The following is a 60,948-nucleotide window of genomic DNA, read 5'->3' as shown; positions in this document are numbered from 1 at the left end:
GTCTTTTTGTCTTGGGTTGTATATAAATGCAGGGATGTAGGAGCCGGGGAACGGGACTATGCCATTATTACTTACTTGAAATATTGAGGGGAAAAACTATATGAGCCCCACCCCCCCCCCCCCCCCCCCACACACACACACACACACAATTGTTTGCAACGTATATGTTATGACAGAAAGTATAGATTAAAGGTCTTTTTAAACTACTTCTACTTTACTTCTATGTATTAAATAAATAAGCATTTAACCAAATGCACACAGCTAATAGAACTGACTGAGAAGAGCAACATCCATATTTTTTTTCAAACATCACAATACATAAGCCAGTATGCACATTTTTTGGTTTCAATTAATTATGCAATCGTATTTTAAATGTAAAATTACTTTCTAATTGAAAAAACTTCGTACAAGTTAGATACAAAACAAAAGTAACAATCAAAAAGCCCGTGACAAGATGGTAATAACCAGCCATATAGTTTTTCTGCACTTGAAGTCAAGTCAAGGTCCTCGGCTTTCGCCTCGGACTTGATCTGACTACTCGTGCAAAAAAACCTATGACAACGGTTTTACCAGCCTGTTTTAGTTACCTTATACTTAAATTAATTCTGTTTTGAGAAGTACATTAAAATTTCCAACGGAAAATTATTCCTTTTAGTTCAAACGAAAATTGTTAAATTCTAGACGTCTTTTCCGGATAGGCCAGACACATTTTTTGTACATGTAACATATTAGTTTAATAAATTACCTAAGTCTACCTATCATTTCAACTTTCTTAGATTTTTAATATTTATAAATTACGAATCTACAAATTAGATGGAAATGTTTTTTAAATGCTCGACTTAGTCGGAAAGTTGTATCATCGGGTAAACACTAGTCCGGACCTGCTTCTGTCCGTCCGTCAACACTCTATTGTCTTAAATAATAATACGAAGATGTGGTATAATTGCAAATGAGACAACTATCCACCAGTGACAGAATGACGTAGAATTTATCGTAGGGCCTTCAGCAAGTAGCAAAGCGAATACTTATAAAACTAATAGTTTAGAAGGTAGTCAGTGTCAGTGTCATATTTCATTTCATTTCATTTTTTTTTCTATTTTTAATAATTCTGGCAAAGAGAGAGAGAGGGGAAAACAAACTTTCTTTTTTCAAAGTGGAGTAGAAAGAGATTTCGAACAATATTACTTTTCTCGGGCGGTGTTTCTGAAATCTTATTTCAAAGCTGTGATTCTCGTTTAGTGGGGCAATAGAATGAGATCTGACAAATACTGATGCTTAAATGTGACCTCTTGTATTATAGATAATAAAGAAGGTGTATATTGTTGCTATTATTGTAAATTCTAATGTGTGTTTCAAACGTCCAATTTTCAATATTTGCCAAAATTACGGGAAACTTGTACTATGACGTCAGATTCAGTGTTCTATGGAAAGACAACTCTTTTCTCAAAAATAAATGAAAAAAAACATGAAAATTACTCATAACTTTTTTGAAAGGTCGGTGACATATAGTTTTTTGGGCTTTATTTGAAAGATAACACAAAGCTCTTTCTTTCTTGAAATTTTTAAGAAGAAATCATTGGAAACGTTTTTCATTCTTATCTGTTAATATTGTCAGGAACGAAATAAATCATACTTTTAAAATCAACACACCAAGAATCTTTAACTCTACAATCTTAAATCAATAGATATAAATATACTCTTTAATGTTAACAAAGAATTATGCTCCTAGGTTCGGTATTGTTGATTTATTTGAAATTTTAGATAACAACCGAATAATGTCCATATTTCGGAAAAACACAAAACTGGGGTTGCTAAAGTGACGAATTGAAGTCGGTGACCCCCAATTTTTTTCATCATATTTTATTCCTAAAGTCATAAAATACCTTCACTCAAAATTTTAAGAAAAAAATCACTGGCAAAAATTAATAGGCTGTTTGGTCTTTAAGCAAATACAACAAAATTTTCCTGACAAGATGCAAACACATACATGTATACATCGACAGTGTTATTCAAATAATTACACTTGGTAATATATGTCTTGCAATATATCAAAGAAAAATAAATTACTTTTATAACTTTAATTGAAAACAACACGACCAATCATTTTAATAAGCAAGAAAAAATATGGATATTATTCGCACTTATTTCTCTCATTTCAATATTGTCAGGTTTAAATAGAATAAAGGTGCTCCTTTCATATTTTGAATTATAGCATACTTGCATAAAAACCATTTTCTGTTTACCTGTGTGTCTTTTTCATCTGGTTTACAACCATGCTCAAGTAAAATTTGAACAATGTCTGAATTATCAAACGAAGTATTAGCTGCTTCGTGTAATGCTGTTCTGCCCTGAATGGATATAAAAAAATATATTATTATTTAAATTACTTCTCTGCTCTCAATTAATATACTACAGAAGATATTAAAAGAAAAAATAACATGAAAAATATTGTATAAAAAGTTAAATCACAAAAATACTGAACTCCGAGGAAAATTCAAAACAGAAAGTCCCTAGTCAAATGGCAAAAGTAAAAGCACAAACACATCAAATGAATGGACAACAACTGTCATATTCCTGACTTGGTACGGGCATATAAAGTTTGATATCAACATATTCTAAAATTGTAAAAAAAAAAGGTTGTCCATCGGGGACACAAACAAGTAGAAGAACATTCAATGTAATGATATATCAAACAAACAATCAATATCAAATAGAAACTAAACACATAACCGCATAAACAGCAAAACAGATATGATAGAGGCATACATAAGTTAGGAAAATTGCACTTATCTATGACTTTTTTGTAAAATTTATCAATATGTTCGGTACAAATGTTTGCAATGATCAGCAACATAGCACCCAATTACTCAAATTCTGTTTATATACTTATAGCTGAAAAGCAAATACACAAAAGATGCAGAATCTTTAAAATATGACCCACGTATAATAATTGGCTTCGTTTGATTCTATTATTAAACATATATTTTGGTGTCATGTACATCTGTAAGGGAAAAAGTAAACTGACAATCACGATATGAAAAAAGTAAAATCACAAAAAACCGAACTCCGAGGAAAACTGAAAACGGAAAGTTCTTAATTAAATGGCAAAACTCAAAGCTCAAACAAAGCCATGAAACGATCGAATACAGCTTTTAAGGTTCAATTCACATTAATTTTACAAAAAGCAAACAAGCTTTACATTGTAAGGTAAAAACGATCGAAAATACATATTGGACGATCAAAATACATATGTGATGATCAAACCAACAAATCCGTAACAACAAACGCTTTTTTCTGTTGAAGAATATTCAGTAGATAAACGCAAAGTAGATAGTATCCGATCGGCAAATGTTCATAGAATACCGGTTAGGCAGCATACGGAGGACACAACGTCCAAGCCCTTTTAAATTATGCGTTATATATTATGCTGATAAAATTGTTTTGTTATTACATGGGACAAATTAAGCAGAACAAAAATTACATTTGTACATTTCAGAATTATTCTATGAGTGTAATTATAAAATTATTATTATAAAAAAATAGACTATGATTTTGTTAGTTAAATCATTAATAAAAGTGAAATAATGAAATAGTAATTCGCTTATAACAGCCGATATTGTTCAATTTTTGTCAAAATAAGCAAAAAAACATCGCTGATGAATTATTCACTTGTAATTCGTATTCATGTGACCTCGAATTTAACGCATAAGACAGAGATTGGTTATGCATTAATAAGTCGTGTTCAGCCATTATAGTGACTTGAGTTGCACCAGTATCACTCAGATTACAATTCTACCCTGACATCTACGTGTGTATTTAGCCTAGAAAATACCTATTTAGCCTTGAGAATTGAAAGGTCATGTTATTCCATTGAACAATAGAAGTGAGTTGATAAATTTGGCTTCATGCCATTTACCTTGTCCAAAATTAAGGTCACTCTATTGTTATTGTGATATTGGTAAAGTACAAAAGACCCTATATTCTGACCTATATTTACACTTTGTGCATCTTGAACAAATTTTAACAAACTTTTTACTACTTCTCTTAAAAGAAATTCAATATCTGCATTGAAGGTTAAAATAATCATAATGTGAACAAGAATGAAGAAAACATCCAGGTCACAAAAAAATCATCTTCAACAAGGATATGAAATTATTGATATTATCTTTTTATACCAATATTTATAGATTATCGTTGATCATCTCAACGAGATTGATTTTCTCGCTTGAGCCAGTACGGCGAAAGTGAGAAAAACAATCGAGTTGAGATGACCAAAGATAATCTGTTTATCGTTATTTTACTTTACTATATTACTAATTTCATGTTAATTTCATTAACAACGGCACGTGCTCCGTTAGTTTCTAGCGATAATTTTCATATCACTCGACTCCGCTGAGAAAGAAAATTATCAGACAGTAAGATCAAAGGGAAATTTCGTAAAATAGCGATAATAGTTCATATAACATAAACTTAAAGATTATATTGATTCATATTAAATTGAAATTACATGGCACGGTTTAGCATGCTCAGGTCATGCCCCATTAGAAAATCAATGAATATTACAGTACAATGTACTCTAAACACTAACACATAAGATCACTGTGAAATAGACATTTAGGGTAGGAATAAACTGTCAGTTATACCAAACCAGTTTGACTAGATGTACAAGTTACCAAAAAGTATGAGTGATATATCATTGACCTGCATAATATTTGGTTATTTTGAAATGCAAGTGTGGTAAAAAAAAACACTTTAAAAAAATTATTGTTTATGTGAATAGAATTTAATTTTCATACAGATGATAGTTCCTAATGAAAATTGAAAAAAGTATATATAGCAAATCCATTTCAGGTAAATGTAAAATATAAGAATAATAAACCATTCACTTTTATTAGTCAACAAGGTTCAATTGTAACTTCAGAGGTGTCAATAAAGTTTGCACTTTTACTCAGTCAGTTTGGTCTTGGAATAACAATGGTGTGTCCTATATTTTGACAATATAAATGACATGAGGACCTTGAATGGTTTTTTTAATATCTGTAATCTTTAAATTTTTAGGGCACTTTTCTTTAGCTTTAACATGTTTAAAAATAACTCTAATTCTGTAAATTCTCATGAAAATGAATTTTACTATTCAATCTTTCTGTTATAATATTTTTTAATTCTGTACATTGATCATTTATTTCATCAGTATTGAATTACCCAATTCTTTTATTTTTGCACAGTTATTCTTTATACTTTTGCACCCCATTATTCTCATTTATTTATTTTGTTATTCATTTTCTCTATTCAATATTTGTTTTGTTGCTATTATTCTTTATTCTGTAAACCCAATTCAGACGTTCATAGGTAAACTTCTATTGTATAAATGATAAACTGACCTTTTAATTCTCAAGGCTAAATAGGTATTTTCTAGGCCAAATACAAACTTAGATGTCAAGGAAGAATTGTAACCTGGGGGACACTGGTGAAACTCAAGTCACTATGAAAGGAAAAACGATTTAGAAGCATGCTTTAAATGTTCCAAAGTTTAGCATTCTTGTAAATAACTATTTATATTAAAATCAATTGGGTCGAGGACCAATCCAGTATATATCATCATAGTCCTGTGTAATTAATTCCATGTTATATGTGCATATATTTAGAGTAATTTACAGCTGGTATATTCACTGTATGATAAATATTTGTGTTATGAAATTTATTTTTCAGCATTTTTTTTCATATTTTTTAAGAAATTCACACTTTCATGCTTGTAGTATAATTATTGTGTGCTAATTTTTTAATACAAATCAAGTTCTAGTCTGTGTTTCAAATACTAAAAGAGGTGTCTCGATTGCGGTCATATAGACCTAGGCCTATCCTCATCAGGTATCTCTAGCCTGTATGTTTCCCTTCTGTTACCTGTTTGTCTTTTATATTTGGTTCACAGCCATTCTCGAGTAAAATTTTAACAATTTCTGAATTGAACTTCCTATCAGAAGCTTCGTGTAATGCTGTTCTCCCCTGAAAAGTCATAAATGAGAAAATATTCTATCCATTATATAAAAAATGTGTTATTCATATCACGTCTTTATCTTCGTTTGATCTTTTACTGTACAACGCAACTATTAAAGTTGAATAGTTTAAAGAAAATTATCATTCTCTTTAATACCAAATCGAATAGAAAGGACTTTCGACCAGCGTTGTACAGTTAATAATATTTTTGAGAGAAAAAGAAACGTCCTTACTCGCCTAAATATCGAAGCAATTGAATAAACATTTCATTGACTCAATGGAATATGTTTCATGAAGTCCAATTAATTTTACAAATAACATACATAATAACAAAGATGTTATTAGAAATTTGAACATTTCATTCATATCAGTTTAATATCTAACAGATGGTAATCGTTAACAAACGAAAAAGAACCCTTGATATAATGGTTGAATAAAAGATATATAACGATTATCGAAATCTCCTATGTCACATACTCCTATCCTGCTTCTCATTTTACAATAATTTGGCATGTTGATATCATGTGCAAGTGGCGTTTACATTAGAATATTGGAAAATAATTTGTATGCATACTTTTAAAGAACAATCCTCAATGTCCTCTGTACAAATGATTCGGAAAGATCAGCATTATAAAATAGATTACCAAAAATTCAACGTTTTTAAGTTTTCTTACAAATCAAATACAGTAAAACCTGTATAAACCGGCCGGCTACGGGACTATGAAAAAGGGCCGGTTTGGACAGTGAGCCGGTTTATTCAGGTTTCCGTGTTGACCGGAAGTTAATGACTTGTGACGTCCGACATTTTGCATGTAAAAGTTCTCTCTGATTGTAAATTATATCTGATTTAAATTAAAATACTTTCAATTCGTTTTTCATTGTTTGCATTTGCATCATAATGCTCGCGTTGTTTGGATTGTTGGACGAGAGTTTCGATTTACTCCCATGCCCAATAATTTAAAATGTTGGAATGGTCGATTAAAAAGCCAGAATATTTTCAAACGTAATTTCATAACTTTCGAAACGTTGTCGTACAGTGTACAATATCCATTGATTGTTGTCATCCGGGTGTTTTTCATTATCAAGGTCATTTGTTTAGGGGTTCACAACAGGGAACCCAGGATTTCGAAATCACGATGTGAATTTCTTAGTCCGCGATTTTAATTTGTTTATCTAAGTTAAAACGTAAGTTCAATCCGAGATAAATTCGATGTATCTTTTCGTTTAATTGACACGTTTATAATGTTTTAATAAATAATGCAGCTCACTACTGTACGATTGTAGGTTCACAGTTTGACACCTGACTAATTGATTATCACGAAAAGCCATGTTGCATAAACAAATATGTTTTGATTGCATATCGATCATTGAAATTAATTAGACAAACCGGTTTTGACAGGTAATAGTTAATGTAATTAAGAGTATTGGGACTTCATAATTAGACCGGAATTCGGAATATACAGGGTCCGGTTTACAAAGGGTATTTTAACAAAGATTTTGAATGGAAAAATATGGGACTTTCATTTTCGGCCGGAATGGACAGGAAACCGGTTTATTCAGGGTCCGGTTTAATCAGGTTTGACTGTATTTAAAAAGATAGATTTTTTTAAATGTCAAGGCTTCATATGAAAATTATAAAATCTAAAGTTATGTTAAAACTAAATGTAATTTACATATCATTTTCACGTGCGTGTAGATAGATAGATTTTACATACCATTTTCACGTGCGTGTAGGTAGGTAGATAGATAGATATATAGATAGATAGATTAGATAGATAGAAGAGAGAGAGAGAGAGAGAGAGAGAGAGAGAGAGAGAGAGAGAGAGAGAGAGAGAGAGAGAGAGAGAGAGAGAGAGAGAGAGAGAGAGAGAGATATTCGTCTTACCGATTTATCTGCAAAATTAACATTAACTCCTAAATCAATCAACCTCTTCACTTCGTTTACATCGTGGACATAAACAGCAGGAAACAGTCTCTGTAAGTATAAAAAAAAATAGAGAATAACTAAAGGAATATAGCAGATTTCAAGAGAATGTGTTTGGCAATGTTTCTATTGACAACCCTCATGACATACTGATAAAGAAAGGAAAGTAATTAAGTAAAGTTCAGTACAGATTTGAACTTCTTTGGTGAGCCAATCAGATTAGTTTTTGCTTTCCGTTCTATGAAATAAGAAAATTAATAGCTATAGCGACCGCAAAAATCTAGGTGCTCACTTAGATTTATTTTTGTTTCTGTTGATGTGTTTGCTTGTGAACTTTGCAATTTGTCTTTGATAAGTCCTTGTCTGCTGTTGCAAACAACGAAATAAATTGGCTTGTCGAAGAAACATGGGTGCAAATCCGAGGAGGAGGGAGTGTGTAAATAATACCCTTCCGCATATCTGCTGATGTGACATTGCTGGGTTTATATAACACCAAGAGTAAGTAATAATTAGTGTACATGTAAGCCTTGTATAGCTCTTGGTACAATGTGGTAATCCATGACAGTCGTAGAGTTGTCCCAAATTTAGACCTATATAACAAAACAAGCATTGATATGACTACGTAGTAAGCATTTGTCTTTTTTACGACTGAGATTAATTGATAGTCGAAACTCACACTAGTAAATGAATTTCAGTTACATAGAAAGTCTGAACAAGGAATTATTAAGTCATTTTAGTATTTATGTCAATGATTATACTTATCAACTACAAAACATTCAGCACGGTTCAGATAATTTGCGTGCAGTTAATTCAGTACTGTTCAGTAAGGTTTCAAAGAAAATTCATTGTGGTTTTGATATATACAAGTGAGTAACAACTATTGAATAGTCTGAACATAGACGGGACAGATTTTAAATCACGGAATTGTCTAAATTAGTGCTGAATTTTCTCCAGTCGAATTTGACATATCAGATCGTCCAGAAACAACGTGCAAATTAGAAAAAGACAAAAAACAAAATATCGCGATCTTGAAGTAATCCAGGATATCAAAAGCCAGTTCAAGGTAAACAAAATTTTACAGTGCCAAAATATACGTTTTGACAGGATATAGGACCATAACTGTTTATAATAAAAAAAAAATTAAGACAAAATCAATGCTAATACCACTTAGACAATAACTGGATGACGTGTAATGTAGATCGTTTTTTTTTCATTTATTCATATTTGTATTTACTTTGTTGTTCAAGAATCTTTTTACAGTATAACATGGTATAAGTTTGATTTGACTTAAGAATAAAGTAGATCAAATGATCAACAAGTTTTGATGGAACGTAGCTGGTATATTGGGCTAAGAAAACAACATCGCCTTTAAGACAATGAAGCAATATCCCATTTTAAGTTGGGTTTCAGAAGGTACAGCCAAACTACAAATCCAAATTATGTTAATGGTTTTTACCATGAATTGTATCTTCTTAATTAATATTTGAAATTCGGTACACTATTTTTGCTATATTTTTCTAAAACTTCTGTACAGAGTGTTTTAGGGTGTTTTTCCAGGTGTAATATTACCATGGATTTCCCCTATTAGTAATTGTCAAACTTGCACTTTTGAAATAAATGTGCAGAATTTATTTTTTGTTTCAAATAAAAAAATACTTGCCATGAGTCATGTTGGTCCTGTCTAGTACTATAGAAAAAAATTTACATAACATTTCATTGCATATAAAAAAAAAAATAACCATCACTAGAAGTAAACCAATAAAATGTTCCCCTTTTTTAAACCTGTATACAAGCTTTAGTAACCATGTAACGTTTAGTTTCAAAATATTCTATAGAAACCCCAAATAAAAAAATAATGGTGCCTTGAAATACCCAAGATATGTTTTTGACCTAGAAATGTTTTACTGCAATGAAATCTAGGATTAATTACCTACAACTTTCAAATTCAAGGGAATATTTTTTTTCGACCTATTTTCGTATGCAACCGGATGTGACTAACTATGATTAGGTGGTATAATACCTAAAGAAGACTTTTTTGTTGAATAAACTGAATGTGACTTTTTTCCTTTGCAATACTGGTTATTTTAAGCATTTCTGTCAAGTATTGTCATAATAATTCAATAGTTTGAGAAAATCTAGTATAATGTCAGACGACATCTACAGCGATTTGAGCAAAATTTCTTCGAAAAATCAAAAACAAGCCGCATCATGATAGAATATAGTGTGGACCGACCAAACAGTTGTCAAATATTTGTCTTATCTGCCTACAAACAGTTGAATATGATACAAAAGATGACTTTAGGATGATCAATACCATTAATCATTGGACCTTTTTGTCTTCTATATAAGGTCTCTTTTGGTCCATTTATATCTCTGATTTCCTCAAAAGTTCAACTTCTTAGGCCAGTAAATAAAAAATTTGGGTTAACTTTCACTCATTTGAATTTCAAAATCATTGTGATCTTAATCATAGAACTTTTCCTTATTCTGATGTATGATCGAAAAAATATGTTGTACTTTCATTCGTTGTATTCATTTAATTACGATATAATTTCTATTTCTTGAAGATAGTAGTTTAGTTATCATTTTGTAAGAAAATACTGGCAAAGGTGTTTAGGCATTTATTGAACATATATATATATAAACGAGTCTAGATTGAAAACTACGTTCAAACCTATGATTGCGTTGGATAAAAACCGAAATTTTTATACGTGTGCATGTAAAACAAATTTCGTTGTAGAAGGGTCTAAATACAGCACAAACAACATTTTCCATAAAAACAAAAAAGTGAACAAATATATTTAAACAAAGCGCATTTGACTAACAGGTCAAACAACTGAGGTTCTTAAACCCTGCTGACTGCCATTGATGATTGCCAAAAAAAATTGATCACGAGATGTAACAAAATGGATCTTAATATAAATTTAATGCTTAACAGAAAACGATAAACTTGTGACCAAGATGTCATGCCACAAACACAAGGTGTCAATATTTTTTGTGTACATCAGATCTAGATTTCGACAATATATGTCTCTTCAGTGATGTTAGGGATCGAAACGGTATTTGAAAGGCCATATAATTTACTCTCAATTTCAGATAAACTCTTGAATTTGAAGAGTCAATATAGGATAATATAAACTGGAGGGAAAATATGTTACAAGCCCAAACGAAAAAATATAAACGAGTCTAAATTGAAAACTACGTTCAAACCTATGATTGCGTTGGATAAAAACCGAAATTTTTATACGTGTGCATGTAAAACAAATTTCGTAGTAGAAGGGTCTAAATACAGCACAAACAACATTTTCCATAAAAACAAAAAAGTGAACAAATATATTTAAACAAAGCGCATTTGACTAACAGGTCAAACAACTGAGGTTCTTAAACCCTGCTGACTGCCATTGATGATTGCCAAAAAAAATTGATCACGAGATGTAACAAAATGGATCTTAATATAAATTTAATACTTAACAGAAAACGATAAACTTGTGACCAAGATGTCATGCCACAAACACAAGGTGTCAATATATTTTTGTACACCATATCTAGATTTCGACAATATATGTCTCTTCATTGATGTTAGGGATCGAAACGGTATTTGGAAGGCCATTTAATTTAGTCTCAATTTCAGATAGACTCTTGAATTTTAAGAGTCAATATAGGATGAAAGGATAATATAAACCGGAGGGAAAATATGATACAAGCCCAAACGAAAAAAACAATAAACGAGTCTAAATTGTAAACTTCGTTCAAACCTATGATTGCGCTGGATAAAAACCGAAATTTTTATACGTGTGCATGTAAAACAAATTTCGTTGTAGAAGGGTCTAAATACAGCACAAACAACATTTTCCAAAAGACCAAAAAAGTCAAAAAGTATATTTAAACAAAGCGCATTTGACTAACAGGTCCATTAGTGGCAAGGTTTCGGTGCAAAATATAGTTAGCATTCATTTTGTGTCCGGACACATGGACACAACGATAAATTAAAAATATTGAATATAGTAATTCAGTTTAAAAGGCTTGATTTAATACAAATGATCCATGGACAAATGACTCAAATGAAAATTTCCATCAGATACAATGAACTTAATTATAAAGTATCCTATAAATTCGTTTTGCATTGTGTATAGGCACCGGACACATCCATCTAGAACACCAATACTTATATTTATTATTTAAATAATTCCTGGAAAATGATGTGCATTATTCGAGAAATAGAGTGAATTAATCGTCAATATAATACATATATCATACCCTTATATGAAGTATGTAAAAGGTCCGACAAACTTGCGTTGTCAAAATTCTTGCAACTTTTACTGCAATGCACTTAAAATTCGCATTGCGCAGGCGTATATTATAATCCCAGATAATAATCAGATGAAGGCTTATTAGACGTGTCACACTTGCCTGGAAATAATATGTTCATAATTATAGCGAAAAAATGGAGGATTTTTTTTTAGCAGTATATATGGTATAATACTATATGAGGAAATTAAATATTTTAGTAGTATTATAAACATGTAGTATAATACTATAAACATGATATAATACTACTAAAAATATTTTATTTTCCCTTATTTTTTTGCTATTATTATGAAATTTCAGGCGACTGTTGCATATCTGTCAACTGACCCGTAAATTAACCTGTGGGTGTGTTCCCGAGATTTTCACAACTCTGAGGGGTCACCCAGGATACCGCCGGATCGTTAAATAACCCAGGAATTCCAAAAATGATTTCTAAGCCATCCGACTGATTCCATAAGTGATTTTCCGTTGAAATACCGGCAAATTCGTATTCGTAGCTTCCATGAACAGGAAATAAGTCCAACTAGCTATGTGAACTGTCAACTGACCATATTAAGTGCATGGCTTCACTTGACAGCTTTGGTGTCAAACACACTGGTAATTAACATCAATTACCTTAGCTTCAGGTCATTAATAATTTGTGTATTTTAAATATATAAAAAGGAAGAAGTGGCATTATTGCCAAAGAGACACTCTCCACACGAGACCAATGATTAAGAAATAAACAATGTGCATTGTAGGTCACCGTATAGCCTTCAACAATGAGTAAAGCCCATACCACATAGTCAGCTATAAAAGACTGCGAAATGACAATGTACTAAAACAATTCAAACGAGAAAACTAACGGCCTATATATATAGTTAATGTACAAAAGTTATTTCAAACAATTTGAGTTACTTCCCCTTTTTTGTCACCTTTCAAAATATACATGTGTACTCCTTAAATTTATGTTCATTTTTGTAAAAAAGACTAATCTAAAACAAATTGAATTTCGAATACATATGAGAATATTAATTTTCATTATTTTTCTACCTAAGTACAATATACACCGTGTAAAACGCCACATGCGGGGTGTCGGCTATGCTTGACGGGTTGGCGGTTTCGAAGCGGAGAAAAACGATCACGGTAAGTTCAAGTGTCAAAATTTCTTTTCAAAGAGTAATTTTTGTTGTTAGTAACAAATAATATATTGCACGTAAGAAACCGAACCATAATCTGTTTCCTGCAAGCAGTAGTAGACGTTTTCAATGGCCTGTTTTCTCCAACACCTCTCCCTGGTTTTCCGTGTTACAGATTTCGAGGCTTCGTTACAAGATTCAGTATAAAATACTACTTTTGACGATTTTTCCCTACATGATTCACATAGAAATGAAGTACAATTATGGAATTTAACCAAATGCCAGCTTGAAGAATAGTGATATCTTTTACAACCAACGTGACGTATCGACGCTAAATGAACCCATCACACGAACGAAAAGAGATCACTTCTAGCTAGAGAGCCCTATGGCAGAATTTGTTCTATCGATTGCTGCGCATGCGCCAGTTATCACAGTTATTACAAGGATTTCTATAGTAAGCTATCCTTGGTAACTATCGTTATAAAGAAATATATAGATAGAACAAAATTTTAAGTATTGAGATTTTATCTATTTGCATCAGAAGTTTAACTTTTTGCCGTGACATATTTGGAAAATTCAAAGCAGGATCTTTGAGTTGGTATTTTTGAAATCGAAATTACCCGAGGTTTAAGCCAGTCATTTTTAAGATAAAAAAAATTAGTCCCGACACGTATACACAACCCTTAGTCATATTTGTAAGAATCTTTTTTGCTGGATTTTTTTTTTTAAGTACTTACTTACAGGAATATTTTTCTGTCGTGATATGACAAGCAAGTTCCGACTTCAAATAATTGACAAATAGTTTTTTCACAAAAATAAATTTTGATTTAGTCCTGTCTTTTTTTAGTTGAAAACAACAGTTTTTCATCAATTTGACTGAAATTTGTAAACAACAAGCAAACGACATAAGAGGTTGATGCAAGCCGGTAGTTATTGGCGCACATATGAATATAAAATATCAAAGCTTCTTTTAAACTTATCTCTATTATTTTTTTCCAAGGATGTTGATTTATTTTCCAATTTTAAAAAATTTAAAAAGTCTTTTATTTAAAAGTAAACAACAAAAGTCTTCAGTGAGATGAACACAATGTAACATAGAGAGAGCTATTATACACAAATATTAAGCCGATGGTTAAGTTTCAAGTGGTGCTAGAATTCCATTTCACCAAACATTGTACCATAAAATTTCATACTAATAAAAGTCAAACAACTTTAAAAGTAGGAATTATCAAACTGTGATCACTGCTACCTACATCCTGAGCAATATTTACGAATTCCACGACATGGGTGACAATAAACACGACTGTCCTTAACTTCAAATAGGCCGCAGTCCTTTTGCGCCAATTACTGTTTTTCAGGGGTATCATTTGCGCCAAATTTTGTTTTCCAAATGTATCAATTGCGCCAATATTCGGAACTTATTTGTGCCAATTTACCTGTACACATATAGATCATAAATATCAAAATGATTAAAATTTATTCTAATTTTCGGAGATATTTCACCATGAAGATGGGCATCTGGAGAGAAATGACTTGAAATGCATTAGACAGTCCATGTACAGAGAGAGAAGAAAACTTATTGCTTTGCTGAATATTTGTTACAAGATATGCCAAAAAAAAAGATAATAGAAGCTGTTGCTAATTATGTTTTAGCCACATTTGTTGATGACACAGTGCTTTGTTCCCACCATCCGTATGGACAGAAACTCTATCTACCACAAGACGTACATTTGTACCAGTAATGGAGCAGAAGCATTCCACAGGAAATATCATGAACTGTTTTATGCATTATATCCTTCAATGTTTGTCTTTTTGGAAAAAAATTGAAGTTACAAGCTACTAGATACATTAAATTAGGAAGTACCCATACAACAGCAGTAAGAAGAAAGTATGTTTCAGAAAAGGAAACATTTGCCGTGTAAACTGCCGGTTCCAAGTCCGAATAAATGGAGGAGGGGAGTCATCTTTCTTCTAATTGGCGTAAACTTATGTTTTATTTTTGGCGCAAATGATACCATGTAATTTTAAAACAGGTGGCGCAAACGTAGCATTGGAGAAAAAAGTTGTGGCGCAAAAGGACGCATTTTTTGGCGCAAACGGATCTCTCCCAAATGTGGGACAGTCGGGAATTGTTTTGATAGTGATTATTTTGATTTTATAGTTTGTACATGTAGCAATTAATTACAGGTTACCTATCAATGTAACTTATAAATATGAAATATACATGAGCAAATAATAATATTTACATAACTTATTTTGCCAATTGTCATAGTATGTACTATTGGAGTATCATCAAACATATAATATAATATGAAGTCTTAAAATAGCCAATATCAAGCACTTTGTTTTTATATACTCAATTGTACATAAATGTGTACTAAAGAGTTACAGTTAATGTAAAGAAGATGTGGTATGATTGCCAATGAGAGTCAGACAACTGTCCACAAGAGACCAAAATGACACAGAAATTAACATCTATAAGTCACCGTACGGCCTTCAACATTGAACAAAACCCATACCGCATAGTCAGCTATAAAAAGCCCCGAAATGACAATGTAAAACAATTCAAACGAGAAAACTAATGGCCTAATTTATGTACAAAAACATGATAGAAAAACAAATATGTAACACATGATCAACAAACGACAACCACTGAATAACAGGCTCCTGACTTGGGACATGTACATACCAACAGAATGTGGCGGGGTAAAACATGTTAATGGGATCCCAACCATCCGCATACCTGGGACAGTGGTGTAACAGTACAACATAAGAACGAACTATAAAAATCAGTTGAAAAAGGCTTAACTCATCAGATGGATACAAATAGAAATATATCTAACAAATACACAGATTGGACGTTGCCGGGTACTTGTATATCCCAACAACAAAAATACAATGAGTACTGATCTGAGAGTTCTGGTTTTGGTTTTTAGCAGTCTTCAATAGTGTATAGAGAACATTGTGTTAATGTCCTCTGATTTTGTCAATAAAAATGCAGTCTGGTGGGAACATTTTAAGTGTTAATGAATTTATACTTTTTTTCAAATTGCATTTTATGCTCTTAGCCGACTTAATATTTTAAAAAAAACAAATAAAAAATTATAACATATTTGACAAAATACCAGTACAGCAAGCTCAATAAGGAAAAAGTAAGGGCACATTTTGCTATATCTGGCAATGAGACAAAGCACTATCAAATAATTAATATTGATATTTGTTTTAGGAATACATGTAATGTTATAAATATATTTCAGAAAGCAGAAATATTAAATTATTTAATAAAAAGTGCATTAATCTGATGATTTAAAAAAATCTTCTTTTATACTTTTATACAATTAAAAATAAAAAAATAAAAGTTAAAACATGCAATTGTTTATTATTCATGTTTATTTAGCAAAACAAACAATAGTTACCTTGTATATTTAAGAACATTTTACTTCATAAAATAATGAGGGACAATCTGAACTCCGCCTGTAGCTCCCCATTTCATAAAGTTTTATATAGAAATAGCTCTGTGTCCAGCTTTGTCCGACTGTAACCAGCAGATTTTATAAGTTTTATATAGAAATAACGTTGTGTCCACTTGTGTCCGCCTGTAGCCCCCTATTTCATAAAGTTTTATATAGAAATAGCACTGTGTCCAGCTGTCTCCGCCTGTAGCCAGCAGATTTTATAAGTTTTATTTAGAAATAACGTTGTGTCCACTTGTGTCCGCCTGTAGCCCCCTATTTCATAAAGTTTTATATAGAAATAGCTCTGTGTCCAGCTGTGTCCACCTGTAGCCAGCAGATTTTATAAGTTTTATATAGAAATAACGTTGTGTCCACTTGTGTCCGCCTGTATCCCCCTATTTCATAAAGTTTTATTTAGAAATAGTTATGTGTCCAGCTGTGTCCACCTGTATCCAGTAGATTTTATAAGTTTTATATAGAAAGAATGTTGTGTCCACTTGTGTCCAGCTGTGTCCACCTGTAGCCAGCAGATTTTATAATTGTATATAGAAATAACGTTGTGTCCACTTGTGTCCGCCTGTATCCCCCTATTTCATAAAGTTTTATAGAAACAGCACTGTGTCCAGCTGTGTCCACCTGTAGCCAGCAAATTTTATAAGTTTTATATAGAAATAACGTTGTGTCCATTTGTGTCCGCCTGTAGCCCCCTATTTCATAAAGTTTTATATAGAAATAGCACTGTGTCCAGCTGTGTCCACCTGTAGCCAGCAAATTTTATAAGTTTTATATAGAAATAACGTTGTGTCCATTTGTGTCCGCCTGTAGCCCCCATTTCATAAAGTTTTATATAGAAATAGCACTGTGTCCAGCTGTGTCCACTTGCAGCCAGCAAATTTTATAAGTTTTATATAGAAATAACGTTGTGTCCACTTGTGTCCGCCTGTAGCCCCCTATTTCATAAAGTTTTATATAGAAATAAGTCTGTGTCCAGCTGTGTTCGCCTGTAGCCTGCAGATTTTAAGATTTTTATATAGAAATAACGTTGTGTCCACTTGGAAGGCCATATAACTTACTCTGAATTTCAGATAGACTCTTGAATTTTAAGAGTCAATATAGGATGAAAGGATACTATAAACCGGAGGGAAAATATGGTACAAGCCCAAAAAAACATATAAACGAGTTCCAAATTGAAAACTACGTTCAAACCTATGATTGCGTTGGATAAAAACCGAAATTTTTATAGGTGTGCATGTAAAACAAATTTCGTAGTAGAAGGGTCTAAATACAGCACAAACAACATTTTCCAAAGTACCAAAAAAGTCAAAAAGTATATTTAAACAAAGCGCATTTGACTAACAGGTCGAACAACTGATCGATGGTGTTAAACCCTGCTGACTGCCATTGGCGATTGCCAGCTAAAATTGATCACGAGATGTAACAAAATGGATCTGAATATAAATTTAATACTTAACAGAAAACGATAAACTTGTGACCAAGATGTCATGCCACAAACACAAGGTGTCAATATTTTTTTTGTACACCAGATCTAGATTTCGACAATATATGTCTCTTCGGTTATGTTAGGGATCGAAACGGTATTTGGAAGGCCATATAATTTACTCTCAATTTCAGATAGACTCTTGAATTTTAAGAAACAATCACAAACAACATTTTCCAAAAGACCAAAAAAGTCAAAAAGAATATTTAAACAAAGCGCATTTGACTAACAGGTCGATCAACTGATGTTCTTAAACCCTGCTGACTGCCATTGGCGATTGCCAAATAAAATTGATCACGAGATGTAACAAAATGGATCTTAATATAAATTTAATACTAAACAGAAAACGATAAACTTGTGACCAAGATGTCATGCCACAAACACAAGGTGTCAATATTTTTTTTGTTAACCAGATCTAGATTTCGACAATATATGTCTCTTCAGTGATGTTAGGGATCGAAACGGTATTTGGAAGGCCATATAATTTACTCTCAATTTCAGATAGACTCTTGAATTTTTAGATCATATAAACCGGAGGGAAAATAGGATACAAGCCCAAACGAAAAAATATAAACGAGTCTAAATTGAAAACAACGTTCAAACCTATGATTGCTTTGGATAAAAACCGCAATTTTTATACGTGTGCATGTAAAACAAATTTCGTTGTAGAAGGGTCTAAATACAGCCACAAACAACATTTTCCAAAAGACCAAAAAAGTGAAAAAGTATATTTAAACAAAGCGCATTTGACTTAAAGGTCGAACAACTGATGTTCTTAAACCCTGCTGACTGCCATTGGAGATTGCCAAATGAAATTGATCACGAGATGAAACAAAATTGATCTTAATGGATCTTAATATAAATTTATTAGTAAACGGAAAACGATAAACTTGTGACCAAGATGTCATGCCACAAACACAAGGTGTCAATATTTTTTTTTGTACACCAGATCTAGATTTCGACAATATATGTCTCTTCAGTGATGTTAGGGATCGAAACGGTATTTGGAAGGCCATATAATTTACCCTCAATTTCAGATAGACTCTTGAATTTTAAGAGTCAATATAGGATGAAAGGATAATATAAACCGGAGGGAAAATATGATACAAGCCCAAACGAAAAAATATAAACGAGTCTAAATTGAAAACTACGTTCAAACCTATGATTGCGTTGGATAAAAACCGCAATTTTTATACGTGTGCATGTAAAACAAATTTCGTTGTAGAAGGGTCTAAATACAGCACAAACAAAATTTTCCAAAAGACAAAAAAAGTGAAAAAGTATATTTCAACAAACATGACAAAGCGCATTTGACTTACAGGTCGAACAACTGATGTTCTTAAACCCTGCGGACTGCCATTGGCGATTGCCAAATAAAATTGATCACGAGATGTAACAAAATGGATCTTAAAATACATTTAATACTAAACAGAAAACGATAAACTTGTGACCAGGATGTCATGCCACAAACACAAGGTGTCAATATTTTTTGTGTACACCAGATCTAGATTTCGACAATATAAGTCTCATTGGTGATGTTAGGGATCGAAACGGTATTTGGAAGGCCATATACTTTACTCTCAATTATTGATAGACTCTTGAATTTTAAGAGCCAATATAGGATGAACAGATCATATAAACCGGAGGGAAAATATGATACAAGCCCAAACGAAAAAATATAAACGAGTCTTAAATGAAATTACGTTTAAACCTATGATTGCGTTGGATAAAAACCGAAATTTTTATACGTGTGCATGTAAAACAAATTTCGTTGTAGAAGGGTCTAAATACAGCACAAACAACATTTTTCAAAAGACCAAAAAAAATGAAAAAGTATATTTAAACAAAGCGCATTTGACTAACAGGTCGAACAACTGATGTTCTTAAACCCTGCGGACTGCCATTGGCGATTGCTAAATACAATTGATCACGAGATGTAACAAAATGGATCTTAATATAAATTTAATACTAAACAGAAAACGATAAACTTGTGACCAAGATGTCATGCCACAAACACAAGGTGTCAATATTTTTTTTGTACACCAGATCTAGATTTCGACAATATATGTCTCTTCAGTGATGTTAGGGATCGAAACGGTATTTGGAAGGCCATATAATCTTCTCTCAATTTCAGATAGACTCTTGAATTTTAAGAGCCAATTTACTCTCAATTTCAGATAGACTTTATATATATATGTATATCAAAAACTATTGATGTTTTAAGTCTGGCGTACTAAAATATAATCCTGGTACCTTTAATAACTATTTACACCACTGGGTCGATGCCAGTGCTGGTGGACGTTTCGTCCCCGATGGTATCATCATCCCAGTAGTCAATATTTCGGTGTTGACATGAATATCAATAATGTGGTCATTTTATAAATTTCTTGTTTACAAAACTTTGAATTTTACGAAAAACTAAGATTTTCTTATCCCAGGCATAGATTACCTTAGCCGTATTTGGCACAACGTTTTGGAATTTTGGATCCTAAATGCTCATCAACTTTGTACTTGTTTGGCTTTATAAATATTTTGATATGAGCGTCACTGATGAGTCTTATGTAGACGAAGCGTACTAAATTATAATCCTGGTACCTTTGATAACTAATTAAGTAAAAGGCAAACAATTATAACACCTTTCATTAAGGCTCTTCTCAGAAATCGTGTTTAAATCAAAAGTTTTCTGTAATCTCTCTTAACACAAAGGTCAAAATTAATTTACTACATTTCTAGGAATTAATGTGAATCTGACACATACATGCAATGGATACATGTCAGGCCTGTTTTATTGACTTTTTCACTATTTTCAAACTAAACATAATTACATGCTAGCTCAGTTGAAAAGGAAAAAGTATTCTATTAAAAATTGCATGAAATTTTAGAAAATTGCAGTTTGCAAATGCAATGAAAAATCATTGGTTGATATATTTTTAATTTAGATAACAGTCACTATGCATCAATTCTATATCTTCTGGAATACTTCATTCTATGATTGAATCCTTTTTCTTTATTCTTAATTTAATATGACTTTTATTTTTAGGAAAAATTTTACTAGATTTTTATTTGTATTAAAATATTGGTATATTACACATGTTACATGTATGAACACTGATTCATATATAGAAAACTATTCGATTTGTGTTAGCTATAGTGTAATGAATGTGAGGTCCTTTTGTTATTAATATTCATGAAGAATAAGAGTATCATCCACTTCTTTCCTTTAAATGGCCATTTCTTTTTATTTGTATGTTGGGTAGATTTGGTGGAAATGTCGACATTGGAGCAAATTTATTTTCAACATAGATAAATTACCATTGAAAACTCATATTCCACACTATTTGATCTTTAAGTAGTTATTTAGTAGCTGGACTGTACTGGTTTTTCTCTATGTCTGACAGTGCTTCCTCATCAAGTTGCTTAAAATTTACGTGTCTTGTTTTTTGGTGTTTCAGCAGTGTCGAAAACTGAATACTCTGGTCTTGAGATGAGTAAGTGTTTTGCGTATTTTGTTATTGAAGTGTTTCGCGGTTTTGACCATTCCGGTTTGAGGTTTTTCAAAGTTCTCCCCGTTCTGGATTTGATGTATTTAAAGGTTCTCGCCAGTCTGGTCTAAGGTATTTCAGGATTCTGACCATTCTGGATTTGAGGTATTTCAAAGTTCTCCCCGTTCTTGATTTAAGGTGTTTCAGGGTTATCATCCTTCTGGTTTCACGTATTTCAGGGTTTCCACCATTCTGATTTCTCATATTTAAGGGGTCTCACCATTCTAGATTTCCGGAGGATTTACAGGTTCCTATGTTGTCTCGTGTCTTTCAATGATTTTACAAGCTTCAATAAGCATTTTATCAAAGCCTGGCACATCTTGCTGCAATACCTTAGGAATCTTAAGTTAAAATGTAACAGGCGGTTGTGACAGATTTTTTCAGCAGTTGGAACACATCACCACCTTCATTGTTTGTCAAGAGAAGCAGACGATGCTAAGCACGTGTGTATATTTATTTTTCAACGATTATTTAATGTTAATTTAACGATGAACGATAAATGAACATATATATTGTTTTCCTCGAAACGTAGTATCGCCACAGTCTTGTCTTAATTGGTTAAATTTTATATAAACTTGTTCCTTAATATGCAAAATTAGAATTATTTATATTTATGATATACTTAGTAGTAAATACAGATAAACTATATGACTGTGTAATACGATCAACGGTACTCGTACTGTTTCAGCCATTCGTGATGAAATCGATATCATTAACGGTTGTAAATGCTTTTTTGTAGCTTTAATCTGTATGACGTTACTTCATCGATATCAGTCACTGTTACAATGGATCTATCGAACCCTCTGTATAACGTCATGTCACATAAAAACATACATCTACTTTAGGTCTATAATAAATTGAATATCATATGGCTAAGATATGATACACTGTATCAACTCTCAACCAATACAATCTTTCGAGCAGATTGTATGGGAGGGTTTGAATGATACGGATGTGGTTCTGTGAAGGCCATATGATATTCTCTATTTATCATATATTTAGTACTAAATACAGCAATTTTGGAAATTTAATAAAAGTCATTTTTTCCACATGTGTTTCAATTACCCTTTGTCGCTTGCCCCGTCTTGCATAGCTCAACCCGTATCGCATAGTTAAATTTGTATCACATACCTGGTATGGCATAGCTAAACCTGTATCGCATACCTGGCGTGACGTCATATATCAAAGACTTGGAATTTTGGGTCCTCAATGCTCTTCAACTTTGTACTTGTTTGGCATTATAGATATTTTGATATGAGCGTCACTGATGAGTCTTGTGTAGACAAAACGCGCGTCTGGCGTACTAAATTATAATCCTGGTACCTTTGATAACTATTCAAGGTGTGACCTACGACATCCAGTTGCTGTAGTTCCTTGCATTATACAAAATGAAACCTCATTTAGTTTGAATTTCTAAAATTACTTGCTAGCAAAAATGGGTCATTCGTGACACTGATTCAGATTAAAAAATTTCATTTAGGAAATTGATAAGAAAAATTAAAAAAACAATTCTTTCACCACTTGATTGTCTGCTAAGAAGTATCATTACAATCGAAGGTGGTTCCATCTCAAATGGTAAAATTAGCGAATCAATTTCTTTGTTATTTCTTTTAAGGTTTCATGAACGATATTATATTTATTCAGGTGAAAAGGAGGGGGAACGTTCACTGCACATCCGATTTCATCAGAACAACCACTGGTAATACTTCTTTCTGGATTTTCTGTTAATATTGGATACCATTGTAAATGATTACAACCATGTATTTGGGGCCGGACTATTTATTTTTCATATCTGATAAGACAAATGTATTTGTTTTCATATAAATGGGGGCCTCAATATTTATTTCTAAAATCTGCCAGACCCCTATCTCACAATCAAATGATTGGCCCCTTACATATTATCAATCTGATTTTTTTTAAATACATGATAAACAGATCAATACATGGCAAAATCCGTATAGATTGCTGTATCACCACTCGACCAATATCAACCCTCGAGACCTTCAGTCCTCGGGACTATATTCGTTCTTCGTGGTGATATTAACTATCAATTGCACATGAGTTTGTTGTTATACATGTATTGGGAACATGTGTTCATGTTTACAAACTCATTAAATTATTTAAGCGTAACAATAAATCCCCTTAACGAAGTTAAGAGTTTAAAGTTTCTTTATATGATAGCACGGACTCGTCATTCGCGGTAAAGCTTTGCCTTGTAAATTACATTTTCATAGTTTGACAATTTGAAGTTCAGTCTTAGTGCAGTTAAGTTTCACCCTCCCTCCCTCCTCTGGGAAAACTTTTTGAATTAATTTCTATTATATTAAAAGCGTTACGTTTATATTTTTTGCAGATCTTGAAATAATATTATGCAAATATTTCATGATATGAACGAATTCTATTTCGTTGTTTGTAGAAATGTTTGTAAGGCATAAATGCTACAGCAGTCTTAGTGATGGTAAAGTGATTGAGGAGAGTTGTATGTATTAGACAAAATAAAATTTTGCTGCACTCGTCTAGACGAGCTGTTGCCTATAGATATGTTTTGAGTTTTTGTTCATAAATACTTTTTTTTGGTTTGAGGCCACGAATAAGAAAATATAAACTGCCGTAACACTATTTCATGGAATATTTTGAATATAACTTTTTATGCAACATAAATCATTATATTAATTTATTACCTCTTGTAAATTTTCCATCTTTTTCTTTTATCTCCTGCAAGTATAAGACAAACAAGATTACACAACTGGTAAGGCTATATTTATATATTTCAAGCGATTCTTTCCGTCTCTAATGCACATGAACAATTTTAATCATGAATGACAAAATGAATTATAAAGTATCGAATGTAAATGAAACACGATACACTACATACAACGCACACTCAAACGGATATATATATATATACAACTCGTCTAAACATCAACCCAACAATGTTAGATCTGTAAATTTGCTTTCGCAAATTTTTGGTTCTTCCCTCGCCGGGATTCGAACCCATGCTACTGTGATATCGTGACACCAAATCGCCTGCACTGCAGCCGTCCCGCTAGACCACACGACCACCTGGGCTCTCAAAAAAAGAGCTTTCACTGGCCGTGTGTTACCTTTCCACGTCAGTTTTAATCTAGCGGCGTACTGCAGTACATGATATATAAGGCATGAAGATGTTATTGTTACAGATCAACTAAATTATCTATAGTAAAGGATCCTACAAATGAATGTAAGATACAGTCACAGAAAATAATTATATTTATAAGTACGTCTGAGTCAGTGACAACCCTACAACAGATGTATCCATCAGAAGTATGTATTTTTTATGGTGCAAAGCCCAGTTATTTATTATTAACGAGGTGTTAAATATAATGACGTATTTAACAATATTACATTGATATGACAACTGGTAGGTATTTACTGCTAAGACAATTAATGACGATATAAATATGACTAATATATTTGCATCTTAAGCGCTTTTAAAATAGTGTAGATACACTGCATCTGGACTGAACAAGCCAATGCTGTAAAACAACTCGAAAACATAAGAACCATATGACCAAAAGATAAGTTGTTAAGCTTAAGCTCAATATCTAAATTCACATGAAGTCATCTTTTCATTGAATTCATCAACATATAATTAAAAAGGGGGTTTACATGGTTGATATCATAGCTGAAGAAAACATCTGATCTGGAGTGTATTTTTATCTATATGACGACATACATCATGCCTATTTAATAACCCTAGATAACAGATGACAATTTAAAATTGAAGATCAAGCAATTATTGCCTTCAATTATGACCAAGTGTTCTAAAAACTAAAAACTAACAAAATTCAACTTAACAAGGATGGATTCGTCTAACAAAGAAATGTCGTTACTTGATTGGTAAACAACCATCTCTTAATTTCACATGGCAAGTCGTCATCAGCATGAAATACCTCTAATTTTTTTTTTAAATTAATCAGGTTCAAGTTTAGTTTAAGGAAACCCGTGAGGCTAATAGAAGATCAGAGTCAGTCTTCTAGATTTCCAACGAATGGTATTTAAAACACTTATTTGTTATGATTAAGGATTCATTCATTACTGCCGAATAATAAGCACTTTTTAAGGGTAAACGTTAGATAAATGATTACTTACAGTAACTTATAACGTTCAAGTGACAAATTTTGCAGAAAAGAGTCAAACAATTGCCTCGTTTGACTATATTACGATACGGCCAAGGAATGAGTGAGAAGTAACTTACAATGTATCATATCAAACTAAAAGTGACATTTTTCAGGAAGACGCAAATTAGCTCTCTCATTTTAAACGAGTTACATAGAAATCATACATTTCTAGACTCATTGTAACGTAAGCTGCCAGTTCCGACACAAAACAATGTTTACTCTCTTGTTACCTCTCTTCGTTCATTGAAAAAGTACTTCAACCTATTATGTTTGTTTATTCTGTGATATAAAAGCTATCTTTGAATTTTTTTCAACTTGTTAAGTTATCGCACAAACAATTGAAATGATTAGATTTAACGTTGAAATGTCATATTTTAAAATGCTAATACGAGGGAGATAATCCTATAGCCTAGCGGATGGCAATCATTTAAATAGAAGCTTCTACTCTAGAAAAATGTTAAAAAAGACACTTTGAAGGACAATGAATAGATTTTTATATCACTATGATCACTCTCGCTTCACTGTAGTCGTCTGTCTTATACATGTAACGTTATTGTTTTCATGACGTCAAAGTAAAGTACCATTAATTTGAAATTTAAAAGACAATTATAACAGAACAGTAAGTATAACACATTGAATTACAAATGAGTGAACATTGTAACTCAATGTCATATCATTTTTTATTCTGAAGTCTTCAATGGAGTTCTCAAAATCAATTGTCAAACATATCAAAGTAAACACTCTTAAAATGAGTTAGAATTTTAAATCTGAGTGTAATTTCAGGATCAAATATAAATATATACAAAGGTTGTATTGTAACTAAGAAGAAACGACAAATAAAACAAAATTTCCATCAAGTTTGACGACATGATAGGAAATGAATATAAAAACACAGCCACAAAAGAAACAGAACAATAATAATAAGTCTTACAACCTTAGTTTATATTTTGTTTTTGGAAATTTAATACAAAGGAGACGGGTATTTGTGGGGAATGACAAAAGTTGAATAATATTCTTTAAGGATGGCATATCATTTGAACATAGAACTACAAATGTACAACATGTACGTCTAAAACCCTTTATAGTAAGCAATCAATCAATAATCATCCGTTCTATTGAAGAACATATCGATCTTTTAGCTATTGCATGAATATTGTCTGAACTTTGTTATTTGTTTTGTGTATAGCAAAATGAAGTTCTCGATGTTTAAAATTATACCGTAATCAAAATGTTATTTGATCAATTTTACTTTTTAGGAGATAGATTATTTACCAGGACGAAAGTTAAAACAAAGTGCACACTGTATGAATTAGTTGTACTCTTTTTTTAAATCGTTGTCAATTTTATTGGGTTTTTTTTTTGCGAGTGTCATACTTGTACGAGCTAGGTAAAGCTTGTAATAAAACGATTTTTAATCCAACATGTTCTATATAAAAATGCCTGTACCAAGTCTGGAACATGACAGTTGTTTTCCATTCGTTTGATATGTGTGAGCTTTTGATTCTGACATTCAGTTAGGGAATTTTCAGCTAGATTTATTCTATGAGTCCGTTATTTTTGTTATTTGACTGTCTACAACACCGTATTATATAGTCAATTTGCCGAGTTTACAAGCAATTTGATTTTTATACCAGATCAAGAAGTCTCGTTCTGAATTTGCATGTATTATTGGCTGGTGGACGTAATATTTAATCGTCCTATTATATTTCAGCCCTTTCAAATGTTAACAGTTTCAGTGTCCTAACTGTAAAATTATTAAATTTTTGTTCTTCGCTTATATAATATCTGTTTCTAATATCAACAAATAGGAAGTCTGGCTTTACATAATTTTTAAGTTATAGGAGTAGAAAAGAGGAGATTATTAGTAAGCATAATAAGGGCGGATGCAGGGCGTATTCATGATGTCATAATCTTGTGACTAATTTATCGGAATCCACGTCGCACAGATAGAAACTAAAAATAACTTTACTCTTTACGCATGCGTGATTTAAAGTAACGTGACTTGATAGTTGTTGGGTTGTTTTTGTGGGGGACCCCATTTTTAGGTGTTAAAAATAATAAAAAGCTTACGGACATAACGTTCAGTTCCGACTTACATCCGGTTTAAGGGTCATCTCTCATAACAAAGTGGAAGGCGACGTTAATATAATACATTATAATCAATAGAGTCCAGCAGTTAGCAACATTTCTTAACGTAATGTGTCTTTAATAACGCATTTATTTATAGCTGACTCGATTTTTAATTCACAATATTCAATTAACTCTAAAGTATTTCAACTATATATTCTTTTCAATATGGACACCTTAACACGGTCTTTGGTTTTATACATTTTATGGGTTGGTTAAACGCATTGAACATTGTGTAAATGCATAATTATCATTGTTGAAAACTTTAGACTCATTTTGATCAATTGTATGAAAACATGGCACCAATTCAGAATCAATTTTTACGTAACCTCATTCCTATATGCTGCGAAATCTAAACAAAGAGTATGATGGTATTTAGATCTTCGATTAACTTCGATTCGATTCGAAAAATAGCTGATACATTCAATAAAAAGATTCCTTTTTTCAGCGCGTTCAGTATATGAACTTATAAAGAGCAAAGTGCAGTTACTAAATCGCTGCAATTCAAGAAGAGATTTCATTTTTTTTTTTAAATTCGATTTTGAACATATATGAATACACACACAATTTACCTGCATTCAAATAAATCAGCAATTGAAATGTAAATGCCAACCATCCTTCAGTCTTACATTTCGTCTAAATGCAGAGGGGAGTGGATTTAATCACAAGATAAAATTGTTTGATCAACCAAAAACTGATTGTAATGCAAAGTTATCAAATCTAACTTGTCTATATATAATAGTGTCATTTATCTCACGAATAACTGATTAATTGCCACAAAAATATGCTGATAGTTTTATACCTACGGTAACGTGGCAACTGTATCATTTGTATAAGGAGTAGACTTTGACTACATGTACTTCTGTTATCTTGCTATATCTTTTCCTATTTAACCAAGACGAAACGTGGCAAAAGGTATGAAAAAAGGAGAGCATTCCAAACTCCCCCGATGATGAACATTTTGTATGTCGAAGGACAATAATCACACTCGTACTTTAAAGTATAGGAAAACATGATGAAGGTGTTGAACAAATCTGAAAAGAGTCCACAGCTTACAACTCTACCATATGCATTTTATTGATCAAATACGGAAATATTTTAAGTAGTTCTGTAAAAATCTGTGAAGAACATTTTCGTTTATTCACATTTTAAAATATTCTTATTATCCCTCAACAAAAAGTCATTATTCTACAGTTTCGAAAATTCTCATACAAAACCTTTATTACTGTTTAGCTTCTGACAAAATCATCAACTCATCTTATTTCGTAATTTGTGTAAAAATGTTTGACGTGGTTAGTTGTTAGAAAAACAGACGAGCGAACAAGATGAATGCAATGAAGATCTATCTGCTACTGTGGGTAAATGATGACTATCATTTCCAGGGCTGGGAAGAGGTCCTTTTAGATTTTTCGAATTTTGCAATTAATGTCATGTTTAAACAATTACTCCAAATTTGGCATGAGAGCGCTTACAAAAGTCATTTTTTGAAATTTATATGCTTAAGGTAGTTAGTTGATTGCATTCAAATTGACAAGTATCAAAAAAGTTCTCACTTCACATAACACCAAAGATATGGAGTGCAGGACAGAGAAATTGATATCAAATTTTAATTTCCATCTATCGATGAATACATGTATTAGATGTAAACCTTAAAAAAAACACATGCAAACACACACGCTCTCACACACACACACGCACACACACCAAAACCCCAAAACAAATACACACATACAAATAACATACACCAAAATAAATATACGACACTATCAATATCAGTATGCACTGTTCATTTCAACATTTCGTTCATATGTAGATAGTAGTGAAGTCAATCAAAGATAAATTTGTTTGATCAAGCAATAACTGTGTCGTATCTATTTAACATTGAAATCTGGTATATATCATTTAATTATCCCATCTCATCCCCTTACTTTAAATCGTTTATCTCACAAATAACCAATTATTGTTTCACAAATATGTTGGTAATAAAAAATAAGTGGCAATTGTGCCCATTCTAAAAAAAGTTTGTTAAACTTCGATTGGATAACTTTCAGATTAAACATATTATGAATCGTGAACTAATAACTTTTTGTATTGTTTTATGAACACGAACTAAAAGATTAGTAATCTGGTTTACCCTCGCCAATGCCCATATATTATACATCCAAGTCCATCAATTATTAAAAAAAAAATCAAAACGTTATAGTTATAAGCAACATCAAATCGTAGAAGAGGAGAACACAAACATAATAGGTAGGTATATGAAAGATTTGGAAAGAAGTCACAGTTTAAACTCATCATTGCATAGATGCTGCCCAAAACGATGTATTTCAATAGTACTGTAGAAACATATAGGGTTTATTCAACATTCTAACATGACGTACTTTGTAAACAATACCGTGCTAAAACTTTCGATAAATTTATACCTTGCACAGACTCATAATAATGGATGTTACAATAAACTTCACACGTAAATCTACATGAACCGGTTCTTATTTGCTAAGACTAGGCAGATTTTACTGTTTTCAAAACTGCAATTGTTCTTATTATTATTCGGATGCATATCAGACAGATTTAATGCATAAGAGTTCGGAGAAATCGACAAAATCAAAATAAACAAAAATACCCTGAACGTCCATTAATCCTTTTGACTCATTTGAGTTATTTCATAAATGAATTCATACAAATAACGATCTAAAGCTGAAGGTTTTTCCGTTTCATGAACCATCGAAATTCGTATATTATTGCATTCCATTGATTTTAGAGGCACTGAGTAGTGATATTTTATGTTTCTTTTTTTTGTAAAAATGACTGAGCTTAACCATTTATGGTGATTTGGAAAGAAGAAGCACTTAGGATAAATATGTGAAACCTTTGGAGCTATTAAATGCTTTCGCTCAGTATAAGAACCGAATATCAAGGCCCAGGCCTTGTGTAATTTTTCAACAAATCTATGATTTCCATGAATGATATTTTGATTATTACTCAAATTGTAGTCAAACAGAAAATAGGTTTTCTATAGCTCCGAAAGTTTTCGTAGAATACCACCAATCACATGCTAAGTGAATAATGAAGTCATTCTGTTTGATAATTCCTAAGAAAATTCGAGATATTCGTTGGACAAACAGACGTACGATCAAGATGACCCCTAAGTTGAATCTTGTATAGACTATTTGATAGATATTTTATATTTTGTATATTTAGTGTTTTTTAAGCGAGGTCTTTTTTCAACTTGATATAAGATTATAAAACCTGAAAAGAAATAAGAGCTTAAGACTGCTAGTTTCGATAATATGATACATTTTTACAGAGTCATATCGCATGTAAAAATATTACAAACCCATAAAATAAATCTGTTTTAAATTGTGGCTATAATTCAACATTGAAGAGCACTTAAAATACCGGACGGACAGAAGATAGAAACAGATCTTTTTTTCAATATTGCTACTGGCGATGTGTATAAAAAAGATGTGGTAACTGTACAATCTAAAACAAAGTGTATGCATATATTTTGATTTGTTTATATCCTGATTTTTACATGTTTAACTGCAATGTAGTTTTAAATTGTCAGTTTTTTTTAAGTTTAAGGGTAGGTATGTGATATCGTAATACCTTGTTTTATTAAAAATGAATTACATTTTTTGTGTATTATTTAATTTCAAATGCAAATGTATATTGTATTGTATAATAATTACTACGGCATATATATCACCTGAGCGATACATTATATTTCGATGAAAAAATTGTGTTAAACAAATAGATTTTTACTATAAATTTTGCATTTGGTTAAATTTAAGGATTTGGATCATTTCACTATAAATCAAACGGGGAAAAAAAGTAAAAAAAAACATGGTTTGTTTTAGATGCTTCGGATCTCAACTGTTGAAATAATAATATGTAAAGAAAGAACTTATAAATTCAGATTAATATCAAAAAATCATTAGTGAGGTGTTTTTGTCCTGTGATTTTCTGCCCATAAATGCATCCCACTACCGTTTTGTTTAACTTAGGTGTTCCTGGTTCATTTAGGTCCTTGTGAACCATTCGGATGGAAAGCGTTAAGTTGACAGTGTAGTTTCCATTTTGATTGCTCTTGTATTTATGCATGATATAATTACTTAATTTATATTTTATCGAAAAGTTGTGTGCTACATACGGTATGTATTATCAACTATACAATTTTTTTCTTTCGGCGTCCATATAAATATGCTATAAACTACCAACACGTTTTGTCGATGTCTTTGTCAACCTTAACATTAGCTACAATACCGTTTTTGTTGGCGGTCTTTGTTAGATTCATTTGTAAGAATGTTTAAATTGTGTAGTCATTTCTGTTGTATAATTGGCCTATGTCTTCTTTTTCGACATATTTTACTATGCCTTTTGCTGTGTGTTTGTTTATTCTACATTTGATAGATTTATTGACGGAATGTTAATATCTAACAAAATCTTTACCCTCCGCATTTTTGTGTCTGTCCCAATGAAGGCGTCAGTGGTATCAAAAATCATACACCGGTTTATTCTATAGTACTGCAGACCTATGGACAAGTTTGCTCCAGATTAGACATATGGACAAGTCTGCTCCAGATTAGACCAATGGAGAAGTCTGCTATTGACCAGTCTTTGTTCATGATGGATCATGGAGGAAGTCGTTAAGCACGTCGTCACTTTTAAGCAGTTCGTATACGTCTTCAGACGAGACTGAACTTAAATATTTAAAATATAAACGGAAACTTTTTAATTGTTCTAAGGTCACGTGTATGTAATTTAGAATAGTCTTAATAATAAGACTAATGGAATAGCCTTAGCATTGCCGCCTATAATTTTCTGCTTATTTGTCGCTGATATGTCCGGGTCAAAATTATTAAGGCCGGTTCATCGTATTTGACGTCACAAAGCCGTGATATGCAATTTTATAAACCATTCCAAATAATACGGATCTTCTTATCCCAGGCCGAAAACTCTAGCAATATTCGGCCCAACTTTTTGGAATTGTTGGTCCTCAATGCTCTTCAACTTGGTATCTTGTCCTTTGTTTTTTTTATTTTGGCTTTCGAACTTTTTTCATCAGTGCGTCACTGGTTAGTCTTGTGTGGACGAAACGCGCGTCTGACGTATTCAATTTTTAACCTGGCACCTTTTATTAGCTATTATTATTTATTTGCATTGTAGTCCTATCATGTAATGTTGTCATTGTTATGTTATATTTAACCTTACCATAAAAGCGGGAGGTTTGGCATGCCATTAAACCAGGCTCAACCCACCAGTTTTGTTCTTTCAAAATGTCCTGTACCAAGTCAGGAAAATGGACATTGATATATTATAGTTCGTTTGTGTGTTTGTTATATTTAATGTTGTGTTTCTGTTTTGTCGCGCTTCTCCTCTGATATTTGATGTGTTTCCCTCAGTTTTATTTTGTTACCCGGATATGTTTTTTTCTCAATCGATTTATGAATTTCGAACAGTGGTATACAACTGTTGCCTTTCTTTTTTATTAAGGACTGAAAACAGTGATAAATATAGTCAGATGACCGATGAACGATGTTATCTTAACTGCATCATTTCATATTAAAACTTATTATAACTACTTTATATCATCTTTTATATATGTAGGATTGAACTTCTTTAAAACGAGTCTTAAATATATCGACAGATTAAGCAGTAACTGTTTATAATGACATATTATTTCACAGATCAATTATCCTTTGTGAAAAGGTAAAGTATAAAGACAGGAGGTGAATTACACCTCTTCTTGATTACTTTAAAATTCGTTTTAAAATAGCTTGGAATTAATGAATTAATTGAAAAAAAATTAAAACTAAATATAAAAATGTTCACTTTAATACACGATTATAAATTGGTTGTAGTAAGCGATGTGGTAAATTGAAAGTAAAGGGCAAAGTTCGTTGTAAAAATCAAATAAAACTATTTTTCATTCACCTATTTACACACAGAGATTTAAAACATCGATAACTTTAGCATAAAAGTGTATCAAATCACTTTAAGTATCAATCAATGGGTCAACTCGATAACAGTCAAGACTCACTCTGACACGGCAATAAGAAAAAAAAAGTAATTTATTTTCAAATTTTCAAAAATAAAAGGTAACGTTACCTCTATTTCACATATATCCTAAATGGTAGTATTACATTTTTTAAAGAACTTTTTGATTAACAGGGAGAATAACCTGTCAAATATTTAGAATTATAGGACTTTAGGACAAGTTCAAGGTAGAAACAATCAGATAAATCATTAAAAAAAGGTAGTCTGATAAACAAAAATTGTAAATTGCAACAGTTAGCCCTCTATTTTATGGTTTTCTTTTCATGCTTTCTTCTTTCATTCTTACGCGGAATATATCTCGTATCTGAACAAATAATCAGAATTAACAAACAAAAGAATATAAACAAAGACAAAAACATAAATAAGGAAAATGAATGAAAAAGTTCTGACCTCTTCCAAATTACCATCAGTTACGAACTCTCATCGTAACAGTATTGTTATGCTTATTTCGAAGATTGAATGTTATAGTAGTATTATTTTTATCATTTGCTTAAATCCAACGAAGACGGTACAGGAAAATAAAAAAAATGGTAATGTGTACCTTTGAAAAAATCATTTAAAAAAAATCAATCATCTAATAAAATTTGAAAACTGCGTGCATAATGCAAATTGGCTTGTCCAATGCCTACAAATAATTTAAACAGTCTACACGAAAAAAAAACCACTTTTGTATTTTGACACTCATGTACGTGTTATATCACATGTATTATTCAACTGAAAATTTAAAAATATTGAATGGCTATTAACGAAATTTGAACTTGTCCTAAGCATTAGGTATGTGTTTACAAATAAAGATACAGATATAATAATACTTTGATTATGTCTTTTTAGACTTAAATACGATTTCAATTTTTATGATATTGAGAAAAATCCTGTTTAATTCATATAAACAAATAAAAATTCAACATGCGAATTTAGATTATGGCCATAATAACCCTATCGCATTTTTCGCAAAAATAAAAACATCGCAATAATTTCTGAATTTTCTGTATACACAACAAGCACCATTAATCAAAATACCTTATTATCTTTCGATGACAGTTACAACATTTACAATGATTACATTATCTTAAAAGTTTTGTGATAAAAACACCCATATACGGTTTAGAATATGAAAAATAAAAATTTACCTATTGGAATATTTTGAAATAGTATTGCCTTTCCATCACTTAATATTTAATTTGTAAATGATAAAATTATTACAAGATTTCAAACATTTATGTAATATTACATATAAAAAAAACCTTTCCGTTGCTTTCATCATTTAACCATGATATTCTAGAAGCCCATCAAATTTTAAAAAAAATGTTGGAATCTTACTCATTCGTTGGCGAATGACGATGAACATTAAGATTAAGTGTGAGTTCGAGGTCTAGTGGTTAAGACCGATGGCTACAGTGCTGAAGGTCCCGAGTTCGATACTCACTTGGGTTGCTAAAATTATCAGTACACCAGAAAGGTAATTTGCACCCTCTCACGCATATCTCTGGTAACCAGACCGGAGTTTAAACTGTAATGGGTAATTTGGGGCCATGGTTTGTCAGTTTGTCCCTACTTTGACCTGGAGATCAATCTTCTGATATCGCTCTGGTTTGTCTGTTTCCACCGAGAGGCCCGGTAGTTCTCTCCAAGTATTTCGGCTTCCTCCTAAATAATAACAGACTTCCCGATGTCCTAGCACTCCCTTTGTGTTGGGTGGGGATTGATTGTCCTTGTAAACATAAGTGTCGTATAAATATACGTTATTGACACATCTCCATTAATCCCGAAAGGGAGTGTATGTGGATGCCACTGTACCCTCGCAGCAATCGTCTTATATAATTTCGATACTGCATGCATAATGCAAATTGGCTGTCCAATGCCTACAAATATTTTAAACAGTGTACACGGAAAAAAACACAATACACTATAGTATTTTGACACTCATGTAGGTGTAATATAATTCAACTGAAAATTTAAAAATATTGATTGGCTAGCAACGAGATTTGGACTTGTCTTTAGCATAAGATAGGTGTTTATAAATAAAGATACAGATATAGAAATACTTTGATTATGTCTTTTAAGACTTAAATGCGATTTTGATTCTTATAACATTGAAAAAAAAACTGTTTATCTCATATAAACAACTTTCAATATGCAAGTTTAAATTATTGCGATTATAACCCTGTCGCAATTTTTCGCAAAAATAAAAACATCGCAATAATTTCTGTATTTACAATATACACAACGTGCACCATTAATCATCATACCTTACTATCCTTCGATGACAGTTACAACATTTACAATGATTATATTATCTTAAAAGTTTTGTGATAAAAACATCCATATAGGGTTAGAATATGACAAATAAAAAATTACTCATGGAATATTATACAATAGTATTGCTTTCACGTCACTTAAGTTCCTTTTATAAATGTCTAAATATATATAATTTGTACCTGCAATGTGTAAATAGTTATCAAAGATACAAGGATTATAATTTAATACGCCAGACGCCCGTTTCGTCAGTTAATTTATAAATTAAACCATATCAATGATAATTCATGTCAGCACAAAAGTGCTGACTACTGGGCTAATGATACTCTCGGGGAAATAAATCTCCACCAGCAGTGGCATCGACCCATTGGTTGTAAATAAACTCATCATAGATACCAGGACTAAATTTTGTATATACGCCAGAAGCGCGTTTCGTCTACAAAAGACTCATCAGTGACGCTCGAATCCAAAAAAGTTGAAAAGGCCAAATAAAGTACGAAGTTGAAGAGCTTTGAGGACCAAAATTCCTAAATGTTTTGCCAAATCCAGCTAAGGTAATCTATTCCTGAGGTAGAAAAGCCATAGTATTTCAAAAATTAAAAATTTTGTAATCAGTTAATTTAGAAATTTAACCAGATCAATGATAATTCATGTCAGCACAAAAGTGCTGACTACTGGGCTGGTGATACCCTCGGGGAAATAAATCTCCACCAGCAGTGGCATCGACCTAGTGGTTGTAAATAAACTCATCATAGATACCAGGACTGAATTTTGTACATACGCCAGACGCGCGTTTCGTCTACAAAAGACTCATCAGTGACGCTCGAATCCAAGAAAGTTAAAAAGGCCAAATAAAATGGTTGTAGTTAGAGATGTGTTTAAATTAAAGGTAACGGACGAAGTTTTTTGTAAAAATTCAAATAAAACTATTTTTCATTCACCTATTCACACACAGGGATTTAAAACATCGATAACTCTAACCTAAAAGTGTATCAAATCACTTTAAGTGTCAATTAATGGATCAACTCGTTATCGGTCAACACTCACTCTGACATGACATTAAGTAACAAAAACTGTTGTTTATTTTAAAATTTTCTAAATAAAAGGTAACGTCACCTCTACTTCAAATATATCCTAAATAGGAGCATTACTTTTTTAAAGAATATATCGACAACGCAAGGAAACATTGAACTTAAGGACAAGTTCAAGGTAAAAAAAAACCAGAAAATCATTAAAAAATATCTGATAAACAAAAAATTGTAAATTGCAACTGTTAGCCCCTTTTTTATGGTTTTCTTTTCATGTTTTTTTCTTTCATTCTTTAAGTGAAAATGTCCCGTATCTGAACAAATAATCCGAATTTACAAACAAAATAAATAAACCAAAGACATAAATAAGGAAATTAAAAATAAAAGGTCTGACTACTCCCAAATTACCTACGGTTACATATCCTCATCGTAATAGCATTGTTATGTAATACAAATCTGGAAGATTGAAAGTTAAATAGTTGTATTATTTTCATCATTTGCTAAAACCCAACGAAAACAGAACAGGAAAATAGAAAAAAACGGTAATTTGTACTTTTTTAAAAATCATATAAATAAAACAATCGTCAAATAAAATTTCGATACTGTAAGAATAATGCAAATTGGCTTGTCCAATGTCTTCAAATGTTTTAAATAGTGTATACAAATAAAACAAACCTCTATTGTATTTTGACACTCATAAAGGTGTAATACCATTTTTAACTGAAAATTTTAAAATATTGAATGGCTGGCAACAAGATTGATACTTGGCTTTTTTTTTGCATAAAGTAGTTGTTTATAAATAAAGATACAGATATAGAAATACTTTGATTATGTCGTTTTAAACTTAAATGCCATTTTAATTTTTACAACATTGAGAAACATCATGTTTCATTCATGATCACATAAACAAATTTCAATATGCTAGTTTATATGTTGACGATAATAACCCTGTCGTATTTTTCTCAAAAATAAAAACATCGCAATAATTTCTGTATTTACAATATACACAACGTGGACCATTAATCAAAATACCTTACTATCTGTCGATGACAGTTACAACATTTACAATGATTATATTATCTTAAAAGTTTTGTGATAAGAACATCCATATACGGCTTAGAATATGAAAAATAAAAAAATACTCATGGAATATTATACAATAGTATTGCTTTCACTTCACTTAAGTTCCTTTTATAAATGTCTAAATATATATAATTTGTACCTGCAATGTGTAAATAGTTATCAAAGGTACCAGGATTATAATTTAATACGCCAGAAGCCCGTTTCGTCTACATAAGACTCATCAGTGACGCTCAAATCAAAATAGTTATAAAGCCAAACAAGTGCAAAGTTGAAGAGTATTGAGGACCCGAAATTCCTAAAAGTTGTGCCAAAAACGGCTAAGGTCGTCTATTCCTGGGATAACATGGATAAGGAAATCCTTAGTTTTACCATAGATCAATTATCCTTTGTGGAAAGTTATAGTATAAAGACGTTGAGTTGAATTACGCCTTTTCTTGATCACTTTCGTATTAAAGTAGCTTGAAATTAATAGATTAAATGAAACAGAATTTAAACTAAATAATCACTTTTATGCAAGGTTATAAAATGGTTGTAGTTAGCGATGTGTTTAAATTGAAAGTAACGGACGATGTTTGTTGTACAAATCAGATAAAACTATTTTTCATTCACCTACAATGTATTCACACACAGGGATTTAAATCCTCGATAACTCTAACCTAAAAGTGTATCAAATCACTTTAAGTGTCAATCAATGGATCAACTCGTTATCGGTCAACACTCACTCTGATACGACATTAAGTAAAAACCCTGTTGTATATTTCAAAATTTTCAAAAATAAAAGGTAACGTCACCTCTACTTCAAATATATCCTAAATGGGAGCATTACTTTTTTTAAAGGATATATCGACAACGCAAGGAAACATTGAACTTAAGGACAAGTTCAAGGTAAAAACAAACAGAAAATCATTAAAAAATATCTGATAAACAAAAAATTGTAATTGCAACTGTTAGCCCCTATTTTATGGTTTTCTTTTCATGTTTTCTTCTTTCATTCTTAACGTGAAAATATCCTGTATCTCAACAAATAATCCGAATTTACAAACACAACAAATATACCAAAGACAGAAACATAAATACGAAAATTAAAAATTAAAGTTCTGACCACTCCCAAATTACCACCGGTTACATATCCTAATCGTAACAGCAATATTATGCAAGTTCGGAAGATTGAATGTTATAGTAGTATTATTTTCATTATTTGCTAAAATCCAACGAAGATAGTACAGAAAATTAAAATAAAATGGTTATATGTACTTTTTAAAACTCAAATGAAAAATTTAATCGTCTAATAGTATTTCCATTCTGTATGCATAATGCATATTGGCTAGTCCAATGTCTACATATATTTTAAACAGTGAACACGAAAAAAAAACACTATTGTATTTTGACACTCATGTAGGTTATGTCATTCAACTGAAAATTTAAAAACATTGAATGGCTAGCAACGATATTTGGACTTGTCTGTAGCATAAGGTAGGTGTTAATAAGTGAAGATACAGATAAAGTAATACTTTGATTATAGCTTTTTAGACTTAAACGCAATTTTAATTGTTATGACATTGAAAAAAATCATGTTTAATTCATATTAACAAATTTCAATATATGCCAGTTTAGATTATGGCGATAATACCCCTCACTAGCAAAAATGAAAGATAATACAAACAACACATTGATATCACAGAATACAGACCAAACAGTAAAAGTAATAATAATAACATCGCGTTTTTAATGTGTGGAAATCGGGATATAGGTTAGGAAACTTTACTGTTACTCAAAAACCAGGATATATGGATGTTAACAGAAATTTAACATTGCAACAATCAGACATGCACCCTCAAATAGTTCTTTTCGTGCGTTTTCTTTAAAACATCACTTTTGGACATTTTTCAAACATAAGAAGATGTTGTATGATCTCCTGTTAGACAACGCTCAACCAAAGACGATATTACGGCAACTTTATGTTAACACGGCATTCAATAATGAGCAAAACCCATACCTGCACAGCACGGTGCAAATTGCCCCGAAATGACAAACATCAATTAAAGCAAACTCAAAACGTATTGCCTATTCTTTGAATAAAACAATAAACGAAAACCGTTTAATTTTTTTTTTGTCTCACAGTTGATCGTTTGGTTCATGATTGTTGCGTATTCGTAGAGTCTTTTTTTTTTATAACGAGCGAATACATCATGCATTCTTTCCTCAGAATACTGGATTGATTCTGTTAACCCCTGACACTTTACGTTTGATTTTGTTTTAAATCCAAGTAATTGTCTGTGGTTTTTTTTTTATCAAATTGTCACTCGAACCGCTAATTAGACCCCAAATTTACTAAGTAGTAATTCATGCAGTTATACATAGACAACAGTATAACAATAAATAAAGTAAAAATTAATAGTCTACAACCTGTTTTGTTGGTTTGTTTTATTTAAAATTTACCTTTTTCAGTTTCTAAAAACTTCCCGGTTTTCACGACGTTGAGACTCATACTACATCTTCTCATTGATATGTGTTGGTTTGAGAACATAATAAAAATTGTATGTCTAAAAGTTGGAGACCATAGCTAATACATTAAAACTGTTAAGTCCACAAATCATAACCCCTTATATGTATTCGTAGTAGCGGTCGCAGTCCAAAAATATTATGTTTGGATGTTGAAGCAAGGCGTATTTAACTTGATCTCCAAACTATTTTGACTAGAAGTCCACAAATTATTCTTATAATGACGAAATGCATGTCTGGCATAAAAAACATTGTAAGCCTGATATTTGTGATGAGTTACTTCAACCCTATCTCCACAGCTGCAAATATTGTATATAAATAAAAGTGACACATGTACGAGCCATTTTTAACGGTACAACTTTTTTCTAAATCTAGAATGCAAAACACTGATATTTCGTTAACCGTGTAAGTAGTATCCAGGTGGTTTCCGTTTTAATCAGTCTCAAGTTTTAGCTTTCGTTTAAAGGTGTAAGCGTCCTCATTTTATGCATTCCATATTTTTGACATAGAAGACAAAAACAAAAGACTGATGAAATATTCTTATTTGAAATAAGAAAATGTGATATGATGGTCAATGAGACAACCTTTCAGCAAAGTCAAACTAAAGTGGATTAAACCAACTATAAGTCACTGTATAGCCATCGACAATGAGCAAAGTCTCCTAACTAATATGATATTTGCATCAGACCTTACAAGAGTACTTTAAAAGAAGTTACAATTCTAAATAGTTTAAATCAATTATAAAAAGCCATATGTGCTTTTCAAGTAAATGTGCTCCATTGAACCATTGGTATATTTTGTGCATTGTATAATATGAGTCTTATATAAATGAATACATGTTGTATGTAAATGGTTATCCGTCCTGGTTCACTGTAAAACAAAATGCCTATTTGAAAATATGCTTAGAATGTTTTTATTTTCTGATTATCTTAATCTTCTGCATTTATTACATTCTTTGATGATGATTCCAAGAATAAAACCGCCAACAAACACTCCTGCAAATACAACAAATACCGCAAGTCCAACGAGTCCAAGAGTCTGGTCTTTTTCTTGTTCTTGTACAACTAAACATAAAAAGGATTCATTAGAATAATGTACAATAAATAACGATTGAAATGTTGAACAACAATAAGTTTTTTTGCATATTATTTTATTATATTCTTAATAGTGTATACAAATATTACTCATGACTAAGGCGGTTTTAACCCAAAAAAAAAACAACGCAGAAACTTCAAATTATCGTTAATATTATTAATCACTGTGTCTAAAATACACCGGCAAAAAATGTTTGAACTCGATGGTATCTAATATCCGGCACGGTGACAAAACATTTATAGACAAAGCAATGGTAGGTTTCTGTTAATTTATTTGTTATTTTTAACTATATCAAAGAATATATATGCAGTGCGTACACTCTTAGTATATAATATGAAGTAGTTATTTTTGTTTTGTTTTACATTAAGTACATGTATTATGTCGAATTTCTTTCGATGAACAATGTTTAGATCCTTGTTAACGTTGCTTTTAATAAAATTGTGGTTTCAAAACAAAACAAAACCGGGACCTTTACATAGATGAAAACGGGTGATTGTGTAGTAAACAACATTGACGAAACCGGTTTCTTTCATTTTGACATGACCCATTTATTTCGTTCCATACACAGAAATACAAGTACTGATGTGCTGAAAGTGGGTAGTTGTACAATTTCCATTTTAGTATCTGTCTTTCCTTACCTTTCTTTTCGTACAACATGTACAATGTGAACAATTTAACGATAGTTTAAACAAATTCGAGTCCATGTGCACTCTATTTGTCATTTTGACGTGCTTTTTACTTATTTCTCCGTCAATCTAGAACGGTTATAGAAAATATCATATCTCACAATAGAAAATAGTTATATATGTATATTTATTCTTCGATATCATGAAACAAAAACGAAACGTTTAGACACAGTGTTAATGTTCCCTCTCTCAGACTTATCTAATGCAGAACTGCAAGGAACAGAATGAATTTTCGGACAGACGTAATCCGGAACACAACCTTGGCTAACCACAGAGTGAGTTACAATATTTTATAGTTGGTGCTTTCAAACTGTTTATGTGTATAATACTGGAAATTTAACTGTGCTATGCATGCAAATTTGTCTCACATTCAACGGACTGTGTTATTCTCTATATCTGACGTTAATCATAAGATTAATCAACACATTTTATAATTGTAATTTTTGTTATTTTTCATATTGTTTTGCCATTAATTATATTGAATTTTAAAGAAGAAAAAAACACATCAGCATCATACAGTCTTATATTGTCTTGACCTCATTGTCAGTTATTCTTACTGGATAATATCAACACGGAAAATATATTTTGCCTTCCTGATATGTCTCACAAATAACGTCACTCTACATCAGTTCAACGGCAACCACCATCCTGTTGTGAACTATAAGTAAACGCTATTACTAGGCGTACAGTAAATTAACGACAACTTGGCTATACGTATAATGACCATCAACTACAGAAATGCATCGTTTGTAAGTGCTACTTAATTTTTCTGAAGTAAAGGCAACAGTAGTTTCCCACTGTTACAGTTGGTAACACAGCTTGTGTAACCAAAACATTAAACAACCGACGTTGAATCGAACGTGCAGAAAAAGATATCGAAACAGTAATAGGATATCAATAGACAGATTGTTGAATATCTGTCTGATATCAGAATTTTAGATACAAATCCTGAGACAAGACGAATATGTGAACTCACGAGTGGGGTCGGGATTTATCACAGAAATATATCAGGAGGTAGAAGCCCTCTGGTCGGATTTAGAGTTCAAGTTAGTTGGAGTGACCTCGCCTTCAAAGAGCTCAAGAACTAATCACAACAAAGGAACAAAATGCACAAGCCTGTATTTTTTTAGAATGCTCAAGCATACATGGAACGTGTGTAGATTTTCATCAGATTTCGACTAACCAAACAAAATCTGGCTATGGGAACACTACATGATAATCGTTTCGCTTTAACACATTCAAAGTAAACAAACAGACATAACAACATGAAATCAGAAAGCTGAAGCCCACACGTCTCCTATTAGTCTAGCTTAGCACAAAGAAAAACAAGAGCTGCTGCAACAAATGCAACCTTCATGGAGAACTACGATAGTCAACTGTTGAAAGATATTCCAGACGATACTAAATACGTAATCCTACGAGTTCACAACTTCCACGACAGTCATGTAAAACAGCGACATACCTACATGATAAAACAAACCCATGTTGTAATCAAACGTCTAAGGCATTAAAATTGTCATCACAAACACCTGATTTAAGCATGAAGAACTAAACATGAGAACGTTAACGAGCAAACAAAATCGGGGCTTTCAAAAGAAGTCCCTGTTGCACTGCTATTAACACTCATAATTCAAACTTTATTATTTACAGGAAATGACAACCAATTTATAAACCCAACATGAAATTCAACACGATATTTTTTCTACGTAAGGATCTGCTATGTTACCAGTTAACTAACTAATGACCAGGTTGAATCCTTCCACACACGAAAAGCCAGTTTCAAGAAGATCATAGACAATTTCAAGTTTCACAAATATTTAGACTTGAAACAGACTTTTATAAATTAGAATGGAGAGTTGCCTCATTGGCACTCATATCACATATCTATATATGAGCCTTTTTCAACGTTCGTTTTTATGTTGTACTGTTATACCACTGTCCCAGGGTAGGGGAAGGTTGGGATACCGATATGTTTGTGCCTGTACCAAGACAGGAGCCTGAAATTCAGTGATCGTCGTTTGTTTATATGTTTCATATTTGTTTTTCGTTCATTTTTTTGTACATAAAGTAACCCATAAGGTTCTCGTTTGAATTGTTTAACATTTGTCATTTTGGGGCCTGTTATAGCTAAATATGCGGTATGGTCTTTTTTCATTGTCGAATGCCGTACAGTGAACTATAGTTGTTAATTTTTTTGTTATTGTGGTCTCTTGTAAAGAGTTGTCTCCTTGGCAATCATACAACATTTTCTTTTTATATATGACCCGTCGATTAAGTGGCTTTGGTCAGCTAGAGTTTCCTTGACGTACTATTAGCTAAGAGCATCGAACACCAACAACGCAGCTAGAGCCTACGTAATTAATGCAAATGCTTGTTGAGCGACATGATGCTCCAGAAATGTTGGCGACATCTCTTTTTACTAAACTAGTCAACATCCCATAGTTGAAAAACAATTACAACAATTCTTTGTGAATTTTCTGATATTCAATATAAAAAATAAAATATAACAAGAAAAGTCATGAGATGACATATCTGCTTGATAATTGCTGTCTTCGACTCTTTGTCCGGAATAAAAGCCATTGTGGCAAAATTGACTAATGGACCTCATACAAAGTGGATAGCAAAGGCTTCAAGATATAAATTGCAAAAACAAAACAAAGTTCTTTTTCCAGCTTTTTGGATTACCTGAAACTGTCAGAAAATAAGCGTGTGCAAGCACGTTTCTTGATTAAACCACAAGTCGGAAGTTGCACAAAAGTTGTAGTGCCAAGGCTCACACCTTCGACCTTCTGTGAAATCAACGTCCATAACCCGACAGTTGAACACAAATGTTAGGTAACAACAACGACACTTTTATCTAGATACAACAATGAGGAATATGGTCAAGTATGGTGAAATTTCTTAATTCAATTTAAATTGAGAAGATAACATATACCTTACAGCGGACGCCAAGTGATGAACAATGATTCTTTTGTACTATTAATAGAAAGCAAAGATATGGAGCATTTATCCATTACACAAAATCAGCCAAAAACACAGAAAGCAAAAGAACAGTGTTTGTGTTGCTCTTCTCCCTCTCGAAGTCAAAGTGAGACCTTCATTTAAGAACTAAAAAGTATAACCCTATTCTTTCATTTTGCATAAAACTGGTCTTCTATGGTGTGTCTTGTATACTATTATTTGTCTTTTCTTTTTAAGCCATGAAGGTGTTAGTTTAGTTTCGATCTATGACTGTCCCTCTGGTATCTTCCGCCCCTCTCTTTGATAAAAATTAAACATACCTGGTTTTGCTTGGTGATCAATCTCAATACAAACATCATTAGCTGTCTCAAAACGTTGTTTGATCGTCTTTGTTCCGACGCAACAGTCTAGCTCGAACGGATGGTGAATGCATTTTTTGGAGATGTGATGATATTTCAGGCTGACTTCAACTTTGTAAAATACATGATTTCGAACGGAACTTATGTTCAACAATTGCGTTATATTTTTACCCTATTAATAAAATTTGTAGAATTAGTTCTTCTAAAAAAGGTAATAAGGTTAATTTTCTCTCTTAATGTGCATGACCGTATCTCATTGTTTCAACTTACAATATGATGAGAACATTACACTAAATTGCAAAGTACAAAAACAGTTTATAAAACGTTCAAACGACAGAGTTTCATGCAAGCTGAAATATTTATAAACTTTACCGATCAACAAATTCGTGTAGAAGACAATCGAACTGATGATTGAATACTATTTTTTGTATAACTTATCCAAGGGATGAATATGCTTCTCGATTTCTTTGTGTTCCTGTCTCAGTGTCATAAACTCTATAATTTCTATATTCAAATAATATATAGATATACGAAGATGTGGTATGAGTGCCAATAAGACGACTCTCCATCCAGGTCATAATTTGTAAAAGTTAACCGTTATAGGTCAAAATACGGTCTTCATCACGAAACCTTGGCTTTAGTGTAAAACCATTTAAACAAAAAAAAAACAATGGTCTAATCTATATTAAAAACGAGAAACGAGAAACACGTATGAATCACATTGTCTGTTTTAGAAACTGTGTTTTGTCATACGGAATGTTTTTTCTTACTCCAGATATCTGCATCTACAAATGATATTTACAGAAAGCTGGCGCTTTGAACATTAAGCTTGGGGATTAAAAGAATAACTAACACATTGGAGAATAATTGAAATGTCATGAAAAAAGTCATATCTCAAACAAACAAAAAATCTTAATCGACATTTCGAAGTCATTTGATTGTTTGTTTCAACTATTTAGCGCTTTCTTAACCAAACAAAATTTAAAAGGGATTTAACAACATACCCCAATAGACGCTCTGCAAGCAGGAAGTGGAAACACCTTTTCAAATTTCATTGAAAATAATATATGGTCGTCAACTTGCTTGAAAATAGCATTGTTGCTGCTTGGATGGTCTACAAAATAATAAGTTAAATGTCATTCCAATGCAAAGCAACCGAAAATTTAGAAGATTATAAGAATTAGCCATGTTTTCCTTATGTAATTTTTTCAGAAGATTTTTAAACATGTTGCTAATTTCAGTTACACATATACATATTTTTAATGTTTCTGCTCTCGACCTCAAACACAATAAAAATATATAACGATTATGATATGATGATGTTACCCTTACAAAAACATTAATGAAAAGTTTGATGCACGGAACTAATAAAGCAATTGTACTTATGGAGCTCCATATTCTGGTTTCAGTATATTGCTGAATAACTTTAGAACTTTTGTGAAATATTTCAAGGCCTCTATAGCTAGATTTTTGGATGGTTATAAATATTAACAGATATCTTTAAGTATTTGAGGATCTCAATAATTTGATTTCATTAAAGGCATTTCTCTATTTCAGGTTATCACAAGTTATCATGAAAAATATTACAAGACAGACATCCTGAAATATTTAAAAACAAAAAAAACATCCAAATAGTCGCTTCGAATATTTTTTTTTTTTTAAACATGGACAATTCAAATCTACGATATCTTAAATATTTTTCTAAACGCCACAATTATCACAGGATATTTAAATTTGGTGGATATCCTTACACATGTTACACATGTTGAACTACAATCTTAAGAAGTCTGCCGAACCGTATCTATAAAAATCATGCTTTTAACCAACCATAAAGTTTGCATCGCAATTACTGAAGGGTCAATTTTTTAACATTTGCATTCTGTATATGCCTGTTCAAAGGTAGGCGCTTATATTCAGTGGTTGTCTTTTAGTAATGTATAACATATTGTGTTTTGTTTGATGTTCTGTATATTCAGATCGTTATTTTTCCGGATTGAAATATTATAGGTTTTGTAATGTTGGGGCTTTTTATAGATTGCTTTACTGTATGGCCGTACGGGGACTTTATATATCATTTATATATATTAGTGGAATAGTGTTCATTTAAGGAATACATGTAACTATGTAAAGGGATATTTGCAACAATAAAATGAAGTTTTTGAAGGCCAAGCTTAAAATACAATACAGTGATCTCCATAATACCACATATCAAAATGGATTCCATTTACCAAAGTGATGTCATAGTTATACTCCTGATGTCAAACATGAACACTATTTTTTAAATAATTTTCGTACCATAACGCTTACATGGTTAAGACATTGACAAAAATTAATTTTTAAGGCACAAATTATTACCTTTTTTTGTATATGATTTGAAAATTGTATACCATAGATTTTTAAAACGGTGATTTCATTGATTTATAAACTGGCATGGTAGAAAGTGATGGAATATTAGCTTTTGTAATACTAATAACGTTTAATGAAAAATTACAGTTCTAAATGAATTGTCTCAGAATATGACTTGTTGTGTTTGAGACCCATTGGTGTCCTCCGTGTTAAAGGCCGTACTTTCACCTTTTATGGTTAACTTTCACATATTGTAACTTGGATAAAGAATTGTCTCATAAGCTCTAATACCACATCATCTTATATCTATCGGGCTGTTTTCTACTCTTTTGTCGGATTTTCATTCTCATTTTATTAGGTAGAACGAAGAATAATAATGTGTCCTCGTGTCGCGGTACAAACTGTGGTACGACAATAGTATTTTACAATTTAGATGGTAGTTTTTTTTTCATATCTTTGTTGAAATTATTAGTCTGAAAAGAAATGACACTAAATCCTATTGAAAATACAAATTTGCAGAGAAACTTACATTCGAAGTTTTCAACAGTCATATTTAAAACTTTCTTGTACGTATGAAAACCATGTTGGCATGTATATGGCACGTTCACATCACCAGGTTCCAGTGACGTAATAGTTAAAATTGAGATACGTTTTGCCTTGTCTAGCTTTTCGGAATATTTTGTATCGTTTACAGTCTTTCCATTTACCACCAATACGTTAACGTTGTCACCTTTACTCCAATGTCTGTGGTTGGTGAGTGTAGTATTATCATCCAAATTACAGTGTAATTCAATATCTTTACCAAACACTGCTGGTGTAGTGGCTAAACTCCATGAAACCGAACCTGAAATTATTTGATTTTGGATGTAACGCGTCTTTTGATTGGTTAAAGTTGTTCTGTTTATCAGCCCATATACATAATTTGGTTTGGTGACCGTCGCGTCATCAACGTTTTTTCATGGTTTGCTCCGGTTTAAAATGGAATTTAGAATTAAATTATAAGAAATGAATGTAATATTTTTTCTGTCTATTCGAAATAACATAAAAATGTACGCGCGTTATTCCGTGTGCACCACATTTTGTTATGTTATTTCTTCATAAACAGAAAAATATTACAGTCATTCCTTGAATAAATGAGTAATAATAAACCACTGTTCTGTAGAGGATATATTTATTTAATAGATATATGCTTAACCTGTTAATTTGTATTCCAATACATTGAAATTTTATCTAGGAGCCTCGTGTAATCTTAGTGAACACACGACAAAATTATTTTATGTCTACCTGTGCAAATTTCAAACGCGCAATTTTACACCAGTACTGAAAACCTTCCATCCTTTATTGGTATATTTAACATAGATAAATAAAATCGTATAATATAAGCAAAATGAGGATGTTAAATTTGATGTATGCCTTTTTGTGCTTCTTCGTTACATTTATTGATTTTATAGTGATTAAGATGATAGCACAATGTTGACTGATGTATCCCTATTTTTGACATTTTTACTTATTGTGTATATTTGTTTTGTTCACGCATTGTTGACAATGTAATGCAATTTGATGCGATTGTCATACAAGTCTGAGGTTTAGCTAGCTATAAAACCAGGTTCAATCTACCATTTTCTACATAAGAAAATGCCTGTACCAAGTCAGGAATATGACAGTTGTTATCCATTCGTTTGATGTGTTTGAACTTTTGATTTTGCCATTTGATTTGGGACTTTCCTTTTTGAATTTTCCTCGGAGTTCAGTATTTTTGTGTTTTTACTTTTTATATGCAAATCATTTCAAAGCACCGGCGAACAACACCAGTTTTGAATGGAATACACGTTGCTGGAGATTAATGTTTCTATGATTTGTCTTGTGTACTGTTATTTGTGTTTTGATCGTTTTTCTATTTTGTTATGACTTCGTTAGTTTGTTTTCGGCTTATGAGTTGGAATATCTCTGTGGTATCTTCATCCTCTCTTTTTGATCGTCACGTTGAAGTACCATTGCTATTGTCCTCACATTTATTGTTTATTTCGGTTTATAGAGATTTGTCGTAAAATATCATGTACAAAGTTTAAAGTGAACAATATCAGATAATAAGTCGAATTTGTTGTCAGTACTCACCATAAGATAAATCTATGTGAAGCAGTATAAATAATAGACATATCTGTATATAAAAAAAATTGGAAATGCAGTAGTTTTTAACAATTATTCAATAAAAGACATATAGTATAAGCATAACTTTTGTTGGCACTCCAGCAAAGACTTAATGCCATTAAATTGTATACACACATTTATTTAATAGCAAACTATCTAAAAACGCCTTTTCTCACAACAATACGTATTATCAGAATTATAGCCTTAAAGAAATCACTGCATATATTCCAAGTTTCCTTTTACAGTACATTTTAAACACTTACCCCTGTTTCAATTTTTTAACGAATTTGAAAACAAGTCTTTAATTATTGCCAGCTTACCCTATGTGCATTTTTTTCTGACATGAACTGTCTGAAACCTGTTTGAGACTATTCTGATAACAAATTGAAAGCATTTTAGAATACTACAGTATAAATCTAATGTTTAGTAGTTAATCATTCCAACATTTAATATTTACAATGTATCCAATCCTGCCAGTCCACATCTTACTGTATGCCTATTTTTCAATGAAAGTTAACAATTTCTGCTTCAAATGGTCAATTTAGAATTCATGTCACAATAGTATCATCGATTCATATATCTAGCATAAGTTAGTTTATATATGAACAAGAAGTGTATAAACAATCCATATTTGCAAAAGTTGTATTTATGAAGATATCAGTCTGGTGCATAAATTCACTTAAAGTTTGATAGAAATGACTGTTACCATCTGATTTGTTCATAACTTCCTATCAGAGATATTGTTTTCTTTACAGAAGTCCTTTAAAATAATTAAATCATAGCATTTACAAGTTAAATTATTTGTTTTATGAGCCAGGGGTAGGCATTGTTTTTCTGTTCTTTGCTCCCTTGGGCCTCACATTCCCTATTTTTCACCTGTTTCTAGCAATGTGGAATGTTTAGTACGTATTAATGATAGAACACATTTGGTACGTTTAATTAAGGTAATTAAAGTTTATGCCGCGGTCACAAAAAAGCACATTTAGGTGTTATTACTTACTTTTGTGTTATCAACAGGACAAAAACATCCTACCAAAACTGTTAAAGAAGAGTCAATGAGTCGGAAAGACTGCGAAGAGTAAATTTAAGCACTTCTAAAGAATTTAAATTACGACAAAGCTTACATGCGTGCTTAAAATTGGCGCTAAACAACAACAATCAATCAATCAATCATATATATATATATATATAACAACTTATAATCAACGACTTACCGCTTGAAAACTTGCCAACCGGTTTTTATCTGTATGTTCAAACCCCATTCTGCTATCTCCTTTTCTTGCTTGTTGGATTTCTTTCTTGGTGCCTTTAAACACAGTAGAATACTTAATGTACAACTATTATGGCTATTTGTACTAAATTATAATACTGGTACTTTTGATAACTATTTACACCACTGAGTCGATGCCACTGTTGGTGAACGTTTCGTCCCCGATGGTATCACCCAGTAGTCAGCACTTCGGTGTTGACATGAATATCAATTATGTGGTCATTTTTATAAATTTCTTGATACAAAACTTTGAATTTTTCGAAAAACTAAGAATTTTCTTGTCCCAGGAATAGACTACCTCAGTCGTATTTGGCACAACTTTTTGGAAATTTGGATCCTCAATGCTCTTCAAATTTGTACTTGTTTGGCTGTATAACTATTTTGATATAAGCGTCACCGATGAGTCTTATGTAGACGAAAAGCGCGTCTCGCGTACTAAATTATAATCCTGGTACTTTTGATAACTAATTGCAACCTACAAACTACATCCTTTATAAACTTTCTTCATTTCAAAAAGAGACATCACAGTGAATTAACAAAAGTTTTAACATAATCCAATTTTTTGTATTCTCTGTAGACTAATGATTAAAGTGTATAATGATTTTACTAACTTTAGCAAGAAATAACTGCTTGACAATCATAAATCGTTTTTAATGAGTGCATATATATTTTAAATACTTGGAAAGATTTAAATCTTTAATTATTGGAATCAGAGAATTGTTTACCTTTGCAATATAATTACTAGACAATCGTTATTTAACAATGATATATAATATAATCGTCGCAAGGTTGTATCTGTTTAAAGTCGAGGTCAATTTAAAGTTATACAATTTATAATTGATTGAATGTAAATGCACTGTTTGGCAAAGCACGTGATAGGGTCAGTCTGCATAAAACATTATTAAAATTGTTAGAATATAACTATACAGTTAACAAATGTAGCTAAAATGAGACAATTCGTGTATATATACTGTTGTATGTCATTTTTTATACAATGAATACATTGGAAAGGAAATCATTAAAAAAAATAAAAAAATTTAACATAATAAATAAGAACAATGCATATTGTATTGCAGTTATTGTTTGGCGTATTTGTACTATCCACTTAATATTTAATTGTTATCGACTGATTGAGACCCGCATAACTAAAAAAATCATGAACCTAATAACATCAATGATATGTTTGATTGTATGGTTTGGACATACCGGTAAGCCTTTTTCACGTGATTATATTTTGATTAGTTAAACATTTATTTCTGTTATATATTGCTTAAAGTTTTGTCAGGAATTCTTGTGAATAAAGAGAACCACATGACGTGATCAACAAACGATTATTAATGATTCAAATCAAAAGGCTTTTTATTCGACAGAATAGTTGCGACTCATTTGATGTCATTCACCAAATCCACCAATTTCGTACAGAATATGTCTAAAAAAGTAAAATTACAAAAACACAAAACTCCAAGGAAAATTCGAATCGGAAAGCTATTATCAACATGTATCAAATGACAATCCAAAGCGCAAACACTCAAACGAATTGATAAAAACTGTCACATTCCTGACTTGTTACAGGCACTTTCTTATAAAGAAAATGGTGGACTATTTAAAACAGGTGAAGGTAAAAGGAGTATTTATTATGTAATAAATATTCCTAGATTAACCTCAAATGTGCCTTTTTTGTGACATACTTGAACATATACATCGTAATTGCAAAACTTGCCAACCATTACTACTACATCGACTTTTAAACAAATTATCTTGACAAAATTGAAACAGCTAAATCTTGATGCATACACATGTAACTCTGCTTTTATCAATGTTTGAAACCAAAACAAAATCTTTTTTTTTAATTCTTTGCCTCGATCGGAGTTTATGCTCCTTTAATTTAATATAATATACACATATTTAAGTCAACATTGATGATTAGGATAACATTTCTTGTCTATTTTGTACCTTGTCCTATCAAACCCTTATTAAAAATGAAATGATTTAATAATTCGGCATAACTTTCTTTTGAAGTACGATTAGTTAAAAAGAAATGCATTAGCAGTTTAATTATAAAAGACAGCTAACACCCGACAACTACAGAAATACAGGCTCCTGACTAAGAACAGGCACATTAAAGAATTTGGCAAGATTAACAAGATTGTGAACACCACACCATCTCCTTCACAAAGTTCTAATTTCTCACTTCGCAGTTGACACTAATTGTGTAAACGATGAACTAAGCAACATTTTTAAATCGTTGATGTTATTTGTTTTATTCAATCAAAAAAGTTTACTGCTACATGTATTGACCGGTTTAGTGTTTTTATTGACTATGTTCATGAAAACCACTTCATATGTGCTGTGGTTAGCCCAACTGCTTGTTTCAAAAAGATACATTACCGGAGTGTCTTCACTTTTTTATTATAACAGTGAGAGATTGTGTACCTTTTACTTTGATTTTTTTTTCAAGTTGCAAATTGTATTTCTTTATGTTTTCTACTGTTGTATTTGTCAGATTCGAGACCACTTTATGTGCGTAGTGCAGAGGTAGGGGATACGGTTACACTTTCTTGTCCAGAGAGGTCCAAAAACCCAATATCATGGTATGGTCCTCCAAATTATATGCCCTACAAATTAGACGGGAAAATAAACCCTAAACTAATCGATGAAAACATTGTAGTGGTTGGAAATCATAGTAATGGAGAACATACTCTAGAAATAATCAAGGTGTCGTACTCAAACCAAGGGTATTACAGATGCAGGCTATTGAACAAGAGACCAGTAGAATATGAGATATTCCTAACGGTAGAAGGTAAAATATTTGTTACAATTAGAGTAGTCATCTTGATGGAACGTCAGATAGTTATTTTGTTATCTTTTTGAAATTTCTTTAAAGAATGACTGTAATATTTTATTTGTCAATGAAGAAATAATATCAAAAATGTGGTGCACACTGAATACCCAGCGTAGCGTATTATTTTTAAGTGTGCACTACATTTGTAATGTTATTTCGAATAGACAGAAAAAATTTCAGTCATTACTTATAATATAATTCTAGATTAAAGTTTAAGCTAGAGTAAATCGTGAAAAAAACCGTTGATAACGTTACAGTCATATGACTTAGTTTTGTCTGTCAGCTGATAAACAAAACACTCTCAGTCAATCAGAAGCTGCGTTACATCCAAACTTAAATTATTTCAATATATCAAAATGAAATGTGGGAAATGTATGTAAAAAAAGGTAATAGAAAAATTTTACATATCAAAATGTTAAAACAATATTAAAAAGGGAAAAAAGTAAAGTTTACTTGCGATGATTTCGATACAGAATAAATCAATGGAAACATTGTTTTTGATTATTTATAATCGTAAACAGAACTTGCAACGGTTTCGATGGTTTCCTTGTTAGAATTATACTGACATATCGCTTTGGCTTCACATTTTTTTTTATCGTCTGGTCTGTATATCCTTCTTCTTTAATTGATATGATAGCTTAACCTGACATCTCGTCATAAAATACACATAACTGAAAATATCAAATTATATTTAATTATAATATATTAAAATTCGACGTTGTTTTTAGGAAGTGTTTATTTCTTGTCATTAAAACCTACGTTTTCTTTTTAATAAAATACAACAGGGACCGTGTTTAATTAAACCAAATTAAATTAAGTGCAGAGGTTGATGGCTTAACAAGGACACAATAAATCATTAAATTTAGTCGCGTCAGTTTCAAGTGTACAGTCGTGCATTTCTTCCGTTTTGATAAAATTCAATTCTACAATACCTTAAAATAATTAAGTAAACAATTAAAGGGTTTTCCGTTACAATTGATTCGATTATCCGGATGATTTGTTATTCAGTTTGATAGAGGTATTTTCCATTGTATGAATTGAACACCAAAACAAGAATACAGCAAACACAATTTTATCAAGGAGTAGAAATGCAATTCCTCATTTCGCATATGCAAAGTTTTCGCAAATATTCAAATTTGTTAAAGTTTATTTTATAATTCAAGTTTTCAAAATATTAGGTATTGCACAGATCAATCGATTTGTATTAAAAACGTCGTACTATTGCTAGACATTTCAAATCTCATATACATGTAGACCAGCTTTTGCTTATATAAGATATCTATATATTATGCACTTCATAACAGTCTGAACGATGGTAATAAGAAAGTGATTGAGAAGTCACAATAGATATTTTACATGGAAGGTACATGATCTAAGCATTAAAGTAAAAAGGACAGAAGATAACAAAAGTAGAAAAAAAATCGAAGAAAAATTTATTATTCAATAAAACTATAAATACAAAGACAAACACACTAGTCAGAGAAACAAAACAGGTAAGATTTAATATAAATTCTGAAAGGTTTACCCAATGCCTGACTGCATTCAATTGTCAGAATATAATTAAATGTTATCATCCCGCATCAAATCTTATGCTATTTGTATTGTCAAATATGCCTAATGCTGACAATGTAGACCAGTTAAACCATTTTCGTTTTTCTTACGAAAAGATAAACCAGCAGTTGTTAATGAAATTACAGAAAAGCATACATCATATAATGACCATGAAAAAACAACGACTCCTAACAACTTAGGAGATAGCTCTAGGCATAATGGTAAGAAAGTATTTCTTTAATTAATTTTTAAGAGCGTTAAATTCCATTCTTATGATATCGATGTTTTGGTATTGAATAGAACTCATTTTTGTTTATATATTAAACTCAAGCCAGGTTAAAATGTCATGTTGAGATTAAAACAATTTAAAAAAGATTCGTGCGTAAACAACACTTGCCTGAGTTTCATTTCGATACAATCTCTAAACTATGAAAGAAACAATAAGGTCAAGGATATGTTAATCCTTGATAGACCTTATCACAGAGGAATGCCAACACCACCATTAATCAACTTAAGATAAATACTCGAAGACAAACAAAACACATAACGGTCCACCTGCTACTGCTTGAATCAAGATGTAGATACAGTATATATATGGTGTGTTTTAAATGCTTTTCTTGCGTTTACAAATGAAAATATTATCATTTATTTTCAACTATCAAATAAATTTATCGTTTATTTTTTAATTCGAAAATAAGATTATTTGGTAATGGACCGTTCAATAAATTGATATAAAACTTGTTTGACCATAGATAGACATATTTAAACAAATTTCAACCAGCATTTAGGCTTTTTGATATCTTTATTCATAAACATGCATATCTTTGATTTAGGTTATGTCCAACGATTGTATTTCACTATTTATATATGAAACACCTTTAATTTGTAGCTTAAAATCAAATGGAACATTTTTCTTTTTTTTCTTTTTAATAGATAAAACAACAGTAGTTACAGAAATAATGGAAACACATTCATCCCATGATTACCATGAAGAAACAACAAATCCTAACACCTTAGATGTCAGCTCACGGCATATTGGTAACATTAATAGCCTCATTACGTTTTTCTTTAAAAGTTGAGAGTCCCAAAGTTTATTGTGTTATGATGCCTTTATATTCTGTCATATTTGTATATTCAATAGACGCCTGTTTGTATTCATTATATGTGTCAGTGTGTTTGGGCGTAGGTCTATTTTAAAATATTGATGCCTAAATAATGCTCTTCAACTTTGTACTTTATTTGGTCTTTTTCACATTTTGATTCGAGCGTCACTGATGAGTCTTTTGTAGACGAAATGAGCGTCTGGTCCAAGGACACAGTTATCCTCTTTTGGTTTTTGTTGTCTACAAATAAAGTCCTTTATGTAAACAGTGTATAACTTGCATTTTGTTGGATATACTTTCCCAATTTATTTCTTGATTTTTATGCATGAAATATTAAGTTAGTGGATGAAATTAAATTTTGGTGCTGAATTTTTATGTGAAGTAGTGATTTAGTCCAGCTAAAGAAAGTAAGTAATAAGTATGTCTGAAGCTGTAAAACTAAATTTTGAATACCTTTAACACAAACTTGTCAATATTTTTAGTAAGAACTGGAAGAAGTTTCTATACTTTTGATATTACATGTATTTGTCACAACAGTAGTACACTACACTGTAAAAATCTTTTTTAGATAGAGCAGGTGCAATTTTTTTATTTGAATTTATTGTTTAAAATATAAAGTTAAATATTTTGACACTGCATCCATTTACTTGCCATTTTGTATTGTCGTATATCCGTAATGGCTTTATTTTTCTCTATAATAGATCAATCAAAAGAAGTTAAGTGAAGAACAGAAGTATATAAAACTTGTCTGTTCATAGATATACATATTACATCACATTTCAACCAGCGTTTTGGGCTATTTGATATCTTATTCATACTTCATAAACATGCATATCTTTGATTCAAGGTATGTCCAACGATCACGGGAATGTGATTAATATCGATTTTGAGATTATTGAGTGTTCAAAAGTCATAATCAAATACATGTTTATAACAGTACTGAATATCTCAATTTTTACAAGATGTCTATCTGGTAAAACATGTTTAAATGAAATATGATTAATATGAGTTTTTTATCAATAATTTTTTTATACACTTAATTAATATTATTGAATTGAAGAGATTTTGTACCGCTTCCATTCTTTTTTAGGCGCCTGCTGAAACCTGCCTCTGGGTGAGGTATTTTCTCGCTCTTTTGAAAAATCTTTGTTGGCCTTGGACTGGTTTTGTTTGCTATTTGGTCAGATTATTGTTTCTTTAACACATATCCTCAATTGTATTTCAACATTTTATATATGTAACATCTTTAATTCGTAGCTTAAAATCAAATGGAAGATTTTCCTTTTATTCTTTTTAACAGATAAAACAACAGTAGTTACAGATATAACAGAAACACATTCATCACAGGATAACCATGAAGAAACAACAAATCCCAATACAATAGATGCCAGCTCACGGCATATTGGTAATACGTATAGCCTGAATGCCTTTTTTCTTTTAATGGTGAAAGCCCCAAATTGTAGTGTGTTACTTTGTCTTTATATACTGTCATATTTTTATATTCAGCAGACGCCATTTTGTATTCACTATATTAGTCAGTGTGTTTGGATGTAGATTTCTTTTAAAATATTCCTTGATGGTATTAGGAATTTTTTGTCCTCAATGCTCTTCCACTTCGTTTTGACACTGCATCCCTTTGATTACCATTTTATAATGTTGTATATCTGTAATGACTGTATTTTAAGAAGAAACTTATATAAAACTTGTCTGACCTTAGATATACATATTTTAGCACATTTTAACAGCGTTTGGGGCTATTTGATATCTTTATTCATACTTCTTACACATGCGTATCTTTGTTTAAAGTTATGTCCATCGATCACGAGAATGTGATTGATATCTATTTTGAGATTATTGAGTATTCAAAAGTCATAATCAATTATATGTTTATTACAGTACTGAATATCTAAATGTTTACAAGATGTCTATATCAATGGTAAAACATTTATAAATGAAATATGATCAATTTATTGTTAACAGCTGACAAAACAGTTTGATCATTTGACTTTTTGACAAAATAAATTTGTTGAATTATAAACCTTTACTTTATACAGAAGATTCATTCACTAAGTGTTTAAATCAATAAAAAAATGCACAAAATACCAAAGTAGAACAAAAGCCGACGAAAATCGGATAAGACCATACACAAAAAGATATCTGACGGACGGATACAATAGCAAACAAAATATTATGTCCGAGTAACATAAAAATTAACAAATTGTTTGTTTCAATATGATTTCTAAAATCTTTATCCATAATCCTATTCTAGTAAAATTGTTTTTTTGTTAATCAATAAGTTTTTTCTTCACTTAATTATTATTATGGAATTGAAAAGATTTTGTACCGCTTCCATTCTTTTTTTAGGTGACTGATCAAACCCGCCTCTGGGTGCGGTATTTTCTCGCTCTTTTGAAAAATCTTTGTTGGCCTTGGACTGGTTTTGTTTTCTATTTGGTCGGATAATTGTCTCTTTAACAGATTCCCAGTTTCTATTCTCAATTGTATTTCACCATTTCATATATGTAACACCTTTCATTTGTAGCTTAAAATCAAATGGACCATTTTCTTTTTTTCTTTTTAATAGAAAAAACAACAGTAGTTACAGAAATAGCAGACACGCATCCATCCCATGATAAACATGAAGAAACAACAAATCTTAACACCTTAGATGACAGCTCACGGCATATTGGTTACACTAAAAGTATTAATGAGTTTTTCTTTTAAAGTTGAAAGTTCTAAACTTTAGTCTGTTATGTTGCTTTTATATTATGTCATATTTGTATATTCAATAGACGCCATTTTGTATTGATTATATGGGTCGGTGTGTTTGGATGTTGATTTATTTTAGAATATTCGTTGATGCTATGAGGATTTTTGGTCGTCAATGCTATTCCACTTCTTACTTTATTTGGCCTTTTTAACATTTTTTATTTGAACGTCAATGAAGAGTCTTTTATAGAAAAAACGCGCGTCTGGTCCAAGGAAACAGTTATCGTCCTTTGGTTCTCGTTGTTTTGGAATAAAGTCCTTTATGTGAACAGTGTATTACATGCATTTTGTTGGATGCACTTTCCCAATTTATTTCTTGCTTATTATGCATGAAATATTAAGTAAACGGATGAAATTAAATTTGGGTGCTGAACCTTTGTATTACGTAGTGATTTGGTCCAGCTAGAAAAATGTAAAACGTTAGTATAGTGTTATCAAAGGTACCAGAATGATAACGTAATACACTAGACACGCGTTTTGTCGACATTAGACTCATCAGATCAAAAAAGTTGTAAAGCTAAACTAATACCAAGTTGAAGACCAGTGTAGACCCAAAATTCCGAATTGTTCTGCTAAATACTTCTAAAGTAATCTATTCCTGTGATAAGAAAACCTGAAGCTGTCAAACTGAATACGACCCCCTCAACACAAAATTGTTAATAATTTCAGTAAGGCTGGTAGAAGTTTCTATAATATTGATATCATCAGTTAACACTACAGGGTAAAACAAATTTCAGATAGAGCAGTTGCGATTCTTTAACGG

The 60,948-nt window shown here is 31.5% G+C and overlaps 2 protein-coding genes across 2 annotated transcripts; both read right to left on the bottom strand.

Annotated features, from left to right (window-relative positions):
* Positions 1-1,627: 1,627 nt before the first annotated feature.
* On the bottom strand, positions 1,628-28,774 carry LOC143058080 (uncharacterized). The gene is made up of 6 exons (XM_076231545.1): positions 28,699-28,774; positions 24,521-24,554; positions 7,880-7,969; positions 5,902-6,003; positions 2,244-2,348; positions 1,628-1,672 (listed from the first exon to the last, which is right to left on the bottom strand). The coding sequence occupies exons 2-6, from the start codon at positions 24,536-24,538 to the stop codon at positions 1,628-1,630; spliced, it is 360 nt and encodes a 119-aa protein (XP_076087660.1). The 5' UTR covers positions 24,539-24,554; positions 28,699-28,774.
* A 12,839-nt stretch (positions 28,775-41,613) lies between these two features.
* Positions 41,614-51,981, bottom strand: LOC143059552 (uncharacterized). The gene is made up of 6 exons (XM_076233072.1): positions 51,865-51,981; positions 50,618-50,660; positions 49,032-49,346; positions 47,161-47,270; positions 46,118-46,328; positions 41,614-42,119 (listed from the first exon to the last, which is right to left on the bottom strand). Exons 1-6 carry the CDS (start codon positions 51,910-51,912, stop codon positions 41,980-41,982), a joined length of 867 nt encoding a protein of 288 aa, XP_076089187.1. The 5' UTR covers positions 51,913-51,981; the 3' UTR covers positions 41,614-41,979.
* Between the last annotated feature and the right edge of the window lie 8,967 nt (positions 51,982-60,948).

Source organism: Mytilus galloprovincialis, chromosome 14 (assembly GCF_965363235.1).
Source record: "Mytilus galloprovincialis chromosome 14, xbMytGall1.hap1.1, whole genome shotgun sequence".
NCBI lineage: Eukaryota > Metazoa > Mollusca > Bivalvia > Mytilida > Mytilidae > Mytilus > Mytilus galloprovincialis.
This window is presented reverse-complemented; position numbering and strand designations above follow the sequence as displayed.

Coding starts and splice junctions, on each gene's coding strand:
- LOC143058080 (XM_076231545.1), bottom strand. Junction 6,004..7,879: donor TTAATTTTGCAGATAAATCG/GTAAGACGAATA, acceptor ATGACTTTTCAG/GGGAGAACAGCATTACACGA. Junction 2,349..5,901: donor CAAATATAAAAGACAAACAG/GTAACAGAAGGG, acceptor ATATCCATTCAG/GGCAGAACAGCATTACACGA.
- LOC143059552 (XM_076233072.1), bottom strand. CDS start 51,912: ATGGGGTTTGAACATACAGATAAAAACCGGTTGGCAAGTTTTCAAGCG. Junction 47,271..49,031: donor GACTGTTGAAAACTTCGAAT/GTAAGTTTCTCT, acceptor ATTATTTTGTAG/ACCATCCAAGCAGCAACAAT. Junction 42,120..46,117: donor TGATCACCAAGCAAAACCAG/GTATGTTTAATT, acceptor TTTTATGTTTAG/TTGTACAAGAACAAGAAAAA.